Source organism: Coregonus lavaretus, assembly GCF_964263955.1.
Source record: "Coregonus lavaretus genome assembly, chromosome: 37".
In the NCBI taxonomy this organism is placed as follows: domain Eukaryota; kingdom Metazoa; phylum Chordata; class Actinopteri; order Salmoniformes; family Salmonidae; genus Coregonus; species Coregonus lavaretus.
In genome coordinates, this window is record NC_140024.1 from 9837381 (window position 1) to 9891176 (window position 53796).

Here is a 53796-nt window from a genome sequence, read left to right on the forward strand (position 1 = left end):
TTGCAAATGTTTTGTTTTGTGGAGCTTGGCTTGCCCGTGTGTTTGTTTGAAAAATATGACCATGTTGATGCATGCAGACAGATCATTTCATAGGTTGTCTCTTCCTCTACCTTTTACATCAAAATAGCCCATCTCACTGGAACTGCAAGCTGTGGTAGGCAGGCAGCACCATAGAAATAGAATGAATAGAGAGGGCTTGGAAGCTCTAACCCTGGCAAAAGATGTGGTAAAGAGGTCAATGGAACTCGACCCAAACAATGGAAATGCCATGGAAACACGTGGGGGAAATATGCCGTTGGGGAAAGATCCAGAATCTCCTCATTTCCCCCCAGCAAAATTTTCCTGCATTTAGGCTATAGTTTATATGTGTATTTCACACTATGTTGAGGTAAAAATCTGAATATAATGTTTGTATAGATGTCAACCCCAAAGCATTTTCATGCCATCGTCACCAATCAACACCATTGCAGTTAAAAAAACGACTTTGACTAACACCACCGATTTCTGTATGCTAGCTATGCTACCAGCTTATACGAACAGGAGTTAGCATTTAGCAGTCACTTCTACTAAACCAGAAAAGGAACAACTTCTAAATGTCATGCAGCAAAAACAGCCAAATTGGACTTTAGTAACCACATTGTGGGCCTGTTACAATACATAAATCATGACGAATATCCACTTTGTTATATATGCGCCAATCCAGCATCCTTCTTCTATCCCCAACTGTCTGTGTTCCATTGACCTCTTTACCGCATCTATTTGACTGGTAAACTCATGGGTATACATTTTACATTTTAGTCATTTAGCAGATGCTCTTATCCAGAGCGACTTACAGTTAGTGAGTGCATACATTTTTTCATACTTGCCCCCCTTGGGAAACGAACCCACAACCCTGGCGTTGCAAGTGCCATGCTCTACCAACTGAGCTACAGGGGATGGCTACCTGGTATTGTGATGCAATCATTTCCATGGCAATATGGAATGTTCTGTCAACTGATGCTGGATTGCCATGGTGATGGCTCATACAATAGAATTACTTTTTTGTAATGTCAGTTGAGTTGACTCAAAAAATCACAGCACAGATTCAAGGGTACATTTCCTGCTTTTACTTCCTGGAGTGGGTACACTCAAAATGGCTGCCAGTCCACCCATTATGCCATCATTGACTTGAATGGGGACGGCCGTTCTATTCATTCTATTTCTGTGAGCAGCACACACACACACACATTTCAGAGATTGAAATGGCAAGGGGTTGGGGGAGGAGCATGCATTCTTGGAGGAGGAAGGGGCTTTCAAGGGGGTGGGCGGGGGTGAGTGGGGGATGAGGGTCTAGGATGAAAGGAAGAGCTCTGACGCAGCACAGAGGAGAACACAACCATGACAAATGAGCTAATCTCTCTTTTGGCTAGAGACATTTTTATACTGTTTCAGGGGCTGAAATTGGGTAGGGGGGTGGAGAGGGTGGAAGAGAAGGATGAAACGGCTGTAGAATGTCACTGGCAGTGAGGTAATACAGGTTTTGACACCTACTTCATCGGCCCTTGCGGAATGCTCCTGAGCATGGTGCTTGCACCTACATCTTAAAAGAGGCGAGAGGGTATTCTCATGTAGGTGCCAAAGCACATGCATTAGCACAAGGGAGTTAAATGTTATGTGTTTGTGGATGCGCGTTGTGTGTGTGTTTGTGTGTGTGTGTTCATGAGTCTGTGTGTGTGTTTATGAGTGTCTATGGTGTATGTATATGGTATCTCATACAGAATTTATAGAGCGTGGGTCAAAATCTGAGAGAAGATTCAATGTAGATATCAAAGGTTCCAAGCATCTTCCAACGGCGTCATAATGAGCTCCTCCACCTAGCAACCCTGAATTCTCGCTCCGGTTTCTTAAAGAAATACTCAGGCCCTCAGATGTATGAAAGGAATGGTTTTGAGAGCTGGGGGGTTGGGTGGATGGACACGCTGGGTTGTTTTCTCTTTCCCATCTGAAGCGTTCTGTGTCAAATGGTTAGAGTGTGTATGAAAACAGTTTGATAAATTTCCCTATTTATCTCAGGAAACTATCTGTAAATTATCATTATCTAAATCCCCCTTACATTTCAATCAATAGATCATCAGTGAGATTAAAGTAAGCTTGACAAGTTACAGTAGATTGCTCACAGTACAGGGATTGATTCAAGCTGATATTTCCATAGCATCATCATGATACAGACTATTTAACTTGTCAATAGATTTTAAAAAATCATAGATTTTAAGGGATAGGTGGGCTATTCATTTGTCAGAAAAATTCTAGGATATACAGTATCTGTTACAGTCTGCAAACACAGAAATCATGTATATCCAATAGCTACTCCCAAGGGTTTGGTTGTGTTTGCATTATTCAAAGTTTGCGTTTTTCTCCATAGAAACAGACCAGCTCTACTGTCAATATCACCTCTAAAAACTCCATTGTGACCAAGAGGTTTAAAACTTCCCCTGCTCCCCTAGCTAACCTCTTTTTAATACTTGCTCAAAGGAGGAGAACATTTTTTCCCAAACCCAACAGTTATGTAACCAAGGACTGGAGAAAAAACCACAGCATCAAATATTAACATATTTTTCTCTCATTTAAAGGAGAAAAATCCTTGTAAGCAACGGCATGTGTTTGCCAAGTTTTCATTGGTTCAGGCCGTTCTGAGGGGATGGGATCATACTGTGGAAATTTTAACATGAGGAATCCAGTTACAGTACTTCACCCCAGACTGAGGATATTACACTTGGTGGGGTGAGGTGTTTCTCCTTTAAACAGCTCTCTCTCTCTCTCTCTCTCTCTCTCTCTCTCTCTCTCTCTCTCTCTCTCTCTCTCTCTCTCTCTCTCTCTCTCTCTCTCTCTCTCTCTGTGCTAGGGTCTCTGTGACCTGTGGTTTGGGGTAGAGGCCCTGCTTGCATCTTGATTTAAAGACTGCCTATAAGTTGCATAGTTGTGCATCCCCAGCTTCATTGCTTGGTTACTCTAACACTATGCGCTCTATACTAACGCTTTGGCACAGAGCTGAAAGTGCTTTCCTGTTCCCTTTTTTCATGTGTGGAAGGCCCTCGTTTTTTTTAGCTATTTCTCTGTGGTGCCTTTGAAAGAAAACAGGAAGGAAAATGTGTACTCAATTCAAAGGCCATATTATCACGAGTAGGAAGTAAAACAGCCAGATCCCCTCCACATTTCACAGCATACAATAGCATGTACCTCTACAGAATACAAATCTTTTTTACATTCATATTGTTGAACACAGTCAGACAAGCGAGCAGTGACTTGGAGAGAATGAGGAAGATACATTGAGACAGTAATTAAATGAAACCCAAGCCAACATCCTGGTACTGGAGGCTGCAGATTTCCAACAACGTGAGCCTATATTAAAAACGGTGTAGAGAAAGAATATACATGCAGCTGCCCCTCAGCTGGGCTTACAGCTAATGGGTGTCAGGTGGCAACAAGACAAACTCAACATTATTTACTATTCAAGCACGAGTATCAGCCTGGTGGATAGATACATCCAAATATGAGTCCAGATTTTTCTCCTCATGAAAAAAACACGCTATGTGGTGAATTTGTTACTTTCTTATAACCACATGATGTCTGCTTTTTTTATTTAAAGGGACTACTTACTTCCTCTGTAGCTTAAGCCGGAATCGTTCCCTAAAAATGTCAGCTAAAAGAACATGATGTAAATGATTATACCAATATGAACATTCAGCACTAAAGGGGACTTTTCCTGTAAGAACATTATTTTCTGAAATCTCACGTCAACTAATATGTGTAACCTATTTTCCCCTCTCTGTATCTCCCTCTCTATCTCCATCTGTCTCTGATTCATCATTGTCTCCCAACATGCTATCCATCTGGGCATCTGCACTAATGCTGTCATTATATGCGGGCCTGTAGAAGCCGATTAGTCAGACCTCAGCGGTAATACGGATCCTTATTGATCCATGGTGTTAGCCCTAATGGCCACTGAAAGGCCTGTGATTCCCTTCATCTGCAGAGCACTTGCTCCTCTTTCAAACTACTACTGGGGGTGAGCGAGCACTTTAAAGCTGACCATACTCAATGTGTCTCTTGGTAGTGTGTGTGTGTGTGTATGTGTGTGTGCGCGATGTGTGTGTTTGTTTGTTCACAGGTGTACGTGTGTGCATGCATGTGTGGGAAGCATAACGTTCTTCCCCTGAGAGAGAGTGCTGATGACGGCCCCAGCATGGGGTCTGTATGGGGGAGATCAGGCCTTTGTCACACCTCCTTCCCTCAGCCATCAGCAGGCAGAAAAAAATAGAATTGTATACTCCGACAATCATTCTGGGCCATTAAATGGAGTCAGGGGAACCTGGGAACCGGTGCCCACAGCACAACCTTACAGGTCTTCAAGATGAGCTGCTTGATTGCCTCATTTAGATACTCAACAGATTTGTGTTTACACCAAATAATCAGTTTACTCAGATAATAATCAGTTTAAGTAACACCAAATATTCAGTTTAAGTAACATCTAAAGGCTTATCATCATATCTCCAGTGGTTGAAAAAGTACTCAATTGTCATTCTTGAGTAAAAGTAAAGATATCTTAAAGGGGAATGGAAACACTTCAGGAAGTACAGCTAAGCAAAGAGATGTATTCCACCCACTAATACTAAAATGTGCATTTAACATAGAAACATCTTTATTTTTAGGATTTTGATATTGATCAACGTTTATTAGAGGTATGGGTAGCGCCATCTTGAATTACCATAATAATGACTGACATCAATGCGTCAATGGCAGGCTTGACAGTTTTGGTTTTGGTGCATGTCGCACGTCATGATTTCACCAAGTAGGACACATTTCTGTATCGTCTTTATTAAGTTGTCCCTGGACCAACAAGTCCATCAACCAATCAGACCACCGTCTGCCTTATAACATCATCAACATGCGCAAGATATGCAATGCCCCTCTTGGATCCGTCAAAATGAATAAAATCTAGTGCATCTGACTGACCAGCTGTGCGCTGCTGCAAAATCTGCACTGCTATTCAACATATGAGGTACATTTTCCTTTACCATGAACCTCAAGTCAAAACATTACAAGTACGATGTTGCTGAAAATATGTATTTGTTTAGCCTTCTTATAGACCACAGCCTTGTTATAGACCCCCACTTAGTATCGAGCTAGCCTGCTAAGAGTAATGAATTAGCTAGCACTAAAGTGCCATCCCATGCTTCTTATTAGCCTGGAATGTCATATCACTGTGTATGTCCTGGATCTTCATATGACTGGTCGTCCTGGATCGTCATATCACTACGGTTGTCCTGGATCGTCATATAAGTGTGGTGGTTCTGGATTGTCACATGACTGTGGAAGTCCTGGATTATCAACAATTGTTGTAACTGACCTCAAACATTTATGCTTTTTGAGTTTTACATGTCAGATTACATTTTTGAGGTAGGCATGGATGGCTTCATAAAAAAAAAAACTGTGATTGAGAAAGAAAGAAAGAAAGGAATGGAGAAAAACACACATTGAAGTCCACATCATAAAACCAGACTATGATGAAGATAAATATATTTCTGAAATGGTCAATGGGCAAGTTTCACCTGCAATTCTGCATGTCCAAAGGCCAAAACTGGGGGATACTATTTGTTCTGTTGAGTGCGGTCTGGCCAGACTTTCAAATGCATTGAGGCAAGTCTTCCCTGAATCGGATTTTCTCCTAATGTGGATGGTCGACTGTGGCAGTCCTGGATCATCAGATGACTGGCGGTCCTGGATCATCATATGAATGTGGCGGTCCTGGATCGTCATATGACCGAGGTGGTCTTGGATTGTGGATGTGGCGGTCCTGGATTGTCATGACTGTGGCGGTCCTGAATCGTCAAATGAATGTGTCTCTCCTTGATCTTCATATGACGATTGTGGCAGCCCAGGGGCAGATTGTGGCAGTTCATAACCGTAGCGTAATTTAACACTAAATATCTGCCTCCACCATTCTGCGCATGTCCAAAAATATAGAGATTTATGAACTTGGCGCACACCATACATACACGCTTCCCATTATAAATCAGACCTATCGAAAAATGGTGCGCGAGGTAATGAGCGTTAAAAAATGCTCACCTTTTATGGTTACAATAACACCATTATTTGCTTTATACTTTGGAATTCTTGGAATTAGGCCTAGAGCGTATCTAAAGGAAATAGCAATGGCGAACTTGGTCAAATTTATTTGGAGGTGTTGGCAGTGACATTTGCTGTATCTGACCGTTTCTGAATTGTTGTGGACCTGTAAACAGCATTTAAATTCAATAATGTTGCACGGCCCCCGAATTCTGAAACATTGTCTCCTCGGAAAGAAATGAAAACTACAGTAGAACAACTTACAGTGGTAGCCTGAGTACTTCAATGCAAAAGATCAACTGTCTGTTCAAACGTTAAATTCTACTGTATTTTATAAACCGCGCTCCCTTTCGGATGCATAGAGCAAAAACTTGAAATTATAATAGCTCATCTAATAGGCCCAATTAAATGAGAGATGCATGGTAATTTGTTGTATGGCTACTTCGGGAATGTGAACTCATCATGGCCAGAAAAGGTGAGCAATGTATTCAGCAATGGTTATAGGCCTATATGTATGATGTATTATGTTTATATATTAAATATTGTCTACTTGAGAAATTTGACATTACAGTATTCAGACGTAGTCTACAAACGTCATTGGAAAGGTGAACTTCTGTTCTACCGTTAAACTTAGGATTGGATCTCATAGAGCAAAATATTTGAAATAGCTTATCTATTTACTACTGTGAAGTAGGTCCAATTAGAGATGGGACGAATGGTAGCCTATCCTAACTTGTTGTAGGCCTACAAGCTATTTCACGAGTATGAAACCATCACAGTCAGAAAAGGTGAGGAATTTATTCTTCAATGATCGTGGAAATGAAATAAATAATAGGAAATAGATGCCTATTTCTAATTATTTTAGAATTCAAAGATAAAATAAATCAATATTCGCTCTTCTCACGAATGGCAAATGATTGCATCTTATTATTATATTTAGCTACCTGTTTTTTTGACTTTGAGGAAACTGTCAAGGATTTCCTGAAGCACTTTGAAGATGATCCTGCTGTCTCTCAGTACTTCAAGCTGTACTGGGAAAGGATTGGCCGAACATGGGCAGATTATGGACGTTGCTACAACCATGTTGATTCTGACACCAACAATTTGGTTGAATGGTAAGTCAATCCAAATTCACAAAAACCCTTTGTAATTTATTGTTGTAGCATGCAAACTAATCCTTGTTTTTTATTTTACTAGCGACACCCCATCCTTATGAATAATCATTCATAATTTGATCAGATTCAATACAACATTTTATTTCTATAGCAACTTTAACCGAAATATTGTTAGAAAGGAGCAGTTGAAGTTCTCAACAACAGGAGAGGGATAGCCACACTTTGACTAAGTTCCACTTGTTGTAAGTGGGTTTCTGTAGCCTTAGTTCTAACGCTAAGTGTCATGGCTATTGAAGTGGGTTTAGGAAAGACTTCCTGAAGCAATGTAAGACAACTTTTCAGTAAAGCACTCGTTGCATCTTAAACTGTTTATCTGTCTCTGTTCCCATTCCTGAGTGAGTCTAAAGGTAATCTGAAGAGTCAAGAACACAACACAAATATTGCTAGAACCTGCTTCATGTTCATTTCATTATTTATTTCAGGTTAAATCTTAATACTTCATTCATTATGAACAAATAGTATTATCTATAGTTTAATAGTGTCTTTATTAATATTGTAGTTAACATATTAAAATGCTTCATGCTTTGTAAATGCCTTACTAAATGGCTTATACATGTGGAATATTGCATTAATACATGTTAGTTAATGTATCTTTATAATAAAGTGTTACCTATACATTTGCAAACACGCCCATAAAGATATGATTGTAAAACAAAAGTTGTATAGTGCCTATAGAAAGTCTACACCCCTTGAACTTTTTGTTACGTTACAAAGTGGGATTAAAATTGATTTAATTGTCATTTTTTGTCAACGATCTACACAAAATACTCTGTAATCTCAAAGTGGAAGAAAAATGTTTTTTTGTTTTAAGATGAATGAAAAATCAAATAATAATACACCTTGACTAGATAAGGATTCATCCCCCTGAGTCAATACATGTTAGAAACACCTTTGGCAGCGATTACAGCTGTGAGTCTTCTTGGGTAAGTATCATAAGAGCTTTACACACCTGTATTGTGCAATATTTGCCCATAATTATTTTCATAATTCTTCAAGCTCTGTCAAGGTGTTGGGGATCATGGCTAGACAGCAGTTTCAAGTCTTGCCAAAGATTTTCAAGCAGATTTCAGTCAAAACTGTAACTTAGCCGCTCAGGAAAATTCACTGTCTTCTTGGTAAGCAATTCCAGTGTAGATTTGGCTTTGTGTTGTAGGCTATGGTCCTGCTGAAAGGGGAATTCCTCTCCAAGTGTCTGGTGCAAAGCAGACTGAAGCAGGTTTTCCTCTAGGATTTTGCCTGTGCTTAGCTCCATCCCGTTTCTTTTCATCCTGAAAGTCTCCTCATTGTTTGCCGATGTCAAGAATACCCTACCATGATGCAGCCACCACCATGCTTGAAAATAAGGAGGCAGTTACACAGTGATGTGTTTTGTTCTGGATTTGCCCCAAACGTAAGGGTTTGCATTTGAGCCAAAAAGTGTATGCTGTGTTTTTTTGTTTGTTGCAGAATGACTTTAGTGCCTTATTGCATACATATCCATGTTTTGGAAATGTTTTATTCTGTATATTTGTATTGTTCGTTTCATTGTCATTTAGGTCATTATTGTGGAGTCAGTACAATGTTGTTGATCCATCCTCAGTTTTCTCCCATCACAGCCATTGAACTCTGTAGCCGTTTTAAAATCACAAATGACCTCATGGTGACATCCCTTAGCAGTTTCCTTCCTGTCCTGCAGCTCAGTTCAGAAGGACGACTGCATCTTTGATGTGTCTGGATGGTTTAATGCATCATCTACAGCATAGTTATTAACTTGACTGTGCTTAAAGATATATTCAATGTCTGATTTGTTTTTGTTACCCATATACTGTACCCATCACCTCCCTTCTTTATGAGGCTTTCGGAAAGCACCCTGGTCTTTGTAGTTGAATCTGTGCTTGAAATTCAGTACTTGACAGTGGGACCTTACATAGTTTTATGTATGGGGGACTAAAAAATCAACTGCTATTATTTCATACAGAGTGAGTTCATATAATTTATTATGTGATTTGTTAAGCCAAATTTTACTTCTGAACTAATTTATGCTTGCCTAAACAAAGGGGGTGAATACTTATGAACGATAATATTTTAGTTATTTAATTTAGATTAATTTGTAAAGAATGAGTATAATTTTTTTCACACTTTTATTGTGGAGTATTTTGTGTAGATCAATGACAAAAATTGCAATTAAATCTACAGCACCAGTCAAAGGTTTGGACACTGTCACGGTTCAGACAGACGACCAGAGGACCACAATTGCGTCACACCAGAAAGTTTATTAAAACTTAAGGGAAAAGGGAAGTAGGGAGTGAATGAAGGCTCCAGGGGTAACAGGGATCCCGTCCAATGTGCTGGGTCTGTGCCCCCCCCAGTGGCAGCGATGCGTCCTATGAAGCCGGTGGTGGGTGGTCCAGAAGTCCTGGGGGGGGGAGACACAGACACAACAGGGCGGAATGAAACAAGGCAGCAGTACAGTTCAAGGGACATCCAAAATACGTAGTAGCAAGGCAGAAGGCTGGTCAGAGTTACCGGGATTGAAGAGTAGTCAGGAGTCGTAATGGCAGAAGCAGGTCTGGATCTCCTGGGGCAGAAGAGTATCCAAAAATCAGGCAGGTCCGGGGTCACCAAACCAGGGTGAGCCAGAAGCGCGAGCAAACAGGTTCCGGGTGTGAGCTTTGCAGACGATCTGACACCGGAGAGCTGAAAGACAGGGCCTTAAATACTGGGAGAGGTAGTGGGTAATGCAGCGCAGCTGGCAGAGTAATTAGAGCAGAGCAGAGCAGGGACAGGTGGAGCTAGTTAGGCTGAGTAGAGAGAGTGGTGAGCAGAGTGGAAGAAAATTAAGGTGGTAACCCGGTGGAGTGAGAGGCCCATGACAGAACCCCCCCCCCAAGGGACGGCCCCAGAAGTCCCAAGAGCAACACCACGCCGGGCGGGAGGAGGGGAGCCGGAGGAGGGCTAGAACTCCTCCGAACGGTCCGAGTGAACGTCCTCATCTTCGGAGGAAGCCGGAGGGCCGTGGTCGGGAGATGGGACAGGTCCCGAGACAGGATCAGGCACAGGACAGGAAGCCGAGCGGGCAGGACGGTTAGGGACCCCTCTGGGGCGGCCCCTACGGATTGCAGGTTGATCAGGATGCCGTTGGTGGAAAGCGGTGATGAGAGTCCTATCCACAATCCGACTAGCTGGCACCCAGGTCCTTTCCTCAGGTCCATAGCCCTCCCAGTCAATGAGGTACTGGAGACCCCTACCCCTCCGTCTGGACCGAAGCAGGCGGCGGACGGTGTAAACCAGACCACCATCGACGAGCCGTGGAGGAGGAGGACAAGGCGCAGCAGGGACCAGCGGACTCTCATGGATGGGCTTAATCTTAGACACATGGAAAGTGGGGTGCACCCTCAGGGAATTAGGCAGTTGGAGCCGGACAGCAGTTGGGCTAATCACTCTTATGATAGGGAATGGGCCAATGAACCGAGGTGCCAGCTTCTGCGACTCCACCCTGAGTGGCAGGTTCTTCGATGACAACCACACCCTTTGACCAACATGGTAGGTGGGAGCAGGAATTCTCCGACGGTTGGCCCCGGTAGTGTAGCTGGCAACGGATCTGAGGAGTGTGGCTCGGGCTTGTGACCAGGTGCGGCGACATCGACGGGCAAAAGCAAGTGCAGATGGGCAAGTAACCTCCTCTTCCTGGCTGGCAAATAGAGGAGGCTGGTATCCATAAACACATTGGAAAGGGGACATACCGATGGCAGAGCAGGTCAGAGAATTGTGTGCGTACTCCACCCATGTCAATTGCTGCGACCAGGAGTGGGGGTTGCGTGAAGTCATGCATCGCAGTGCCTTCTCGAGCTCCTGATTAGCCCGCTCTGACTGCCCATTGGATTGGGGATGGAATCCGGAAGTCAGACTGACTGTGGCTCCCAGCAGGTGACAGAACTCCTTCCAAAAAGCGGAGGAGAATTGTGGACCACGGTCAGAAACTACATCCTTTGGCAGTCCGTGGATCCGGAAGACGTGTTCCAGGACCACCTGGGCGGTCTCCTTGGCGGTTGGGAGCTTGGGGAGGGGAATGAAGTGTGCCATCTTGCTGAAACGGTCAACGATGGTGAGAATGACGGTCATGCCACTTGAAGGGGGCAGCCCCGTGACAAAGTCAAGGGCGATGTGAGACCAGGGACGTCTGGGCACAGGCAGGGGCTGCAGCAATCCGGCTGGGGGCTGGCAGGACGACTTGTGTTGGTTGCAGATGGGGCAGGCTTGGACGAATTCCCGTACATCCTTCCTCAGAGAGGGCCACCAGAACCTCTGGGCGAGCAGGTTGTAAGTGCGGGTGGAGCCAGGGTGACAAGCTAGGCGGGAGTCATGTCCCCACTGAACGACCTGGGACCTCAGGTCTTCGGGGACAAAAAGGCGGTCAGCTGGGCAAGTGCTGGGACCTGGCTGGTTACGGAGAGCCTCCAGCACCTGTTCCTCAACAGCCCAGGTCAGAGCTGCAACGATGCAGGGACTTGGCAGAATCGACACAGGGTCCTTGGAGGGGGTGTCATCCTTCTGGAATTGACGGGAGAGGGCGTCTGGCTTGGTGTTGCGTGATCCAGGCCGGTATGACAGAGTGAAATTAAACCTGGTGAAGAACAGGGCCCAGCGGGACTGCCTGGAGTTCAACCGTTTGGCCGTGCGGATGTACTCCAAGTTCTTATGATCGGTCCAAACGAGAAATGGAATGGTGGACCCCTCCAGCCAGTGACGCCACTCCTCCAAGGCCAGCTTCACAGCCAGCAGCTCACGGTTCCCTATGTCGTAATTGCACTCAGAGGGGGACAACCGACGTGAGAAAAAGGCACAGGGATGGAGCTTCCTATCCTCCGCAGCCCACTGAGAAATCACAGCACCAACTCCCACATCCGAGGCGTCCACCTCCACAATGAATTGCCGGTCCACATCAGGCATCTGGAGGATGGGAGCGGAGGTGAACCTCACCTTGAGGGTACTGAAGGCTTTGTCGGCTGCTGGGGTCCAGGTGAAGGGTTGCTTGGTGCTGGTTAGAGCAGTGAGAGGGGCAGCAACGGTACTGTAGTTCCGGATAAACTTCCTATAGAAGTTAGCAAACCCCAGAAACTGTTGCAGCTTCTTTCTGTTCTCCGGAACTGGCCATGAAGTGACTGCTGATACTTTGGCAGGATCCATTTGGATACTTCCCTCTGCCACTATGTACCCCAGGAAGGCCACTGTCTTGACGTGAAACTCACATTTCTCTGCCTTGGCGTAGAGGGAATTCTCCAGAAGACGATGAAGGACTTGCTGGACATGGCGGGTGTGTTCAGACAGGTTTCTGGAGTAGATTAAGATGTCATCCAGGTAAACGAAGACAAACTTGTTTAACATGTCCCGCAGTACATCATTCACTAGAGCCTGGAACACAGCAGGAGCATTGGTGAGGCCAAAAGGCATAACCAGATACTCGTAGTGGCCTGTTGGTGTATTGAATGCGGTTTTCCATTCATCTCCCTCCCGGATCCGCACTAGGTGGTAAGCGTTTCTGAGATCCAACTTGGTAAAAACAGTGGCTCCCTGGAGCAACTCAAAAGCAGAGGTGAGCAGAGGCAGAGGGTAACGGTTTTTCACTGTGATGTCGTTGAGTCCCCTGTAGTCGATGCAGGGGCGAAGAGATCCGTCCTTCTTCCCCACAAAGAAGAAGCCAGCACCAGCAGGAGATGAAGATGAACGGATTAATCCTGCGGACAGAGAGCCATTGATGTAGTCCTCCATGGACTTTCTTTCAGGAGCAGACAACGAATAAAGACGACCCTTTGGAGGAGCTGTTCCAGGGAGGAGGTCGATGGCACAGTCGTACGGTCGGTGAGGGGGCAGAGATGTGGCTCTTGCTTTGTTAAACACCTCTCTGAGACCATGGTAGCATTCTGGGACATTGGAGAGGTCAGGAGCGGAGTTAGTAGGTACTGGCCGAGGGGGTAGTGCGGCAGCAAGCAGGCAGGTTCGGTGGCAGTCCTCTCCCCACTCCCTGATCACCCCGGTCACCCAGTCGAGCTGAGGGTTGTGCCGGCGGAGCCATGGGTAACCCAGGATGAGGGGTTGGCCTGGAGAGGGGAGCAGGTGAAACTGGATAGTTTCTTGATGGTTTCCGGACAGACCCATCGAGACCGGGGCCGTGACATGAGTGACCGATCCGAGTAAGTGTCCGTCCAGTGCCCGGGCAGGAATAGGAGGTGTCAAACGGAGGTTCTCCAGTCCCAGTTGGCGTGCCAGCTTGATGTCCATTATGTTGGCTTCGGCGCCAGAATCCACCAGAGCAGCCAGGGTGTGAGTTGAGTCAGAGAGGCGGAGGTGAACTTGCAGCAGGGGTTTGCGGTCGGAGGACTGGATGGTCATTGAACTCAACCGGACTCCCCCTATGCCCGGTGAGCTTCGGCCCTTTAAAGGGCAGGTTACCACACGATGTCCATCACCTCCACAATAGAGGCAGAGGTTTGAGGTGAAGCGGCGCTGGCGCTCTGCAGGAGTGAGAGAGGCTCGCCCAATCTCCATAGGCTCAGACTGATCAAGCTGACCTGGGTGAGTGGCAGTAGATGACAGGAGCCCAGTCGGATCTCTCCGAATGCCGGTAGTAGGTGGACCTTGGCGCCCCCTCTCACGACGACGGGTCTGTATCCTTCTGTCGATCCTGACAGTCAGTGCGATGGCTTCATCAAGAGTGGAAGGCAGTTCATGGGAGACCAACTCGTCCTTGATATAGTCAGCCAAACTATGGAAGAACGCGTCCACCAACGATGGTGTGTTCCAAGAACTTCGTCTAGCCAGGGTTCGGAAGTCGATGGAATGGTCTGCGACTGTACGTCTGCCTTGTCGAATACTGAACAGTTCACGAGACGCCTCTGCGGTTGGTGAATCCAGGTCAAACACCTTCAGCATCTCCTCAGCAAACAGGTCGAAGGTTGCACATGCGGGGGTTTGACGTTCGAACTCTGCTGTTCCCCAGAGTCGAGCTCGGCCCGTCAGGTGAGTGATGGCATACCCAACTTTAGCCCCCTCCGTGGCGAAGGTCCTTGGCTGCAAGGAGAACTGAAGTCGGCAGCTAGTCAGGAATGGCCGGACCTGGGTTGAATCGCCGTTGAACCGCTCGGGGTTTCCAATCTTGGGTTCCGGAGCAGCGGCTGCAATGACCGGGGCAGGTAACTCGGGGGCAGGGCTGGTGGGCAGACTGGCTGGGGTAAGGTTGGTGAGGAGTTGAATGATCATGGCGAGTTGTTGTTGCTGCTGCTGGAACTGCTGCTCATGCTCATCGGTTTCCATGTCGGGGAAAGTGTGCGCTGAGTCCATAATGGTCAGATCGTACTGTCACGGTTCAGACAGACGACCAGAGGACCACAATTGCGTCACACCAGAAAGTTTATTAAAACTTAAGGGAAAAGGGAAGTAGGGAGTGAATGAAGGCTCCAGGGGTAACAGGGATCCCGTCCAATGTGCTGGGTCTGTGCCCCCCCCAGTGGCAGCGATGCGTCCTATGAAGCCGGTGGTGGGTGGTCCAGAAGTCCTGGGGGGGGGAGACACAGACACAACAGGGCGGAATGAAACAAGGCAGCAGTACAGTTCAAGGGACATCCAAAATACGTAGTAGCAAGGCAGAAGGCTGGTCAGAGTTACCGGGATTGAAGAGTAGTCAGGAGTCGTAATGGCAGAAGCAGGTCTGGATCTCCTGGGGCAGAAGAGTATCCAAAAATCAGGCAGGTCCGGGGTCACCAAACCAGGGTGAGCCAGAAGCGCGAGCAAACAGGTTCCGGGTGTGAGCTTTGCAGACGATCTGACACCGGAGAGCTGAAAGACAGGGCCTTAAATACTGGGAGAGGTAGTGGGTAATGCAGCGCAGCTGGCAGAGTAATTAGAGCAGAGCAGAGCAGGGACAGGTGGAGCTAGTTAGGCTGAGTAGAGAGAGTGGTGAGCAGAGTGGAAGAAAATTAAGGTGGTAACCCGGTGGAGTGAGAGGCCCATGACAGACACACCTACTCATTCCAGGGTTTTTCTTTGTGTTTTACTATTTTCTACATTGTATAATAATAGTGAAGACGTCAAAACTATGAAATAACACATATGGAATCATGTAGTAAACAAAAAAGTGTTAAACAAATCAAAATATATTTTATATTTGAGATTCTTCAAATAGCCACCCTTTGCCTTGATGACAGCTTTGCACACTCTTGGCATTCTCTCAACCAGCTTCATGAGGTAGTCACCTGGAATGCATTTCAATTAACTGGTGTGCCTTGTTAAAAGTTAATTTGTGGAATTTCTTTCCTTCTTAATGCATTTGAACCAATCAGTTGTGTTGTGACAAGGTAGGGGTGTATACAGAAGATAGCCCTATTTGGTAAAAGACCAAGTCCATATTGTCCATCATTACTTTAAGACATGAAGGGCAGTCAATACGGAACATTTCAAGAACTTTAAAAGTTTCTTCAAGTGCAGTCGCAAAAACCATCAAGCGCTATGATGATACTTGCTCTCATGAGGACCGCCACAGGAATGGAAGACCCAGAGTCATCTCTGCTGCAGAGGATAAGTTCATTAGAGTTACCAGCCTCAGAAATTGCAGCCCAAATAAATGCTTCACAGAGTTCAAGTAACAGACACATCTCAACATCAACTGTTCAGAGGAGACTGTGTGTATCAGGCCTTCATGGTTGAATTGCTGCAAAGAAACCACTACTAAAGGACACCAATAAGAAGAAGAGACTTGCTTGGGCTAAGAAACGCGAGCAATGGACATTAGACCGGTGGAAATTTGTGCTTTGGTCTGGAGTCCAAATGTGAGATTCTTGGTTCCAACCGCCATGTCTTTGTGAGACGTGGTGTGGGTGAACGGATAATCTCTGCATGTGTATTTCCCACCGTAAAGCATGGAGGAGGAGATGTTATGGTGTGGGGGTGTTTTTCAACAGGACAATGACCCAACACACCTCCAGGCTGTGTAAGGGCTATTTGACTAAGAAGGAGAGTGATGGAGTGCTGCATCAGATGACCTAGCCTCCACAATCCCCCGACCTCAACCCAATTGAGATGGTTTGGGATGAGTCGGACTGCAGAGTGAAGGAAAAGCAGCCAACAAGTGCTCAGCATATGTGGGAACTCCTTCAAGACTGTTGGAAAAGCATTCCAGGTGAAGCTGGTTGAGAGAATGCCAAGAGTGTGCAAAGCTGTCATCAAGGCAAAGGGTGGCTATTTGAAGAATCTCAAATATAAAATATATTTTGATTTGTTTAACAATTTTCTGGTTACTACATGATTCCATATGTGTTATTTCAGAGTTTTGATGTCTTCACTATTATTCTACAATGTAAAAAATTGTCAAAATAAAGAAAATCCCTTGAATGAGTAGGTGTGTCCAAACTTTTGACAGGTAGTGTATTTTAATCCCACTTTGTAACGCAACAAAATTAGAAAAAACTTCAAGGGAGTGTAGACTTTCTATAGGCACTGTACCTTCACACAGAAGGCACACAGGAGAACTGCCTTTTAATAGGCACTTCCGATGATAATGGCCATAACAGCCATGACACTTGACCTAACATAGAAGATGCAGATGTAACTTGTGGAATATAACATCACTGCATTTTATTTAGTAGCTGACACCTCTGCAACAATTTCTGAGAGCTATAATGTATAGGTAGGTGAATGTTGAAGAAGTGGTTGTAAACAGCTGGTAAATTAGTTCAATAGCTTACAGTTTAAAATCAAATCACAAACAAACACAAACACTTCCCTTCCTATTAATGCCATGACACCAGACACACCCCAAGGTCCTATCTTGGAGTTCAACAACATGCAAATAATGTTAATAACATGTAAACATTTTCAACATAACATTATTATGATCATTAACATTAGGTAACACATCTATACACTTTATTTAGTACACACCTAAGGCACTGAACAAGTTCTCAGTGAGTTGCTTCCTCTCACATTTCATGGTAAAGGTCATTTCTTTGCCAATTTTTCTGAGGTGCAGCCCTGGCGAACTGAAATAATAGCCGGAGTCAGGACAAAAGTTTAGTGTAATTCATTTGAAAAAGGTTACAGCTGGTATGCCTCACTCATATCACCAGAAGTATTGCAAAGTCAATTTTAATCTAAGCTAAATGTTCATGAATACTTGACAATGTTGAGTTAGTATTTCAATGTATTACTAACAAAGTGTACACTCCACAGGAGTGCCCATCCTTTTGTAGGGAATGTGAGCTTGTATTACGTTTCCAGTCCCTGAGGTGTCCCCTTGCTGTGGCAAATGCTCTGACACACAACACCTTAATATTTCTCTACATGAAAACAACAGAACCACTTTTCTTACAGTGTACTTGAACCACAGTCCTCTACTAGACCTGGGACAAATATGTATGTCAATAAGTGGTGGAAAGTTCATTTACCCTGAACTCTTTTCAAAACATACAAAACCAAACTAACTAAATGAAGATGAATTGCTCTTCCAAAAACGACGGGAAAACTCGGATGATAAATGGCACAGATAGAATTGGAGGGAGCATCAATAACCAACTGGGCACACACTGGTTGAATCAACGTTGTTTCCATGTCATTTCAATGAAATTACGTTGAACGACGTTGAATTGCCATCTGTGCCCAGTGGGAAGTTGGTGACAACTTAAGGGAATTAATACCTACTAATAGAGGGCCAATACAATCAGTTAATTAAAAAGACAAGACATGCATATCTCCAATGTTTTTACTTTCTGAAGACAAGACAAACAGCAATAAAAAAATATTTACTGCCAGTTGTTTATAATGGAGAGGCACTTGTCAGGTTTCTCCCCAAAATAATTGACATAAATTATAGTCCGCTTCGAGATGTCACATAACTTTAAAAAACACAAATTGCTATAGTTTACAAACTTCATGTATGGTATACATAAATGTTGAAGATGTTGAATGTACACGAGACAGGGACCTATCACTGTCGATGTAGTTTGGAAGATACATTCTTCTGAAAAAGTGAATAGAGCACAGTATGAAGTTAATTCATAATTAGAGTGCTCTGCAACATTTCTACTTGATTTAATCATGCCCTCTAAAAATACATATTTATTTTTAAATGGTGTCGTGTTTCATCATAAAGTGCTTTCAGAATCCAAAGTTTGGAACAGTGCTAGAGAATAAGCTATAGAATAAAATACACGTTTATTTTCCATTCAGGGGTGGACATTTTACATAAAAACAACAGTAAATTACTTGACATATTTTTTCCTGTCTTCTCTAAGATGTAGATGTAGTGATAATGTAGAAATTCTGAGCCAGAGCTAGAGGTAGTTTTGTATGTGTTGCAAAAATGCAACATTGTGCTTAAAGGGTTGCTAAACTGAGACATAGGGCCACATTAATTTATTGATCGACAAGTTAGAGAGATTGTTTCCCTTTCAAATTTTGCAAATATGGACAACCAAATACTTCAGGAGTAATTTTGATGTCCCCTCTACACATCAAAAGAACAAAAATGGTAAAGAAGTACAGTAAGATAGGAGGTTATCTCTCCAAATTAAGCCTAGAAGGACAACCAAATATTACCAGAAGTAAATTAGATGTTCTCCATACATAGAAAACCCACAAAATAGTTTATATTTTTAATAGCGAAATACTACAATTTGGATAGGTTGAGTTGATCAATTTGGCTATTTCAGACAAAATAGGACATACTTTCAGATTTATATACCATTAGACATACTTTTGATCAATTTGGATGTGATTTTAATAGAATTTCACAGTTTTCTTACCACCATCTTTTCCTACCATTGAAAGCCATTTTTGCAACGTTTCCCCCCCAAAATTATCCAAAATTAAAAGAAAACGATTCTTTTCATAATCAGAGGCCTATTACAAGTATTTATGAAGGGTAATAATTGTCCTTCTTTTGGATCTATGCTTGGGTCTCACAGGGTTAAAGGAAGCCTGGCATAAACACTGTCCTACCTTACCACTACCCATATTAAAAAGATAACCACATGTTGTTCAAGAGACCAATAGACAAAGACGTTTTTATATTCTTGTTGGCGTCGGCCAGAGGGGAGATGTTGAAATTGAGTGTGGAGAGGGTGAGAGCGGGATCATCCAGCACAGCCAGCGCCTTCCTCTTGACAGCAATGAGGAACAGATCCTCAAGCTGTCTCAAAGGTCGGCCGATGATCTTGCTGGTCGTGTTGACGGTTCTGGCCAGCTTGTTATAACTCCTCACCGTGAGGTTACCGTACCAGAAAGTCATGTTGAAGGTTAGGATGTTCTCTACCAGGCTAGAGTAAGTTAATGCTTAAAATAAACAGAATAAAATGAATTGCAGAAAAAACTACTTGATAAAATAATACCTTCAAGAAGTAGCCACCTCTTGCTCTGGGTCTTCTATCCAGGATCCTGGTCAATGATTGTGATGGGATGGCCTTCACACCAGGTTGACCCTTTATTCAAAGACATTGATGCATGAGTAAAATTAGTCAACTAAGACCCGAATTCAATCAACTGCAGATAAAGACAATTACGTTGTGCATTGAGTCAGCAGGTTTTCACTGTAGCACGAGGGGGAAAGTTAACCATGTAAACACTAAAATTCCACCCACTCTAAAGTTGTTGATCTCCCTGACATAGTTATGTCAGAAAACTCATGACTTCAATTGACACCTGACACTTAAATCTGACTTTTGTTATCCTAATATGATGTTTGCTTTTAACTGTCAGGTCTAGACACGCAAAAGTCATATTGTGGTCTGACTGTAGTCTGTTCGAATCTGGCTGGCCACCTCGCACAGTGGACAGGGACACAATGTGTTGTGATTTCTGTTCGGTCTGGACGTAATCTGGCCACTGAAAGTGCATTCAGGAAATTAAATATTTTTTAACTACACACAATACCCCATAATGACAAAGTGAAAACATGTTTTCAAAATGTTTGCATATTTATTGAAAATGAAATACAGATATCTAATTTATCTAAGTATTCACACCCCTGAGTCAATACTTTGTTGAAGCACCTTTAATGGTGATTACAGCTTTGAGTCATCTTGGTTATGTCTGTAAAAGCTTTGCACATCTGGATTTGGGGATTTTATCCCATTCTTCCCTGCAGATTTTCTCAAGCTCTGTTAAGTTAGATGGGGAGCGATGGTGAACAGCAATATTCAAGTCTTTCCACATATTTTCAATGGTATTCAAGTCTGGCCTTTGGCTGGGCCGCTCAAGGACTTTCACATTCTTGTCTGAAGCCATTCCAGCGTTGCTTTGACTGTATGTTTGGGGTCATTGTCCTGTTGGAACGTAAATCTTTGCCCCAGTCTAAGGTTGTTTGCACTCTGAAGCAGGTTTTCATCAAGAATTTGCCTGTATTTGGCTCCATTCATTGTTCCCTCTATCCTTACCAGTCTCCCAGTCCCTGCCGCTGAAAATAATCCCCATAGCATGATGCTGCCACCACCATGCTTCACGGTAGGGATGATGTAATGAGCTGTGCCTGGTTTTCTCCAGACATAACGCTTTGCTTTCAGACCAAAGAGTTAACATTTTGTCTCATCAGACCACATAATCTTTTACCTTATGCTCTCAGAGTCTCTCACGTGCCTTTCTACAAACTCCAGGCATGCTGTCATGTGCCTTTTCAGGAGTGGCTTCCATCTGGCCACTCTCCCATAAAGCTGTAGAGCAGGGTTTCCCAAACTCGGTCCTGTTTTTGCCCTAGCACTACACAGCTGATTCAAATAGTCAAAGTTTGATGATGAGTTGGTTATTTGAATCAGCTGTGTAGTGCTAGGGCAAAAAACTAAACGTGCACCCAGGGGGGCCCCCAGGACCGAGTTTGGGAAACCCAGCTGTAGAGACTTGTCTTTCTGGCAGGTTCTCCCATCTTAGCCAAGGAACTCTGTAGTTCTGTCAGAGTGGTCATTGGGGTCTTGGTCACCTACCTGACCAAGGTCCTTCTTGCCCGATTGCTCAGTTTGGTCAGCTGGCCAACTCCATATTTTTTCAATTTCCCAATGATGGAGACCACTGTGCTCTTGGAAACTTTCAACATTCTAGAAATTGTTTATACCCTTCCCCAGACATATGCCTCATCACAATTCTATGTCGGATATCTACGGACAGTTCCTTGGACTTCATGGTATAGTTTCTGTTCTGACATGCGCTGTCAACTGTGAGACCTTACATAGACAGGTGTGTTTCTTTCTAAATCATGTCCAAACATTTTAATTGGCCACAGGTGGACCCCAATCAAGTTCTAATGACATCTCAAGGATGATCAAAGGAAATTGGATGCACCTGAGCTCAATTGGAGTGTCATAGCAAAGTGATGTGAGTACTTATGTAAATCAGATATTTCTGTTTTTCATTTTCAATACATTTGCCAACATTTCTAAAAACATGTTTTCATTTTGTCATTATGGTGTATTGTGTGTAGATGGGTGATAAAAAAAATTCAGGCTGTAACACAACAAAATGTGGAATACGTCAAGGGGTATGAATACTTTCTGAAGGCACTGTACTTACTAGACTCTCCTTGATTTTATTTAGATTATGATTATTCTGAGTTTCATGTAATACTGGAAAATACTTTAATGGCTATTAAGATAGACTTTACCTGGTCAATTACACAGTTTGGGTTGGAGGGACATTAAATCCCCCAAAATGAGAGAGAACGGCCCAAGTTCCCCAAAAAAGGGTCCTGTGGTAGGAGTGGCCGGCTCAATGATTTCTGTAGCTTTGTTTTATAGTGAAAAAATTGATATATTTATTTGGGTGCTTCCCACCAGCCACATTACATGTAACATTGACAGACCAAAGGATCCTTACCCGACATTTGTAACATATGAATGAAATCATTAAATTCTGCATCTAAAAAAGGAAGTGCCATTCAAGTTTTGAATTTGACATCCTCCAGATCATTAACAAATAACATTGAAATACAAAGGACACTTACCAGACATACCAACTTGCTCCTTGAAAAATGTGTTGACCTACAAAATTTAACAATTAACATAATTAATTTATGTAAACACTAACTCCTATCCTAAACAACCTAATCAAACTGTCAGCGCAACATAGACAATTGATTTGCAAACATTAAAACGGTCAGTTGATGATTGAGAATGAGTCATATGACGATCCAAAGCCACCACAATGATATGATGATCCAGGATCGCCACATGAGCGCGATGAACCAGGGCCACTACAGTCATATGACAATCCAGAACCGCCACATCCATATGATGATCAGGGACCGCCACAATCATATGATGATCCGGGACCACCACTGTCATTTAACGATCCGGGACCGCCACTGTCATATAACATTCCGGGACCGCCACAGTCATGACGATCCAGGACCTCCATAGAGATGACAATCCTGGACCGCCACAGTGCACGGCGTTCCGGGACCGCCAGTCATGATGGTCCAGGACCGCCACATTGGACAAGAAGAGAATTTGACTAATAATATCTAGAAAATGTCCATAATATTAGCTTCTTATTATCTTTTTAGCAAATCTATTGCAAGCTAGCTAACTATTTTCCCTCCATTTACTTTAAGCAGCTAAATATCTGACAACTTCAACAATAATTATCCAAATATATTATCAGCAAATAAAAAGCATGGCAAGCTCACAGTTTTCCCTCCATTACCTTTTAGCTTGATAGCTTGCTTGCTTAAAGCTAAGCCGTGCTCTAGCACAAGTATTATCAGCTAATAAAAAGCATTGCAAGGCATTTCAATGCCAGCTAGCTTTAATGCTAGTTAGCTAACTGTTTTCCCGCCATTTCTTTTTAGCTAGATAGCTTGCTTGATGCTAGCTTAAAGCTAAGCCGTGCTCTATAACAATGCCAAGCAAAAATATTTTTCAATAAGGTGCCATACATATAATGTTTTGGGTCACAGAGATGGAGAATCCTAATAAAATGTTTCTACCTCTTGAAAAGCAGATTGCACAATGATTTTGTATTTGCTGGATGGGCAGGATTTAGCTTTTGCATGGTGGAGGAGGCAGGGCTGTGCATGCACATGTTGATGATGTCACAAGGACACACAATGGTCTGATTGGTTGATTAAATTGTTGGTCCAGGGACAAATCATGACATACCTAAAAGTAAATAAATGATGTCACCGGGATCCGCCTCGACAACTTTGACAACTTATGTTGGTATTTCTACATTTTAGAGTATTTTTTTCCGATTGATAAGATGAGTCTGTGAAATTAACTTCTGATAACAAGCCGAGAAGACAGTCAGCCAAAAAAGAGGCAAGATATACTGTGAACCATCAGATCCTCCTCTCCACCCTCTCCGAGTTGGGCATCTCCGGCGCGGCTCACTCTTGGATTGCGTCCTACCTGACCGGTCGCTCCTACCAAGTGGCGTGGCGAGAATCTGTCTCCGCACCACATGCTCTCACCACTGGTGTCCCCCAGGGCTCAGTTATAGGCCCTCTCCTATTCTCGCTATACACCAAGTCACTTGGCTCTGTCATATCCTCACGTGGCCTCACCTATCATTGCTACGCAGACGACACACAACTAATCTTCTCCTTTCCCCCTTCTGATAAACAGGTGGCGAATCGCATCTCTGCATGTCTGGCAGACATATCAGTGTGGATGACGGATCACCACCTCAAGCTGAACCTCGGCAAGACGGAGCTGCTCATCCTCCCGGGGAAGGACTGCCCGTTCCATGATCTCGCCATCACGGTTGACAACTCCGTTGTGTCCTCCTCCCAGAGTGCGAAGAGCCTTGGCGTGACCCTGGACAACACCCTGTTGTTCTACGCTAACATCCCCCTTACCCCACCCCACCCCCCCAAAATAAATAAAATAAATAAAATAAAAAATACATATTGTAAAGTGGTTATCCCACTGGCTATAAGGTGAATGCACCAATTTGTAAGTCGCTCTGGATAAGAGCGTCTGCTAAATGACGTAAATGTACTGTAAATGTAAGATTTAGCTCTTGTCTTGTCTTTATGTTAATGTTGTCTTTGATAACTACAAAATAAAATGCTAATATTTACAATTTGAAGAGCATTTGTCATTGGTATTAGCTAAGATATAAAATGAACTGGCTATAGTGTTTAATTTGATTTGTAGCTAGCTAGCCAGCCACAAGAGAGGGCTGCTGCAGGATTGCTATTTACCAGTAAAATGTATGATACCCATATAATTATTAGTTAGCTAGATAACTAGTTGTAAAATCCAACTATTGCTATTATATGCCTTATTCTTATCCTATTTTGTCATTCCAATTGTTGATGTAACGTGCACTTTGTTTTCAGGTTTGAATGAGACAATGTATTCCCCTCAATAAAGTTTGTTCAATAAAGGTATTGATTTATTATTATTGTATTACTTGTGTATGTCTTTCCTTATCATATGTACCTAAGACGAAATTTCATTTGTAATATGTTTTGGTGCAGATATGTGTTTAATATACAATCTAGATAAGAAAGTGTCTGACAACAGAACATTCCATAGAATTCTTGAAAAATACCACTGTTTACTAAAAAGGCTGTAACTCATTCACAGTCAAATATATTACTATTCTGATTTCAGATTTTCAATCCTTACAAAATAAGGAAGATTCAATATGGCATACATTTTCTCTATATTCATAATTAAGTTGTGTAAATGGTGGTTGTTTTGGAAAAAAGCATTGATTTTCGTATAATATACACATTTTATTTTTGATTGATGCATCGTCAAGACCAGACGGCAGACTTGGGTAAGTTGAAGGGAGGAGGGAGGGGTGTGTCTCTTTGTTAACCCTATAAATTCTGAGACCCCCAAAAAATTAAATGTTTTCAGGACAACCCAATAGGACCCAATTTGACATAAAATTGTATTCATGAGTTTTATTAACAAATGTCAATAAACTAAATAAGGTCTGCCTGTGACGAGTACTGAGTATACGAAGAGGCAGGACGCAGACGCAGGAATTAACAAGGTCAAGGTTTACTTAACAATGACAAAGAGAAAATAACAAAGATAGAGTAAACGACACGAAGCTAAACAATCACACACAACATCATACAGAACAGTCCAGGGCTAAATAGGGGTGGCCGCTGGACGACCCCGAGGACGAGAAGCGGGCCGGTCAGGGCGGCGACGGTGGAAGTCCTGAATTAGGTTGGGGTCCAGAACGTCCCCAGCCGGAACCCAGTTCCTCTCCTCAGGACCATACCCCTCCCAGTCCACCAGGTAATAGAGCCGTCCCCCACGGAACCTGGAGTCCAGCAGGTCCCTCACCGCATACGCCGGACTCCCGTCAATGTCCAGGGGCGGAGGAGGTGTACCCCTGGGGACGGCATCCACCAGAGGACCAGAAACCACCGGCCTGAGGAGAGACACATGAAAAGTGGGTGAGACACGGTAGTGAGGGGGAAGGAGTAGCCGGTATGATACCTCATTTATCCGCCGGAGGACCTTAAATGGCCCCACAAACCGAGGGCTCAGTTTCTTGCAGGGCAGGCGGAGAGGGAGGTTTTTTGTGGACAGCCAGACACGATACCCAGGCTGGAATACAGGGGCCTCACTGCGGTGGCGGTCGGCTTGGTCCTTCTGCCGACGAATGGCCCTCTGGAGATGGACACGGGCGGCGTCCCAGACCTGTCCGGCCCTGTGGAACCACTCATCGACAGCAGGCGCATCGATCTGGCTGGGTATCCAAGGGGCCAGGTCCGGCTGGTACCCCAGGGCGCACTGGAAGGGAGTGAGCCCCATGGAGGAGTGAACGAGGGAGTTCTGGGCATATTCTGCCCAGGGAAGAAACCTCGCCCACTCACCCTGCCGGTCCTGACAGTGGCAACGAAGAAACCTCCCCAGCTCCTGGTTCATGCGCTCCACCTGCCAATTCCACTGAGGCCTATACCCGGAAGTGAGGCTGTTCTTGGCCCCGATCTGCTCCAGGAGGTGAATTGGGGGCCATGGTCCATAATGCCGAAGACCTGTTGGAACAGGACCTCAGCCACCTGGAGAGCAGAAGGAAGACCAGTTAGTGGCAGAAAACGGCATGATTTGGAGAACCGATCTACGACTACCATGACTGTGGTGAAGCCGTCAGAATGTGGAAGGTCGGGGACAAAGTCTATGGACAGGTGTGACCAAGGTCGCTGAGGCACTGGGAGAGGAACTAGTTTGCCTGCCGGGGCGTTCCGAGGTGTCTTCGTTTGGGCACATACAGCACAGGAGTTGACATAGTGGGAGAGATCAGAAGCCAAGGTGGGCCACCAGTATTTTTGGGCTAGAGAATGCAGGGTGCGTGTAATACCAGAGTGCCCTGCCGTAAGGGTAGTGTGCGACCCAGATCAGCAGGCGGTCACGGACACTGGTGGGTACATACACGCGCCCCGGAGTGGCGTTGGCAGGCGCTGGGTCCTCCTGAGCCGCAAGGCGGATGTCTTCGTCCACATCCCAAACGACAGGTGCATCGATGAGAGACGAGGGCAGGATAGGACCCCCCAGATCCTTCCTTTCTCCGGTATGGTGCATCCTGGAGAGTGCATCAGCCTTCACATTCTGGGATCCTGGGCGGTAGGACAGAATGAATTGGAAGCGAGTGAGAAATTGGGCCAACCTGGCTTGACGAGAGTTCATCCATTTCGTTGCCCGTATGTGCTCCAAATTCCGGTGGTCAGTAAGAATCCGGAATGGATGGACTGCGCCCTACAGCCATTGTCTCCATTCCTCCAGAGCGAGGATCACCACCAACAGCTCCCTGTCTCCAACTCCATAGTTCCTCTCTGCGGGGGTAAGCTTTTTAGAGAAAAAGGCGCAGGGATACATTTTCTCTGGCATTTTCTCTCCTTCCCAGACTGCCGTGGCCCAATCCAGCGCCTTTCCTTTAAGTAGCAAAATCAGCAGCGCAATCCTGGCTTGGTCAGATGGATATGCCCCAGGCTGACGCGCCAGATAAAGTGAAACCTGTAGTAGGAAGCTGCTACATTTAGTAGTTTTACCGTCGTAGCGCTCCGGTAGGGCGAGGGTTCCCGCAGAAGTGGGTGATAGCACGGGAACAGGTGGATTGGGGGCACTCGCCGCTCCCTGAAGTGGAACCAGAGTGCTGGGCAGATTATGCAGAGTTTGGAGCACTTCCTGCATGGCGGCGTTCAACTGGGCAAGCTGCTGCTTATTTATGTAACAATGCTGTTCATTGACTACAGCTCAGCATTCAACAGCATAGTCCCTTCCAAGCTCACCAAGCTCAGGACCCTGGGACTGAACACCTCCCTCTGCAATTTGATCCTGAACTTCGTAAAGGTAGGCAACAACACATCTGCCACGCTGACCATCAACACGGGGCCCCTCAGGGGTGCCAGTACAACAACCTCTCCCTCAACGTCAGCAAGACAAAGGAGCTGATCGTGGACTACAAGAAACGGACAGGCGAGCATGCCCCGATCCACATCGATGGGGCTGTAGTGGAGCGGGTCGAGAGCTTCAAGTTCCTTGGTGTCCACATCACTAAGGAATTAACATGGCACACACACACCCACACAGTTGTGAAGAGGGCACTACAGCACCTCTTCCCCCTCAGGAGGCTGAAATTATTTGGCATGGGCCCTCAGATCCTCAAAAAGTTATACAGCTGCACCACTGAGAGCATCACTAGGGCCTACAGAGGGTGGTGAGTACGGCACAGTACATAACCGGGGCCGAGCTCCCTGCCATCTAGGACCACTATACCAGGCGGTGTCAGAGGAAGGCCCAAAAATGGTCAGACTCCAGCCACCCAAGCCATAGACTGTTCTCTCTGATACCGCACGGCAAGCAGTACCAGTGCACCAAGTCTGGAATGAGCAGGACCCTGAACAGCTTCTACCCCCAAGCCATAAGATTGCTAAACAAGACTGCTAAATAGCTAATCAAATGGCTACCCGGACTACCTGCATTGACCCTTTTTTGCACTAATTATCTTGCACTGACTCTATGTACACACACTGGACTCTACCCACACACTCACACATACTTACACTGACACCCCAAAAGACATACACATAAACACACACTACATACACCCACACACACATAACATGCGCACACATGCATACTGACGCCATACACACACACACACTCACACACACACACACACACTCACACACACACTTTCACACTCACCACATACACTGCTGCTACTGTCTATTATCTATCCTGTTGCCTAGTCACTTTACCCCTACCTATATGTACATACGTAGCGACCTCAATGACCTTGTACCATCGACTCAGTACTGGTACTCCCCATTTTGTGCTTGTTATTCACTGTGTATTTACTCCTCGTGTCACTCATTCTATTTTGTATTTTATTTTGTATCTTTATCTTTAACTCTGCGTTGTTGGAAAGTAAGTAAGCATTTCACTGTTAGTCTACACCTGTTGTTTACAAAGCATGTGACAAATACAATTTAGATTGATTTGATGTGCTGCTATTGTATGTCTTATGATTTGAAAGGGCTTTTTTTCAACTTTCAAAATATGTATCATGTTTTCATATATGATTTGACAGCAGCTAATTTGACTAATTAATGCACACAGAGTTCATGGTGTTTCAGACAGTTTTGGGATTCAGCCATTTTTGGGAAATCCTGCCAGTGATGCAAACAATGCCAATATGGCGATTTACAGTTACAGCTGGTATTCTAAATCAATTTATTAAAAAAATTTGACATGCGTTTTTCTTTTTTTGTTGTTGTTGTTATTCTGTCTCTCACTGTTCAAATAAACCTACCATTAAAATTATAGACTGATCATTTCTTTGTCAGTGGGCAAACGTACAAAATCAGCAGGGGATCAAATACTTTTTTCCCTCACTGTAATTGAGGGAACACCACCCCAGTCAACACCACCTCATAAGATTGCCTGCTGCAGTTGTTTGCAGCCGAACATGCAACATAGAGAAGACCAGCAAGGGGGCCCTCATCAGAATCATGCAAACAGGCCCTTGCTGTGAGCATTCCTATGAATGGAACAGTCAGCCATGTTGGCAGGTAACCAGACAGCAACCTTCACCTGTCAGCGGCAACAGCTTTCACAGGCTCATCATTTGTACAAATTCAGAAGGTAACCCACTTCATTACTTTGATACATTTTTATAATCAAATTGTGAAACATACTTTATGTAAACTGACATTATGTGTCGCTTATTTTCGACTTCTTAGATGCATACAATGTCCAGGGCATATCTTAGCCTGGTGGAACCAGCCTGATCGCTGTGTTCACCATTCTATTTCACTTCACATTTTATGATATCTGAAGTGAAATAGAAAGGTGAATGCAGCGATCAGGTTGGTTCCACCAGGCTAATCATAACCACCATTGATAATGTAATCAGTGCTCTGTCTGTGTGGGTGTGTATGTGTGTGTGTGTGTTTGTTTGTGTGCTGATATGCCCATCATTGGGGCTCTGGCAAAGACCTCACCTCCAGCCTCACCTCTTGCCTGCTTACCAATGGTCATCGATGTGGAGACCAGAATTAGGTAGGTTTAGTATGACCTGTTTAAACTTGAACTTATTATCTGTTTGTGTATCAGGTATTGCCTATCCTAACTGCCATTGGAACAGTGACTATGTGTGTATGTGTTCACAGAAACATGTATAGAGCCAGCACATAGAGACTTGCAAGATGATGTGATGAGTCCAGACTGACAGACGGGCTTGATACTGATGTCTCTGAATGGAGAGAGACCTAGACACAACTTTGACTTGTATTGTCTTTTTTTAAATGATTGAATTGAATGTTATCAGTCAAAATGGGGAGGGAGAAACCCTATGTATTCTGCACCATGATCAGGGAACTCCTGTTGTACACGGGACACCACACAGGAAGGTACGACCACTCTGACATGTTTGCCAAGGTAGCCCCATTACCACAAGACAAAATGTCGTTAGGTACAGTATCTGTATCGGCTGGGAATTACGTGTATATTAGCAGAACACTGCTTCTACTGTATTATGTAAAGGGTTGTTTATTCTACATTGGAAAGTTATCAAAACACTTAGTTTAGAATATCTACATAAATTCCGCAATTACATTCTTCTCATATTACTCTTCTCATATTACTCTAGCATCTCACCATGCATCTGCCTGTAGTTATTGAACTCAACCTGCAGGTAGTTTGTTTGTTGTGATTGAGGGGGGGATACAGCTGCGGGTAAGGTTCTGACAGATTGGCGTGTCTTAGTGGTGGCAAGGACACCCAAGAAACACAGACATCAAATCCCACACCCAAGCCAACTCACGTTTGGCTTCTGTCCCCTTTAAGTACAGTGGTGGAAAAAGTACTCAATTGTCATAAAAGTAAATGCTATACACCAAATTCCTTATATTAAGTAAACCAGACAGCATGATTCTACTTGGAACCCAAAAGGGTTCTACCTGGAACCAAATAGGTTCTACCTGGAACCAAAAAATGGTTAGTCAAACGGTTCTCCTATTGGTACAGCCGAAAACCTTTTTTAGGTATTCTAGATAGCACCTTTTTCTCTAAGAGTGTAGTGGAGTAAAAGTAAAAGTAGTAAAAAATATAAATAGTAAAGTAAAGTACAGATACCCCAAAAAACTACTTAAGTAGTACTTTAAGTACTTTACACCACTGCATATCACTTGATGTGAAATCTGACACACAGTACTCACTCACCCTAAATAATTTACTAAAAGACAATGCTCTTGAAGACGATTACTTCATGCTTTTTCCACCTGCTATCGCAACCTGGTGAACAATGGTGGAGGGTACGTAAGCATGCACCACGTGTGTGTTTTAGATGAAAGATTAGATGAAAGATTAACATTCATTCTGTGGTGGGTCACCTTGATCCATGTAGCTACAGTGGAGCCAGCCAGACCACAGAAGTACACAGCAAGAGGCGTCACGTTTTTGCCCTTCAGCATAGAGAACAACTTCCTGGTAACTGCACAACTGAACCCATACCATTACCATTATGCAATAATGTGGAAGTGGCCGTGCACAGTCATCAAAATGCACAAACAAGTTCTGCTAAAAACAGAGAAGAATGACAAATCCTTTAATTGTGCGTTGCTTGAGGCTCAAACATGGCAACAATTATTGGAATTCAAAATAAATGCTAAATAAATGCAAATCATGTAGCTACATACTGACAGAATACAATATAATGTTGATTAATGAAGGGATAGTGTTAGAAAAAGCCCCACTATGGTCAGCCTCCTTCCCTCCACATGACTGTAAGGCTAATCTATAAGAAATGACCTTGGCGTTTAGGCCTGTAGTGGTGACACGGCTAAATCACAGCCCCTGCTTATTTAAGACAGCCATGCCAGAGAGCCTGTCCTGTTCTGGAGAATTAATTATAAATTAGATGACCGTCAGTGGGGAGAGAGAGGGGGGGGGAGGGGCAAAAGGAGACAGAGGATAAGAGATAATATCTGCTTGTAATGTACATGTGTGTTACATTAGAGAGGGAAGAGGAAGACACAGGACAGGGAGAGAGAGAAAATATAGAGGGAGAGAATATGCCCCCTCCTCTGCTGCTGCCCTCTGCTCCTGCAGCTAAAAGCAGTGTATCAAGATCTATAATCCCAACCTGTCACAGCAGCAGCCCAGGCTACAGAAGCCTGGAGCCATTTCCACAGGTACTGTGTGTGTGCGTGCATGTGTTTTTGGTTTTACAATCTTTGTAGGGACCAGAAGTCCTCACAAGGATAGTAAAACAAGGAACATTATGACAAGTGGGGACATTTTGCCGGTCCCTCTAAGGAAAAAGGTTATTTTAGGCTTAGGGGTTAGGTTTAGGGTTAGGGTTAGAATTAGGGTTAGGGGTTAGGTTTGGGGTTAAGGTTAGGTTTATGGGTTAGGGGAAATAGGATTTTGAATGGGAATCAATTGTTTGGTCCCCACAAGGATAGCAAAACAAAGTGTGTTTGTGTCCGTGTACTTGAAAGAGGCAGGCCTCACGATCAGAACAGACCATTCCTGAGAACAAAACAGCCATTCACTTTGCACAACGGTAGGTACAGCCTTCTCTTTAGGCAACAGACACACACACACACATACTGTACTGTACACACCGACTCACCTTCCAAACCACGCACATGCTGCTGTATTCACTAATATGGGCACTGTGTAAATTGAAAGCTGATAACAGCTATGACAGGTTTCTGGGGATAAATCCCCAGTCTTTATTCGACTCTCCATCGCCTCCTTCCTTCCCCTACTGTTAAAAGAAAGGAGAGGTTGAACTCGGAGCACAACAATAGCACAGCGGCAGACTGAATACCCCTCCATCTTGAAATGCCACATTCTCCCAACTGTGACGGGCATATTGTGCAGAGGAGGCACTGATTTGGTAGCAACGTTAGCCCCAGTTTAGTTATTTTATCAGCAGCATAGATTTGCACGTGAGACCTATATACAGTATGTGCCAAGATTTACACTCCGAGCACATATAAACTGGAGGATAAACACAAGATACAACCCACTAGGCACACACTGGTTGAATCAACATTGTTTCCACGTCATTTCAATGAAATTGCGTTGAACCAACGTGGAATCGACGTTGAATTGACGTCTGTACCCAGTGGGAAGTGACTTACTGTAAAACCTTGAATTTAGCTGTATGGAAACTCTCTTTTCAACACCTGTCTACAGAATCCTTAGTGATTGGCAAGTTGATATGGGATTTTCTAGAATTATATCTTTCAATTACCAGGGAAAAGTGGGATGACCACTTTAAGTTAATTTTATGAATTGTGTGTTGTGTGTTCAGAGTCATGTCAAAGCCATTGCTGTTCCCCTACATGGAGCCGTGAATCCCCCACAATATCATGTTCCAGGATTTGCCGTCATAAGACTTTGATCGAGGCTCTGTAACAGGTTTCTGTGAATCCAGACCACTACAGGGCCTCTCCTACCAACTGTCTCAAAATAGCCTGCTGGGGAGAAAATGGCTTTTCTTACTCCTAGACATAGTACGGTGATATAACAACTGACAATTTAGTGGCCTAAATGGATCACAATAAGCCTAAAGGGACATTTTGTCTGTGCTACGCAAGACTGGATTGGGATTTCCTCAATGAAATGAAAACCATGAAGCAAATGTCACTATTTTGCATGACAGAATTCATGTTGTATTAAAAGTAAGATGGCATCCATAGAGTTGTTAACTAATTGAAATGATAATGATCAAGCTATGGCATGCATAACTGTAATAGATATAGTATACATGTAGGATTTACTGTAATGAACCACCCTCACACAAAGGATATTATATCAGTGGTAAAAATCCTTGAAGTTGTGGGGTGTCAGCCTTCATTTAACTATGAAGTACTGTAAGTTACTATGACAGTCCCCCTTCTACTGGCCTTTCACCTTGAGTTAGTCAAATCAAGTATCACACACACACACAAACACTGATACAAACAAAAGAGTAGGTTTCGTGAGGAATTTAGTGTGCCACGTTGGTGACAGTTTAATAGCCATTTAAACCCTAAGAATTCCATTAAGAATTTCTGCAGAATTACAGACATAACTTACATGTCTTAACACCATTGAAATAGGCAGGAACATTAAATACATATTTATCCATAACAAGGAATCTCTATATTATAAGACTGGCATCCTTGTTCAGCTATATGCTCAAGATGCCAAGACAATGTGGTTTCCCCACAGCTGATACCATAAACCAGTTAGAGACTTTTCTTATTTGGCAGATTGAACATGTAAACATGTAAACATGAATTCCACTTCACCATTGCTATGGTTTCCGAGGGATAGGCTCATAACAAAGAGAGCCCCAGGTTCCCCAAAACGACCTTGCTGACTCCCTCTTCCTGTCATTTGAAGTTGCCCCTGGATATTGTGTTAACAGAGATTAGCGTGTTGATCCTAAAGCGCGCCGGTCTCTGTGCATGACTAGGGGAGCCCTGCGGAGAGCAGCCAGGCTCATGTGGCAGTCCACAGATGAGCCGCAGCACAAGTCACAGAGCCACGGGATAGCAAGAGGGGAGCAGAGGGCAGCAGGCGAGGGGAGAAGGGGGTCTTGAAGGACTTTAGAAAAGTCCCTCCTCAAGATGTAGCCTAGGCTACGGTGGGGGCCCAATAAAATCTGCGATACGGAGAACGCGGATGGAATCAAGGAATCCAGACAATAAAACGGAATTCAACAATATTCAAAAATGTATTGAAATTAAACTAAAATAATTTTATCATAAGACATGAACAGAATGCATCAGTGATTTGTATTTCCTGGAACTTTCTGAAGAGGCAATAAGTGTACCACGCAGCTACCACTTTGTTCAATGATGCTAATGAAAAATCTTCTGGTAGATGGAAAGGCTTTCCCAAAAACCTTCTCAATTAAATGTTGATTACAAAGAAGCCTATGCTTGCCTGGAAGAATGATATCATGATTATTTGCATCAATCCAGTGGGTATGTGTTTTGCAAACTCTACCATCACATGTGCCCTACAAAAACATTGCTAAACAACAGCCTCTTACTAGGTGCCACTGGAATTAAAGGGTAACTACACCTTAACAGTGGTCTCCTGATGTGGTTTAAGAATTGTTGTGGACTTAAAACATCCAATTTAGTTGTTTTTCTATTAAAAAAGTGTGATTTTGGGAGCGAAAACCAGAAAAATCTGGGGAAATGGAAACTTTGAAAAATTAAATGGAGAAAATGGAATTAGGGAAAAAAATTAATGAAATCAGGCAAAATCTCAAACAGATTTTATGGGCCCTAGGATCACTGTTCTTCCTCCGTCTGTGGCTCCCTCATTTACCCTCCTCCGTACCTCGTTAAAGCTCTTACTCCCCATTCTGAACCCACCGCCCTCCCACCGTCACCTAACCCTCCGCCTACGGCAGCACCATATGCCTGCCACACTGGTATTGGCAGAGACACAGGATCTGGATAAAACTCAACTCCTGCTGATCTTAATATGAGAAGCCAATTGCATTGCCTGTGAGGAAACAAACTCAAAACATCTTGCCACATCACCTATATATTATATTATTTGCCATACACCAATGCACACTGTACACTGTAAACACACTGTAACATTTGGATCATGTAAGCTGATGAGAACTCTTGGAGTAAGTACAGTTTGCAGTTGGCCTTCTCAGCTGGTAATCTGGGTGTAATGAGATACAGGGTGTGTGGTGTGGTAACCACTGCAAGTGCCACGCTGCTCATTTTCCTTGAGAGGGAGGAGCTGGGCTAAATATTATTCTGCTCTGGGGGAGCAGACAATAGGATTACTGGCCCTGCCTTCTGCCTTCCTGCCTGCCTAGACCTAGCATTGAGCAGACTTCTTCTTCAGAGAGAGCAGACCTAACCCACATGCTAGGCCTGTGTACTGTGTACTGCTGTGCCTCCCCAAACATGCAATGCCACTTAAAAAAAGAAACAAGGTAATCTTGATGTATTTTTAGAAGAGGCGTACTGAAATCAGGAATTGAGCCCAGTGGAACAACTTTGGGGTTATCTAATAACCTGTCAATATGAACACAATGTCTGATCTATGGGATAATCCTTGAACCAACCATTTAGCTTTAAAGTGATGCTCCAGAACTTTTGTATAATTTCAGGCTGTAGTTTTGAAAATGGTGCTAACGAGCCAAAGCGGGTCCCGGTTTTTTGTGTACTACATCATCCAATTGTGTACTACGTTATCCATTTCGTATGATATGTTACGTCCTGCACAATATATACAGTGCATTCGGAAAGTATTCAGACCCCTTGACTTTTACCATGTTTTGTTACGTTACAGCCTTATTCTAAAATGGATTAAATAAAAAATGTTCCTCATCAATATACACACAAAACCCCATAATGACAAAGCGAAAACAGGTTTTAGGAAAAGTACAGAAATTCATTATTTACATACAAGTATTCAGACCCGTTGCTATGAGACTCGAATTTGAGCTCAGGTGCATCCTGTTACCATTGACTATCCTTGAGATGTTTCTACAACTTGATTGGAGTCCACCTGTGTTAAATTCAATTGATTGGACATGATTTGGAAAGGCACACACCTGTCTATATAAAGTCCCAAGGTGCGTGTCAGAGCAAAAACCAAGCCATGAGGTCGAAGGAATTGTCCTTAGAGCTTCGAGACAGGATTGTGTTGAGGCACAGATCTGGGGAAGGGTACCAGAAAATGTCTGCAGCATTGAAGGTCCCCAAGAACACAGTGGCCTCCATCATTCTTAAATGGAAGAAGTTTGGAACCACCAAGACTCTTCCTAGAGCTGGCCACCCGGCCAAACTGTACAATCAGGAGAGAAGGGACTTGATCAGGGAGTTGACCAAGAACCCAATGGTCACTCTGACAGAGCTCCAGAGTTCCTCTGTGGAGATGGGAGAACCTTCCAGAAGGACAGCCATCTCTGCAGCACTCCACCAATCAGGCCTTTATGGTAGAGTGGCCAGACGGAAGCCACTCCTCAGTAAAAGGAACATGACAGCCCGCTTGGAGTTTGCCAAAGGTCACCTAAAGGACTCTCAGACCATTAGAAACAAGATTCTCTGGTCTGATGAAACCAAGATTGAACTTTTTTGCCTAAATGCCAAGTGTCACGTCTGGAAGAAACCTGGCACCATCACTACGGTGAATCATGGTGGTGGCAGCATCATGCTGTGGGGTTGTTTTTCAGCGGCAGGGACTGGGAGAATAGTCAGGGTCAAGGGAAAGATGAACGGAGCAAAGTACAGAGAGATCCTTGATGAAAACCTGCTCCAGAGCGCTCAGGACCTCAAACTGGGGCGAAGATTCACCTTCCAACAGGACAAGGACCCTAAGCACACAGCCAAGACAACACAGGAGTGGCTTTGCGACAGGTCTCTGAATGTCCTTGAGTGGCCCAGCCAGAGCCCGAACTTGAACCTGATCTAACATCTCTGGAGAGACCTGAAAATAGCTGTGCAGCGATGCTCCCCAACCAATCTGAAAGAGCTTGAGAGGATCTGCAGAGAAGAATGGGAGAAACTCCCCAAATACAGGTGTGCCAAGCTTGTAGCGTTATACCCCAGATCGCTGCCAAAAGTGCTTCAACAAAGTGCTGAGTAAAGGGTCTGAATATTTATGTAAGTGTGATATTTCCATTTTTTATTTGTGTAGATTGATGAGGGGGGAAAACAATTTAATCCATTTTAGAATAAGGCTGTAACGTAACAAAATGTGGAAAAAGTCAAGGTGTCTGAGTACTACAAGTCAAAAGATTGGACACACTGTCACGATCGTCGTAGGAAGTGACGGACCAAGGCGCAGCGTGATAGGCGTACATCTTTTAATGAGTACTTACACCAACAACAAAACGATACGTGAAGTCTAAAGGTTCACCAACACAAACCTATACAGAACAAGATCCCACAAATAACTAGTGCCAACAGGCTGCCTAAGTATGGTTCCCAATCAGAGACAACGAGAATCAGCTGCCTCTGATTGGGAACCACCCTGGCCAACATAGAAAACACGAACTAGAACACAACATAGAAAATAACTAAACATAGGAACTAACACCCTGGCTCAACATTAAAGAGTCCCCAGAGCCAGGGCGTGACACACACCTACTCATTCAAGGGTTTTTCTTTATTTTTACAGTTTTCTACATTGTAGAAAACTAGTGAAGACATCCAAACTATGAAATAACACATATGGAATCATGTAGTAACTAAAAAAGTGTTAAACAAATCAAAATATATTTTATATGTGAGATTCTTCAAATAGCCACCCTTTGCCTTGATGACAGCTTTGCACACTCTTGGCATTCTCTCAACCAGCTTAATGAGATAGTCACCAGGAATGCATTTCAATTAACAGGTGTGCCTTCTTAAAAGTTAATTTGTGGAATTTCTTTCCTTCTTAATGCGTTTGAGCCAATCAGTTGTGTTGTGACAAGGTAGGGGGGGTATTCAGAAGATAGCCATATTTGGTAAAAGACCAAGTCCATATTATGGCAAGAACAGCTCAAATAATCAAAGAGAAACAACATTCCATCATTACTTTAAGAAATGAAGGTCAGTCAATCTGGAAAATGTCAAGAACTTTGAAAGTTTCTTCAAGTGCAGTCGCAAAAACCATCAAGCGCTATGATGAAACTGGTTCTCATGAGGACCGCCACAGGAATGGAAGACCCAGAGTTACCTCTGCTGCAGAGGATAAGTTCATTAGAATTACCAGCCTCAGAAATTGCAGACCAAATAAATGCTTCACAGAGTTCAAGTAACACACACATCTCAACATCAACTGTTCAGAGGAGACTGTGTGAATCAGGCCTTCATGGTCTAAATGTTGCAAAGAAACCACTACTAAAGGACACCAATAAGAAGAAGAGACTTGCTTGGGCTAAGAAACGCGAGCAATGGACATTAGACCGGTGGAAATTTGTGCTTTGGTCTGGAGTCCAAATGTGAGATTCTTGGTTCCAACCGGCATGTCTTTGTGAGACGTGGTGTGGGTGAACGGATAATCTCTGCATGTGTATTTCCCACCATAAAGCATGGAGGAGGAGATGTTATGGTGTGGGGGTTTTTCAACAGGACAATGACCCAACACACCTCCAGGCTGTGTAAGGGCTATTTGACTAAGAAGGAGAGTGATGGAGTGCTGCATCAGATGATCTAGCCTCCACAATCCCCCGACCTCAACCCAATTGAGATGGTTTGGGATGAGTCGGACTGCAGAGTGAAGGAAAAGCAGCCAACAAGTGCTCAGCATATGTGGGAACTCCTTCAAGACTGTTGGAAAAGAATTCCAGGTGAAGCTGGTTGAGAGAATGCCAAGAGTGTGCAAAGCTGTCATCACGGCAAAGGGTGGCTATTTGAAGAATCTCAAATCTCAAATATATTTCGATTTGTTTAACACTTTTTAGGTTACTACATGATTCCATATGTGTTATTTCATTGTTTTGATGTCTTCACTATTATTCTACAATGTAGAACATTTTAAAAAATAAAGAAAATCCCTTGAGTGAGTAGGTGTGTCCAAACTTTTGACTGGTAGTGTATATAAATCAATTTGGATGATATATTACAAATCCAATTTGTAAAATATGTTACGAATTTGTTGTGCATAAGATCCTGGACTGCATATTTAAGTGATGCTTCTGTTTTTGTGGAATCATATTCAACAGATTGAAACAGAAGACAATGCACAGTTAGAGTCAGATGTTAGAGTCAGACTGGTGCCTAGGCAACATTTTGATGTCTTATATCAATATCTACTTCAATTGCCATAGCGCTAAGCATAAATCATTGTTTCTTTCCCTTGCTCCTGCTGTAACAAGTAACCCAATGGCCTGATCCCTAACACTGTTTTCTGCTGCATTAACTTCATGGTGCAGAGGAATATTTTATCTGAGGGGCGGAGTTGCAACCAGTATGCAAAACAAGGCTGGCCGCCTGTTGAACACCAAGTCCATATGGGAGAATAGCTAAGAAAGAGCATTATGCCCCCAAATTCCTCACACTTGTCTAGTTTAGTAGTTCTGACTGAAAAGCGAGAGGAACAGAATGAATATTCATGAAAGCTTGTGACAATGATGAATGTTGTAAGGTGTTAAAAAGCTATTCCTGGTATGCAAAAGCTATTCCTGGTATGCAATCATAGATCAATGCCATTAGGGAATTGTATACCTACAATTCCTTAGTCTTAGGTTCCCATTTCCCTGTCATGTGAAATATTCTGTGGTTGTTTTAGGAGCTTACTATGAAACTAGAAAGAGACTACAGTGTGCACTAGAAAGAGACTATGGCACTAGAAAGAATAGATAATAATTTGGCTGTGATGTTCTGTCTTCCTCTTGGTAATCATTCACACAGAGAGATACTGATTGAATCCAAGTCGTTTGCATCACACGACTTAAACTAACATGATTATTTAGCGGTTGTAGAGAGTAGAGACATTGAACTGAGAGAGGAGGGTAGATGAGGACTTCATCTGTTTTTAGTTTTTGTATTCTGGAAAGTACCACCCACCATTTTATCACATGTTCAAAGGCTATTTGTTTAGCATAGTTTAATCCAATGTCACACAAGGAATGCTATGTGGAGAGAAAACAATCACTCATTTTATTTTAATGTTTTTCCAGCCTCTTAAGAGGAAAACAGAGCACAAAACCAAAGCAAAAACAATTCCACAGTTATTGAAATAATGAATTGAAGCTAAACAGTGCCCTATCCATGCAGTTAAAATGAGAGCAGGGTTGTGAGAGGACTGAAGGCTCCAACTGAGGGGATGAGAAGAGGGGATAGCAAAAAGGACAGGGAGATGAGAGTGAGAGGGGGATAGAGGATAACAGAGGACAGAGAGTTAGGCAGCCATTCACTACCCTGTCCTTGGCTGCCGTCTCTCTGTCCTACACTGATCAGGAGAGACATGGTGGTTAAAAGCACTTTGGTAGTCTAGACAGGGAAGCAACACCACTCCGTCAGTGACCCCAGCACCTCCCTACAGCATTGCAGACCGTGCTCACTATTACATGTCCCTGCAGCAGGAGAGAGGGAAGAGAGAGGGGAGGCACAGGGCGGCAACGTGTTTTCAGGGGCTGAGTATCTCTCACCCGCCCATCAGGGGAACTAGACCGACGGGTCCCTCTCTCTAACAGGTAGAACCAGCATGACTCAGCTCTCTCTGGGACTTAACCCAAATTCACAGCTCAATCTCCAATGTAAAACTGTCAAGGAAACGAGGTCAGAGCCCGTCTCTCGGCACCGCTCTCTGAAACATTTGTGACATTTGGGAGGAAGGAAAAAAACAGGCTCACTGAGAGACTGGCTCTAGTTGTACCTCTACGGAAAGCCATCTCAGCTGGTGTCTGGGCCGGGGGTACGTCTCTTTAGACTGAACCAACCGCCTCCCAGTCAGATACACAATAACGTCTTTCCTAACAATAACACAACTTATCCCTCAGAACTTTGCAATAATAGCTGGCTCGACTGGCTGACTTTACCCTGACCTCTGGTTGAGATTTTTGAGGGAAGGCAAGAGGGTTAGAATTATTTAAAGGGATACTTCAGGATTTTGGCAATGAGGCCCTTTATCTACTTTCCCAGAGTCAGAAGAACTCATGGATACCATTTTTATGTCTCTGTGTCCAGTTCGAAGGAACTTTGACGTAGTTTTGTGAGCCAATGCTGACTAGAGTTAGCGCAATGACTGGAAGTCTATGGGTATCTGCTAGCATGCTATCCATAAATTCATCTGACTCTGGGGAAGTAGATAAAGGGCCTCATTGCCAAAATCCCAAAGTATCCCTTTAATTATGGGCTTTACTTTCAAATCATAGTGAAATGAGCTTACAACTCATTAGCTCATTCTTAGCTGCTCGTAACAAGGCCTAGTTCCGTTCCGTTACACTATTCATTCACATTCCATCGGTTTGCATGGTGAACACTGCCAGTTACATGGAATGCAATACATGCTGTAGTGATGAGACATCCTGTTTTTTTCTTCAAAGGGCCCCTGTGAGAAGGAGAGAGAGGGGGGAGGGAAGCGAAGGGGAATGGAGAGCGAGAGAGCGACAGAGAGAATACCTACGTAACAGGGTAACTGTTGCATCAGCAAATCTTCTCAGGTTGCCCTGTTTGGTGTGTGTGTGTGTTCCTCAGTCTCTAGGAATGTGAAATATTATCTCTCTCTCTATAGCTGCCCCAATAGCAATGGTCGACAGAGATGCTTGCCAGCCATCAGCCAAGCTCCTGCTTATGAGATGGTACCAGGGTGCAACCTCTGCTCACATTGCTCTGGACTCCCCCTTGTGGTTAGAGGGGGGACATGAATGTGTAGGCCTACATGTGAATCCCATACTGAGAATGTTCCCCTCCTCCATCACACCACCTCCTCTTTCTCTCTCTATCTCTCTTTCAAACACACACACACACATGCCTGCACGCATGCACACCCACCCTTTCTCCCTCTCTCTCTACATCTCTCGCCAACATCTCCAGCCCCTCCCCCTACTCTGTCAAGCTGACTGCTGCATTGTGGGTCTCTGCGGCTTTGAGCTAGCTAGCATGGTGTATCATCTTGGCTGCTGCTGACACACACAAAGCACAAAGACATAGACAATGACACACACACAATACAACCCACAAAAGCACAAAACATCCACATAATGCTTTGGGTTAGTGCTTTGTGTTTTACATAAGTGATGTGCTTTAGAGTGGCTCTAGGGCGAGTGGGAAGGCCCTCTGCCATAAGACTCTCATTACCACCCCCTCGTAAGGATTTCATTCCACATCTTTTCCTCTCCCTGACTTAATAGTAGATATGAATCTGATGAATCTGACCATCCTTCCTGTTTCTGAGCAACACAAATAAAGCTCAATAGAAAAAGTGCCAATTTAATTACACCGTAGAATGCTAGGAATGCTGGGATCTGAGCTTGAGGACCCAGAGGCAAATTCAAGGGAGCTAATTTACTCTATGTGAGGGAAGGAGGGCATGGGGCCAGGCAGAGAGAGAGCTAAACAGTTGGGTCATGTGGGGTTTGACCCTCACCCTGCAGTCAGAGCTATGTCTCGGTTCTTGTTGAGATTATGGCCATTCCTATGGCCCCTTGGAATGGACATGGCCAGTATCACTGGTCTGTTCTCAATCAGGTTCTGATTGGCTAATCTCAGTTTCTGATTGGTTCATCCTAGTCCCATCTGTACACTCATATTAGCCTCACCACATTCAGACTCCTCTGTTTACTCTATCCTAACCTTATCCCTCTCTCTCCTCAGATACACAAACATCCCTTTCTGAGAGTGCATCCATGGCTGTGTCAGCCTTTTGTCTCTTGTGCCTCCTTCCCTAACCTCGTGGAGCACCGGGCCACGCCACTTATCTGTGGAATTCGCCATGCCCCTCTCCCCTCTCATCAACACCTCCTTGTGGAGCTAGCCCTTGGCCAAAACAGGCCCTGGCCTCAAAGGCTGTCTGCTCTAAGTTTAGATAAAGAATTTCAGCACAACTTCCATTTGTTCTCCCATTGTCAGAGAGACTCATCTGGATGGCTTATAAAGAGGGTAGACCAGTTAAAGGACACTGTTACAGAAGTGCTCTGAAACAATGCCTGTCATTCACCTCGGGACATGCCACAAATAATTCCCCTGGAAATTCTTTAAATGGCTCGCATTGGTGAGATGTGTTTTGGATGTTGCAGAAAAAAGAACAGGTTTTAATAATGAAGAGAAACAGGTCTTATTTTGTGCAAGGAAGGGAGGGGTGAGGAGAGAGGGAGTGAGCGACCCATTTGAGGCACACAGATGTGAGCGTATGAGAGAGATGCTGTTAGTACTTCTGGTCAACTTGGCCTTGGCTGTGTGGAGGAGACTGAGCTTCCCCTGTAGAAGCCTCTTTCCTGCCTGCTGGCCTGGGTCCCCCAGCTGCTGAGGCCTCCTCTGAGGCTCTCTCCCTCGCAGGCCTCCAGAAACTTTCCACATAGCAGGGAGGGGCAGCCTTGTTCCCGGGGTCGCAGAGTTTGCCCCAAGAGGAGGTGTGGTGTGCCCCCTCCGACTGCCTCCGGGCCAGAGCCCCCTTGGAGTTCATGGAAAAAGACACTCATTTGTCAGTCACCTTGGAGCTCTTCTGAAAAGGATAAATGATTTGTATACCAGTGGGTGCTGTTCATTAACATTCGATACACCACTTCTGTTTTACTGTGGTGGAAAGATTTCTATCTGACATGTTTTTCTTTCAAATGGAATTCCGTGCCGTCGCCGGGAGATCTTTGTGATGGCAGATGAAGTAAATGCCAGAGAGTGGAGTGTCCGAAATAAGACTAGCACCTTATAATAAACAAATGTCCAGGACATAGGATCAAGCTCTCTATTCAAACGGTTTATTCCTAAACTCTTAGCCTACGCCAAACAAATCCGTAAAATACACAATCACCAACATTTATCTATCACCCGTGCCCAGCCCCCCGCTGTTCCACCAACCATAAGGACGCCTGGCACCGAAACATTCCAGGCATTCGTTTGATTGGCAGACAGCAGGGGGATTGGCCTGCTGGACCCCGCGCAACCTAGATAACTGGTAATGCACCAACACATGATAAGATAATGTCATAACTCAGGCACACATACCTGTCTATGAGGGTCGCTACAATACAGTTCCTGAGGTAATGACACACTAGACAAGGACAACACATGTCAACACTTTGCCATCATTTACACATAAACAAAAATAAACACAGCAGTAGAACACACACACATACACACATACACACATACACACACACACCATAGAGCAGTGCTCCAACCCGCACTAAAAAATCCCCCTATACAAAGCAGGTGAGAGGAGAACTGGTTGTACTGTGTATATGTTAAACTGTACTTTATGTGGTTCCACAGTATACCATACAGTGGGGGAAAAAAGTATTTAGTCAGCCACCAATTGTGCAAGTTCTCCCACTTAAAAAGATGAGAGAGGCCTGTAATTTTCATCATAGGTACACGTCAACTATGACAGACAAATTGAGAAAAATAAATCCAGAAAATCACATTGTAGGATTTTTAATGAATTTATTTGCAAATTATGGTGGAAAATAAGTATTTGGTCACCTACAAACAAGCATGATTTCTGGCTCTCACAGACCTGTAACTTCTTCTTTAAGAGGCTCCTCTGTCCTCCACTCGTTACCTGTATTAATGGCACCTGTTTGAACTTGTTATCAGTATAAAAGACACCTGTCCACAACCTCAAACAGTCACACTCCAAACTCCACTATGGCCAAGACCAAAGAGCTGTCAAAGGACACCAGAAACAAAATTGTAGACCTGCACCAGGCTGGGAAGACTGAATCTGCAATAGGTAAGCAGCTTGGTTTGAAGAAATCAACTGTGGGAGCAATTATTAGGAAATGGAAGACATACAAGACCACTGATAATCTCCCTCGATCTGGGGCTTCATGCAAGATCTCACCCCGTGGGGTCAAAATGATCAACAGAACGGTGAGCAAAAATCCCAGAACCACACGGGGGGACCTAGTGAATGACCTGCAGAGAGCTGGGACCAAAGTAACAAAGCCTACCATCAGTAACACACTACGCCGCCAGGGACTCAAATCCTGCAGTGCCAGACGTGTCCCCCTGCTTAAGCCAGTACATGTCCAGGCCCGTCTGAAGTTTGCTAGAGTGCATTTGGGTGATCCAGAAGCGGATTGGGAGAATGTCATATGGTCAGATGAAACCAAAATATAACTTTTTGGTAAAAACTCAACTCGTCATGTTTGGAGGACAAAGAATGCTGAGTTGCATCCAAAGAACACCATACCTACTGTGAAGCATGGGGGTGGAAACATCATGCTTTGGTGCTGTTTTTCTGCAAAGGGACCAGGACGACTGATCCGTGTAAAGGAAAGAATGAATGGGGCCATGTATCGTGAGATTTTGAGTGAAAACCTCCTTCCATCAGCAAGGGCATTGAAGATGAAACGTGGCTGGGTCTTTCAGCATGACAATGATCCCAAACACACCGCCCGGGCAACGAAGGAGTGGCTTCGTAAGAAGCATTTCAAGGTCCTGGAGTGGCCTAGCCAGTCTCCAGATCTCAACCCCATAGAAAATCTTTGGAGGGAGTTGAAAGTCTGTGTTGCCCAGCAACAGCCCCAAAACATCACTGCTCTAGAGGAGATCTGCATGGAGGAATGGGCCAAAATACCAGCAACAGTGTGTGAAAACCTTGTGAAGAATTACAGAAAACGTTTGACCTGTGTCATTGCCAACAAAGGGTATATAACAAAGTATTGAGAAACTTTTGTTATTGACCAAATACTTATTTTCCACCATAATTTGCAAATAAATTCATAAAAAATCCTACAATGTGATTTTCTGGATTTTTTTTTCTCATTTTGTCTGTCATAGTTGACGTGTACCTATGATGAAAATTACAGGACTCTCTCATCTTTTTAAGTGGGAGAACTTGCACAATTGGTGGCTGACTAAATACTTTTTTCCCCCACTGTATATACATTACACCAACAGGATCAGGGCCTCTTACACCCTGTCCTGTATATACAGTATGTATACATCAGAGGAGGCTGGTGGGAGGAGCTATAGGAGGACGGCTCATTGTAATGGCTGGAATGGAATCAATGTAACGGAGTCAAACATCTCTGTTCGTCTCCACACTGTGGTTTTGTTTAAGAATAAATGTGATTAAAACCAAAGCAGTCATTCCAGTCATGTGTATAAGACATGTCGGAGGCACCAGAGGAGATGAGAGAGCCTTGTGGATGGACTGTGTGTGTGTGTAACACAACACCCACCACAGGCCCCGTGGGGCTGATCCAGAGATGAGACAACTCTGAGCCTGTCTGGAAGGCCCCTCTGAGCGTATGAACAGGGAGTAAGACCTGGGGCCTGTCTGGAAGGCCCCTCTGAGCGTATGAACGGGGAGTAAGACCTGGGGCCTGTCTGGAAGGCCCCTCTGAGCGTATGAACGGGGAGTAAGACCTGGGGCCTGTCTGAGCTTCAGCTGGACAGACAGACAGACAGACAGGAAGAGGCAGGAAGAAACAATGTTGCATATGACACAAACTAAGAATCCAAATTTAGTTTGCTGTTGCATCAGTCTGCTGTATTTTAGCCTGCAAATGTAGGACACCACCACCTTAATTGGGGAGGACGGGCTCATGGTAATGGCTGGAGCGGAGTCAGTGGAATGGTTTCAAATACATGTGTTTGATGCCATTCCATTTGCGCTGTTCCACCATTATTATGAGCTGTCCTCCCCTCAACAGCCTCCACTGGACACCACTCACTACGTCAACACTCTCTTTCTATTCTATTCTGTTCCTTAAAAGTAATTTCCTCTCAATCTTAAATAAACATGCACCATTCAAAAAATACAGAACTAAGAACCGATATAGCCCCTGGTTCTCCTCAGACTTGACTGCCCTTGACCAGCACAAAAACATCCTGTGGCCTACAGCATTAGCATCAAATAGCCCCCGCGATATGCAACTTTTCAGGGAAGTTAGGAACCAATATACACAAGCAGTCAGGAAAGCAAAGGCTAACTTTTTCAAACAGAAATTTGCATCCTGTAGCACTAACTCCAAAAAGTTTTGGGACACTGTAAAGTCCATGGAGAATAAGAGCACTTCCTCCCAGCTGCCCACTGCACTGAGGCTAGGAAACACTATCACCACCGATAAATCTACAATAATCGAGAATTTCAACAAGCATTTTGCTACAGCTGGCCATGCTTTCCATCTGGCTACCACTAACCCGGCCACCAACTCTGCACCCTCTGCTGCAACTTGCCCATGCCCCCCCCGCTTCTCCTTCACACAAATTCAGACAGCTGATGTTTTGAAAGCGCTGCAAAATCTGGACCCCTACAAATCAGCTGGGCTAGACAATCTGGACCCTTTCTTTCTAAAACTAGCCGCCGAAATTGTCGCAACCCCTATTACTAGTCTGTTCAACCTCTCTTTCATAACGTCTGAGATCCCCAGAGATTGGAAAGCTGCCGCGGTCATCCCCCTCTTCAAAGGGGGTGACACTCTAGATCCAAACTGCTACAGACCTATATCCATCCTGCCCTGCCTTTCGAAAGTATTTGAAAGCCAAGTTAACAAACAGATCACCGACCATTTCGAATACCACCGTACCTTCTCCGCTATGCAATCCGGTTTCCGAGCTGGTCACGGGTGCACTTCAGCCACGCTCAAGGTCCTAAACGATATTATAACCGCGATTGATAATAGACAGTACTGTGCACCCGTCTTCATCGACCTGGCCAAGGCTTTCGACTCTGTCAACCACCGCATTCTTATTGGCAGACTAAATAGCCTTGGTTTCTCAAATGACTGCCTCGCCTGGTTCACCAACTACTTCTCAGATATAGTTCAGTGTGTCAAATCGGAGGGCCTGTTGTCTGGACCTATGGCAGTCTCTATGGGGGTGCCACAGGGTTCAATTCTTGGGCCGACACTTTTCTCCGTGTATATCAATGATGTCGCTCTTGCTGCTGGTGACTCTCAGATCCACCTCTACGCAGACGACACCATTTTGTATACATTTACATTTACATTTTAGTCATTTAGCAGACGCTCTTATCCAGAGCAACTTACAGTTAGTGAATACATATATTATTTTTTTTATACTTGCACCCCCGTGGGAATCGAACCCACAACCCTGGCGTTGCAAACGCCATGCTCTATCAACTGAGCTACATCCCTGCCGGCCATTCCCTCCCCTACCCTGGACGACGCTGGGCCAATTGTGCGCCGCCCCATGGGTCTCCCGGTCGCGGCCGGCTGCGACAGAGCCTGGATTCGAACCAGGATCTCTAGTGGCACAGTTTGCACTGCGATGCAGTGCCTTAGACCACTGCGCCACTCAGGAGCTACATCTGGCCCTTCATTGGACACTGTGTTAACAAACCTCCAAACGAGCTTCAATGCCATACAACAATCCTTCAGTAGCCTCCAACTGCTCTTAAACACTAGTAAAACTAAATGCATGCTTTTCAATCGAACGCTGCTGGCACCCGACTAGAATCACCACTCTCGACGGGTCTGACCTAGAGTATGTGGACAACTACAAATACCTAGGTGTCTGGTTAGACTGTAAACTCAACTTCCAGACTCACATAAAGAATCTCCAATCCAAAGTTAAATCTAGAATCGGCTTCCTATTTCGCAACAAAGCCTCCTTCACTCATGCTGCCAAACATGCCCTCGTAAAACTGACTATCCTACCGATCCTTGACTTCGGCGATGTCATTTACAAAATAGCCTCCAACACTCTACTCAGCAAATTGGATGTAGTCTATCACAGTGCCATCCGTTTTGTCTCCAAAGCCCCATACACTACCCACCACTGTGACCTGTACGCTCTTGTTGGCTGGTCCTCACTACATGTTCGTCGTCAAACCCACTGGCTCCAGGCCATCTATAAATCACTGCTAGGCAAATCCCCGCCTTATCTTAGCTCATTGGTCACCATAGCAGCACCCACCCGTAGTCTGCGCTCCAGCAGGTATATCTCACTGGTCATTCCCAAAGCCAACACCTCCTTTGGCCGCCATTCCTTCCAGTTCTCTGCTGCCAATGACTGGAACGAATTGCAAAAATCTCTGAAGCTGGAGACTCTTATCTCCCTCAATAACTTTAAGCATCAGTTGTCAGAGCACCTTACCGATCACTGCACCTGTACACAGCCCATCTGAAATTAGCCCACCCAACTACCTCATCCCTATATTGTTATTTATTTTGCTCTTTTGCACCCCAGTATCTCTATTTGCACATAATCTCTTGCACATCTAGCATTCCAGTGTTAATACTATTGTAATTATTCTGCACTATAGCCTATTTATTGCCTTACCTCCATAACTTGCTACATTTGCACACACTGTATATATATTTTCTGTTGTATTTTTGACTTTATGTTTTTTACCCCATATGTAACTCTGTGTTGTTTTTATTGCACTGCTTTGCTTTATCTTGGCCAGGTCGCAGTTGTAAATGAGAACCTGTTCTCAACTGGCTTACCTGGTTAAATAAAGGTGAAATAAATAAAATAAATTTAAAAAATAAAAATTCAAGGACAACAAGTCAATTCAAAATGTGACCCCCTCAGACCTTTAACGCAGAGAGCAGAAATAAATCTGATGCAAGTGAAGGGTGTTCATTTTACGAGACCCCTTAGAAAAACAGAAATGAAGAGCAGTGGATGTTCAGCCAGTCTCTCCCCTTCCTTCCCCAGAGGGTGAGTGGTGAGAGTCACTGTAGAGTACCTGCATGGGCTGGGCGATGTAGTGTGTTTTTACTGTTTCACTGTGGTCTAATGGTCTATCCTCACCACCACATCCTAGGAAGGGGGCAGGTGGACTGGGTGGGGGGGGGGGGGTGGGGGGGGGGGGGGTCACGAATGGGCTCACATGCTTTCCCACAATGTTAAAGGTGCATGAGCCGCGCCTCTCAGTGCCCCACCCTCCCTGACTTGGCAGGCTCAACTCCTCCTGGGAGAGGGAGGTTCAACTGTGTGTTACATAAACACCATATAAAGCACGGGGCTGACAGGGACAGGCCTTCACAGTGTCTATCTTCATACTCACTTTCAATATGGGCTCTAACATACACACTGACGATCCCACCACAACATGACTGGGAGCTACAGTAAATGCTGACCGTTGGGGTGAAATACAGCCTCAGAGGCATTAGATCCTTTCTGACATTGATGGAACTTTTACCTCTTTGTGAAAAACGATATATTCACATTTTTCAGTCCACAAAATTCTTTCTGAACTCCCTGAAAGACTCATGTGAGGGTTAATACTTCCAAATCCCCTGCAGTCTTACAGTAAACAGACTGACCTCTCTACTCAAACAGCCATGTTTAAATACAGCGAAGCCCTTCTGGCCCCAGGGAAGAGAGCAGAGCACTGGAGCCCAGCCAGACAAATATCCAAAGTTATAATCACCAGGGATCAGCAGAACCACCCCCTTCTCTCTCTCTCTCTCTCTCTCTCTCTCTCTCTCTCTCTCTCTCTCTCTCTCTCTCTCTCTCTCTCTCTCTCTCTCTCTCTCTCTCTCCCTCCCTCCCTCTCTGTCTCTCTCTCTCTCCCTCTCAGAACCAAAGCGCTCTTTCACAGACTGCCTATAAAATAATATAGCAAATCATCACTGTAGCCTTTCTGCAGAGTCAATGTTTCTGATTCACAGCTAGATTTTTGAATTAACGGCCAGACCAGAGTAAAGCAGCGGACTCCTCCATTGTCCGGCCTCCCCTGTGACGGGAGATAAAGCTGTTCCCAGGCTGGGAGGCTGGAGCCTCGATAAAGCGTGAATGGAATAGAGACAGACTGTACAAGGCCAGATGGGTGTGGGTGTAGAGTATGTATGTGTGTGAGCGAGTGTGTGTGTGCATAGTGCATACAAAAAAAAGAGGGTGGGAGGGTGAGTAGGAGGGTGAGTGAGCGGGTGGGTGGGTGGCTGTTCGTGTCACCAGAAAGGCACAGGAGGGAACACGTCTCAGTCTCAGAGATGCAGCTTCACCCTCAGAATACCTTCCCAACATTTAACCTCTGAAGGAAGATTAATCTATTGGAAATGTGCCAGTGGTGATCTGTTTTTTAAATCAGTACAGCTACATAGGCTGTGCTGTGTTCTACAGGAAGCATCAGAGCATACATAACTCCATTAAAGGGATTCTCCGGTACTTTTGTATACCTTTTAGCCAGTAGTTCTGAAAGTAGCAGTCATGAGGCAAAAATGGGCACCGAAAATTGCGTACTACGTCACATATGTGCAGATATGTGCACCACGTCATTGCTCTCTCTCTCTGCTCTGCTGTGGGTGCATCATGTGCATCTTGCTAGCTGTTACTCATATGGCAAGGGGCTGAAGCTCATTGGTTAAACTCAAATTGCTAGGGGGCTGGCCCACGTGGGAGAAAATGTAGTGGAAATGGCCCAGCACAGCTTCCAGAAAAACTGTTGCTTTCAAACTAGGGATTTCGTGGCTAATTGAGGTAAAACAGTACGATTATAGATTATGCATGTATGAACTACATATTGACACGTCCAGCCCATTAAAAAATACTTAGTAGTTGCCAAAGTTACGGAGCATGTCTTTATGAATATCGCCCCGTAGCACTCACATCTGTAGGCATGAAATGCTTTGAAAGGCTGGTCATGGCTCACATCAACATCATCATCCCAGACATCCTAGACACACTCCAATTTGAATACCGCCCCAACAGATCCACAGATGATACAATCTCTATTGCACTCCACACTGCCCTGCCTGGGACTGAACACCTCCCTCTGCAACTGGATCCTGGACTTCCTAACAGGCCGCCCCCAGGTGGTGAGAGTACGCAACAACACATCCGCCACACTGACCCTCAACACGGGGGCCCCTCAGGGGTGCGTGTTTAGTCCCCTCCTGTACTCCCTGTTCAGCAACGACTGTGTGGCCGCACATAATTCCAACACCATCATTAAGTTCGACATGACGGTGGTAGCCCTGATCACCGATGACAATGCGACAGCCTATAGGGAGGAGATCAGAGACCTGGCAGTGTGGTGCCAGGACAACAACCTCTCCCTTAATGTCAGCAAGACAAAGGAACTGATCGTGGACAACAGGAAACGAAGGGCCGAGCATGCCCCCATTCACATCGACAGGGCTGTAGTGGAGCGGGTCGAGAGCTTCAAGTTCCTCGTGTCCACATCACTAAGGATCTATCATGGTCCAAACACACCAACACAGTCGTGAAGACACACCAACACAGTCATGAAGAGGGCACAACAACGCCTTTTCCTCGTCAGGAGGCTGAAAAGATTTGGCATAGGCCCTCAGATCCTCAAAAAGTTATACAGCTGCACCATTGAGAGCATCTTGACTGGCTGCATCACTGCTTGGTAGTGCAACTGCTTGGCATCCGACCGCAAGGCGCTACAGAGGGTAATGCGTACAGACCAGTACATCACTGGGGCCGAGCTCCCTGCCATCCAGGACCACTATACCAGGCAGTGTCAGAGGAAGGCCCTAGAAATGGTCAAAGACTCCAGCCACCCAAGTCATAGACTGTTTTCTCTGCAAGTTGTACTGATTCACTAAGTCTGGAACCAACAGGACCCTGAACAGCTTCTACCCCCAAGCCATCAGACTGCTAAATAGTTAGTTAAATAGTTAACCAAATAGCTACCCGGACTATCTGCATTGACCCATTTTTCACTAACTTTTGTGACTCATCACATACGCTGCTGCTACTGTTTACTGTGTCACTTTATTCCTAGTTATATGGACATATCTACCGCAATTACCTCGTACCCCTACACATTGACTCAGTACTGGTACCTCTTCTATATATAAGTTATCGTTACTCATTGTGTATTTATTATTACTTCTATTACTTCTCTATTTTCTTTCTCTCTGCATTGTTGGAATGGGCCCGTAAGTAAGCATTTCACTGTTAGTCTACACCTGTTGTTTACCAAGCATGTGACAAATAACATTTTAATTTAAGGGAGCTACTCATAAAATTGGCATTACCTTAATTCTACCACCGATATAATTCCCAGTTCCCACAGTTTCATGGTAGAATGTTTGTTTGTTAGGATGGTAAGCCATTGCAGTGAACAGTGATCTCTATGGAGTTACTGTCTCTCTTCTTTAAACTGTAAATCCAGTTTATTATTATGCAATGGTCTGTTGAAGATCATAAAAACACTGACCCAGTCCATATGTAGTCAACTGGGTCACACTGGTCTGATTGGAGTTAAGATTTCTCACTCCAAATTCCTTCTAAAAGCCTTTTTAGTCTGGATTCCCTTAGTTTGTGTCAGATAAGAATGCTCTGCGTATGAGGGAGGGGTTTGGTTGTTTTGTTCCTGAGAGCTATTGCGTACGTAGTCTCCTCCCAGTGCTGAGTATTGGTCATCCATATTAATGAATACTAGCTGCTGTCCTGTAGTCGTATTCTAGCCATGGGGAAGGTGGGGGACATGATTATCGCTCCATTGATGCTGTGTTCCAATAGAGCAATCCAAATGAAAAATAACATGTACTGCTCAATAAG

The 53796-nt window shown here is 44.4% G+C and overlaps 1 protein-coding gene across 1 annotated transcript; it reads right to left on the reverse strand.

Moving 5' to 3' along the window:
- Nucleotides 1-25046: 25046 nt before the first annotated feature.
- LOC311111143 (chromobox protein homolog 2-like) lies at nucleotides 25047-53490 on the reverse strand. The gene is made up of 2 exons (XM_084153830.1): nucleotides 53271-53490; nucleotides 25047-25631 (listed from the first exon to the last, which is right to left on the reverse strand). The coding sequence occupies exons 1-2, from the start codon at nucleotides 53312-53314 to the stop codon at nucleotides 25343-25345; spliced, it is 333 nt and encodes a 110-aa protein (XP_084009956.1). The 5' UTR covers nucleotides 53315-53490; the 3' UTR covers nucleotides 25047-25342.
- Between the last annotated feature and the right edge of the window lie 306 nt (nucleotides 53491-53796).

Excerpts from the sequence above, each read along its gene's own strand:
- LOC311111143 (XM_084153830.1), bottom strand. The coding sequence starts at position 53,314 with ATGAAACTGTGGGAACTGGGAATTATATCGGTGGTAGAATTAAG. Across the intron at positions 25,632-53,270 it reads ATATCGGTGGTAGAATTAAG|GCCGGTGGTTTCTGGTCCTC; the intron begins GTAATGCCAATT and ends GTCTCTCCTCAG.